We start from the raw sequence: 72,089 nt of genomic DNA on the forward strand, positions 1-72,089 counted from the left end.
TGTTCTTGTGTTTTCCCTGAATCTACAGTGCAAGCCTCAGTGGTGTGCAGGAGCCCAAGTGGTACCCACCACTCAGCAATTTTCATGAGAATTCCAGCAGATGGCATTCTTGCCAACAGTGTACAGGAGACCTAGGGGCATACGCCCCTAGGGAGTTTCCCTGGCACCCCAACAGGCAGCCCCCTGCTCTCTAGCCCTGACTGACTAGCCCCAGTTCACCAGCGCCCTGGCGAGCAGCCTTGGCCTACCCCTTGTGGACCAGCTCTGTCCTGTTGCACCTCAAAGGATTTTCCCACCATCCAGTGGGAGGCAACCCACCCTCTCTGACAAGGTCTGAGTCCCCAGCAAGGGAAGGGGGGAGGGGCAGTGCTTTTTAAAGTTTTTTCCATCTTGTATCCTTCCCTTCAACCCTAGAAAGAGTAGCTGCTCCCTGCAATGCTATTCCTGTGTTCTTCAGGGTTCTCTCTTATTCATTTAGCAATTGCCTTGAACTCATTAGTGATTCTTTGGATTAATTCTGTGCAAACCACTGGTGTGGTTTCTCTTTCCTTGCTGGACCCTAATTGATGCACCTTGTGAAAGTAAATGCAAAGAGCCCCGGGCTGCATTGGATACACACAGAGAAAAATAAACACCCCACTGCTGTTGAACCCATAATAAAAAATTAGAAAACCTCGCAAGTAAACAACTACCCCAAGCAGAAATTGGTAAACGTAAGTGGAAGGATTAGAGCCCCTCCCCACCAAAGGAGAGAGAAAAGACTAATATTTGAAAGAGAATATTAAATTGGTACACTTTGGATAATTCAAAAACCTAAAAGATGGCTCAAAACACTAAGAACAAGACTCTATGAAAAAAGAACAGATAGATTATGAAAGATAACCATAGAAGTATGAAGATTTAAAAGCTGCAGGCAAGGAGAAACAGTTTCATGGATGAATTACAAAGCATCTTACACCCACGGGTGAAAAGAGAATACATGAACTATGTAACAGATTTAAGGAAATGCTCCAGAACTTTGTGACACAGGGATACAAAGTTTGAAAATATTTAAAGAAGTTGAAGAAACCTGGACGATAAAATGTGGATGACCCAGAGCAGTGTTTATGCTATGCTACCTTTTGCGTAAGAGAGAAGAAAATGAGACTCTGTATTTGTATTTTATTCTATTCCCATAAAAAGCTCAAAGGGTACATAAAAAAAATACATCTGTGTGAATGTGGTTGGGGTGAGACTGAGATTTCAGCAGAGAATACTTTGTATTTATTTGTTGTTTATCCTCCAGCTCACCTCTGGCTTTACTCCTTTCCAATGTTACTGAGACATAATCGATGCGCAGCGCTGTGTGCTTTTACAGGGCATCGCATGATGGTTTGACTTACATTTACTGTGAAATGATTACCCTAAGTTTAGTGAACATTCATTATCTCACACAGAGACCAAAAAACGAAAAATATTTTTTTGCCTTGGGATGAGAACCCTCAGGACCTACTGTCTTAACAGCTTTCACACATGCCACACGGCAGTGCTGAATACTGTCATCGTGCTGAATACTGTCATCGTGCTGACGTGACATCCATAGTACTTGTGCAAACAATTTGGTTTTGGTTTTGGTTTTGGAGGGGGGGTTGTGTGTGTGTGTATACAATGTGTATTGGTTTAATGTACAAATCGTGTGGGTTATTCTAGGTCCTCTGAGAAGGAGGAGCCAGGATGGAAGTGGATATGCAAGCGACTGACTGGGGGGAAATGCGTGTAAAAGCGGAGGGAGCCCCCGACGACGGTAGGAGGAGTCTTCAGACCACAATGTGGGTCTGACCCTTGGCAAAAAGGGAGGGTTGCATGGGCAGATTTTGAGACTGCAGTGCAGTTCTAAGAAAGGTTCAGCCAGGCTGATACAGAGTCATCAATTTCTGTCATTTTTTTTTAATTCCACATATAAATGATATCATGTATTTGTCTTCGTCTGACTTACTTCACTTAGTATGATAATCCCTAACTCCATCCATGTAGCTGCAAATGGCAGGAAAAAAAAATCTGAATAAATGATAAAAAAAGAAAATGATATCTACAAATACATACATACATACATACATAAAAGTGTCATCAAGCCAAAGTAGCCTATCAGACAGTCCTGCTGGAATGGGTCTGCCTTAGTACCCAAGCCCTGCTTAGTCACTGACTGAGAGCAGCCTGTGTGAAGTGTAGCCTCAGTGGCCTCGGTATTGATGCGGTGGCGGATTCAGCGTGCAGCCGCCAAGGCCATCTGTCAATTACACTCCCACCGCAAGAGATCTGAGTGGCATATTTTCAAAGCCGCCACCCCATGTGATTAAATTTTGTATTCAAAGAAGGACAAAATAGAGACATTTTTCAGACAAAGACGGAAGGAGCTTATCGCTCACAGACTGTCACCCTAAGAACCTCTGAAGGATTCACTTTGGAAAGAAATATTTTGAATCCTGAAGGACAGTGATGGGGAACAAATAAATTGTTCAAAATGTGGGAAAGCAATGGGTAAATATGCAGATAAATCTAAATAGGCATTGACTATTTTAAAAAGACGACAATAATGATAGAGTTGGCTGTATCAAAAACAAGATGGGGGAGAATCCCTGGTGGTCTAGTGGTTAGGATTTGGCACTTTCACTGCTGTGGCCTGGGTTCAATCCCTGGTCCGGGAACTGAGATCCCACATCAAGCCACTGCACACCATGGCTAAAAATAAATATATGTATGACTGGGTCACTAAGCTGTACAGCAGAAATTGATGCAACACTGTAAATGAACTATACTCTCATAAAAATAAAGTAAAATTGAAACAAATAAATAAAATAAAAACAAGGTTAAAATAAGATATTTGCAGTGACCTGAAAAAATGGAAGGGGAAATTGGAGGTAGAGTAATTTAAGGTCCACACATCAGTCAGGATGTAATCAAGTTAAGATATGGTCATACTGGGAGTCCCACTGTAGCACAACGGGATCGGCCGGTGTCTCTGCAGCCCCAGGACGCAGGTTCTGTCTAAGGCCCTGCCCAGTGGGTTAAAGGATCTGGCATTGCCACAGCTGTGGTGGAGGTCACAACTGTAGCTTGGATCTGATCCCTGGCTGGGAACCCCATATGCTGTGGAGCGGCCAAAAAAGAAAAAAAGATGAGGTCATATTGGGTTAGCTGGGTCCTAAATCCAATGCTTGGATTTGACCAATAGGAGAAAGGATCAGGAGATTTAGATAGAGAGGTGCACACAGGTGAAGGAGGCTATGTGATGATGGTGGCAGACTAGAGTGATGCAGCGATAAGCCAAGGAACATCAAGAATTGCCCAGGAGACTCCATAAACTAGGAAGAGGAAGAATTCTTCACTACGTTTTTTTTTTTTTTTTGCCATTTATTGGGCCGCTTGTGCGGCATATGGAGGTTCCCAGGCTAGGGGTTAATCGGAGCTGCAGCCGCCAGCCTATGCCACAGCCACAGCCACACGGGATCCGAGCCAAGTCTGCCACCTACACCACAGCTCACGGCAACGCCGGATCGTTAACCCACTGAGCGAGGCCAGGGATCGAACCCGCAATCTCATGGTTCCTAGTCGGATTCGTTAACCACTGAGCCATGACGGGAACTCCCTTCACTACAATCTTCAGAGAGAGCTTGGTCCTACTGACACCTTGATGTTGGAGTTCTAGCCTTCAAAACTGTGAGAGAATAAGGTTCAGTTTAAGCTAACAAGTGTGTGGTAATTACACACTAGGAAACTAATATGCTGCCAAACTCTTCCACAGTGGCCATACCAATTTACATGCCTGCTGCCACTGTATGAGAGATCCAGTTTGTAGTTCCCTTGTGGTACAGCGGGGTTAAGGATTCCCCCATTGTCACTGCAGTGGCTAGGTTGCTGCTATGGTGGGGGTTTGACCCTTGGTGCTGGAACTTCCAACATGCTGCAGGTGTGGCCAAAGAGAGAGAGAGAGAGAATCCAATTTTTCTGTATCTTCACCAGCACTTGGTATCATTGTTACATTTTATTTTAGTTGTTTTAATAATTGTGTACTGATACAATTTATTTATTTATTTATTTATTTTTTTTTTTTTTTTTTTTGTTGCTATTTCTTCGCTCCTGCATATGAGTTCCAGCTAGTCGAATCGGAGCTGTACCACCGCCACCCAGCCACAGCAACTTGGATCCGAGCCCGTCTGCCCTACCCACAGCTCACGCAACTCCGATCGTTAACCCCTGACAGGCAGGACCGAACCCACCTCATGGTCTAGTCGGATTCGTTAACTGCGCACGACGGAATCCATTTAAATTCGTATTTCCCTAATGAGTAATGTATGCGGAACATCTATGTACTTATTTGCCATCCATAGCTCTTCCTTAGCGAAATATCTGTTCATGTCTTTTGCCCATTTTATAATTGAATTTCTTTTCCTCTATCTGGGAATTCTTTTTTTTTTTTTTTTTGCTTTTTTTTAAGGGCCGCACCTGCAGCATATGGAGGTTCCCAAGCTAGGGGTCAAATCAGAGCTACAGCTGCTGGCCTGCGCCCCAGCCCCAGCCACGCCAGATCTGAGCCAAGTCTGCCACCTACACCACAGCTCATGGCAACGCTGGATCCTTAACCCACTGAGTGAGGCCAAGGACTGAATCTGTGTCTTCATGGATACTAGTCAGATTCATTTCCACTGAGCCACGACAGGAACTCTGCTCCAGCACAATTTTTTAAAAAGACTATCTTTCCTTCATTGAACTGCTTTTGCACATTAGTCAAAAATCTATGGCCATTTCAACAAATAATGTGGGGAAAACTGGATATCCACACACAAAAGAATGAATTTGGACTGACTGTTAACACCCTAAACAAAACTTAACGCAAAATTTGTCAAAGACCTAAGTGTATGAGCTCTATGTTGTTCAAATTGCGTAATTTCCAATGATATCTCGAGTCCTCTGATTTCTTTCCTCTCTCCTCTCCAATCTGCTATTGAACATATTCAGTGAGTTATTCTAGTCATTGTACTTTCCAGTAATTTCTTTGTTTCTTTAATATCTTCTATTTCTCTGCCGAAGACTTTTTTTCCATTTAATTCGGGAGAGTGTGTATTGTTCACTGAAGCATTTTTATGATCGATGCTTTAAAATCCTAGTCAGATAATTCCAACACCTGAGTCGTCTCATTGTTGACATCTGTTGCAACTGTCCTGGGTTTTGGTATGAAGAGTCCTCTTGGATTGTATGCTGGGTATTTGGGGTATCATGTTGTGAGACTGTGGAGCCTGCTTAATCACTCTTAGCGGGCAGTCCTATTTAGGTGTAGGACACAAGTCCATCTTTTGTCCATTTACAAAATTGGTTTGTTTCCTTACTAATAAGTTGTAAGAGTACTTTGTATATTCTGGATATACAAATCCTTTATCTGCTTATGTGATTTGCAAATATTATCTCTTAGTCTATGGCTTTTCATCTTTTTGGTGGTGTTTACTGGTGTTTTGAACTGAGAAGTTCAAAGTTTTGAACTTTGATGGGGCTGCATTTATTAATTCATGCTTGTGTGAATCATATTCTTTTGGGGTCATATCTGAGAAATCTTTTCCTAACCAAGGTCCTTAAGATTTTTCCTGTTTTCTTTTTTCTTCTTTTTACAGCTGCACCTGCAGCATATGGAAGGTCCCAGGCTAGGGGTCAAATTGGAGCTGCAGTGGCAACCTATGCCACGGCTTATGGCAATGCTGGATTCTTAACCCACTGAACCAGGCCAGGGATAGAACCTGCATCCTCACAGAGATAATGTTGTGTCCTGAAGCCACAATGGAAACCCCTCTCCTGTTTTCTATTACAGGTTTTATAGTGTTAGCTTTTACATTTAGGTCTCTGATGCATTTTGAATTACTTTTTTAGTATGGCGTGCATGTGGATATCCCATTTTCCCAGCACCATTTGTTGAAATGATTACCCTTTTCCCCTAGCACCTTTGTCAAAAATCAACTGCCCATAGATATAAAAGTTTATTTCTAGATCCTCAATTCTTTCCCACTGATCTCTATGTCTGGCTTTATGCCAACACTATACAATATTAATAATTACAGTTTATAATTAAGTTTTGAAATTGGGAAGTGAAAGTCTTACAACTTTGTTTTTCATTTACAAAGTTGTTTTGGGTATTCTAGGTCCATTCTATTCAATTTTAGGATCAGTATTAAGCCATAAAGTGTGAAGGATCTGAGATTTCACCCTACTTGCAAAGTGAGTTTGTCACAGTTTCACATACATACACTGTCAGAAGACATCAGACCCCTGTGTCAGGGACACAGATGGTTTGTCACTTATAGTCAAAGCAGCATTGTCTTAAATTATTTCCCCATGTGGCAGTTTTCCAGAGGACAACACAAATGAAGGTCAGATGTTTATCTGCACATGCAGTGGATTTCACTACAGGCAGGACTCCCGAACTATGAGGCTCTAAACTTATATATAAGATTTGCTCTGGAGTTCCCACAGTGGCTCAGCAGTTAACAACCCGACTAGTACCCATGAGGATGTGGGGTTTGATCCCTGGCCTTGCTCAGTGGGTTAAGGATCTGGCGTTGCTGTGGCTGTGGCGTAGGCCGGCAACTACAGCTCCAATTATTCAACCCCTAGCCTGGGAACCTCCATAAGCTGCAGGTGTGGCCCTAAAAAGACAAAAAAAAAAAAAAATTGCTGCAACATCTACCCATCCTCCTCTTTAGGGAGGGAGGGAGAGGGAGAGAGAGAGAATGACTCATCTTTAATCAAGATTGTAAACAAATCTTTTTTGGGGACGGGAGAGGTGGAAAGGCCTCTAGATATATCACCTTGAAATGTAAGCAGATGTCCCTTAAGGAGACCTGTCTCTAAATCTCTAGCTTCCAAGGCCTTTGCTGTTCAAATATGTTCTTTGCTCAGAAGGCTTAACTGCGGAACTGTGAAATGTCCCATGGAGAATCGTCTCTCAACAACCAGTTTATCAATTTCTTCAAAAAAAAATCTGCTGGATCTTTGGTAAAGATTGTGTTAATCTATAGATCAGTTTGGGGAGAATTTCCATCTTAACAATACTGGGTCCTCCAATCCAATGGATGTCCCTCCATTTATTTAGATATTCTTTAATTTCCCTAATCAGTGTTGTAAAATTTTCAATGTACTTGTCTTGTACTTATTTTGTTACATTTCTCCCTAGATATTTTTACTTTTAATGCTATTGTGAATGAAATTTTTTCTTTTTCCTGTTTTTTTTTTTTTAATACAGTTGATGTGCAGTATTGTGTTAGTTTTAAGTGAATGGAACTGTTTTCTTAATTTCACTTTGGATTGTTTATTGCTTGTAAATAGTAGTACAATTGCTTTTTGTATACTGATTTTTTTTGGGGGGGTGGGTCTTTTTGCCATTTCTTGGGCCGTTCCCACGGCATATGGCGGTTTCCAGGCTAGGGGTTGAATCAGCCTATGCCACAGCCACAGCAACACAGGATCCGAGCCACGTCTGCAACCCACACCACAGCTCCCGGCAATGCCTGATCCTTAACCCACTGAGCAAGGCCATGGATCGAACCCGCAACCTCATGGTTCCTAGTCGGATTCGTTAACCACTGAGCCACAACAGGAACTCCTGTATACTGATTTTGTAAGCTGTGCTTTTGCTGAACTTATTTATTACTTCTAGTAGTTTTTTGAATGTGAATTCCTTAGGATTTTCTACATATAGGATCATGTTGTCTGCAAAAAAAGACAGTTTTACTTATTTCTTTACAATCCGGATGCCTTTTATTTTTCTTGCCTGATCCCACTGGCCAGAAAACTCCAGGACAATGTTGAGGTGGCAACAGTAAAGTGGCAAGAGTAGGCATCCTTGCTGTATTCCAAATATTTTTTTTTTTTTTTTTTTGCTTTTTTAGGGCTGCACCCATGGCATACGGAGGTTCTGGCCTACACCACAACCACAGCAACACCAGATCTGAGCCCCGTCTGTGACCTACACCACAGCTCATGGCAATGCTGGATCCTTAACCCACTGAGTGAGGCCAGGGATTGAACCCACGACCCATGGTTACTAGTCGGATTCATTTCCACTGCACCACAACAGGAACTCCTGTATTTCAAATCTTAAGAGGAAATATCCAGTCTTTTATCATTATATAGGATAGTAACTGCAGCGTTTTTTATGTATATCTTTATCAGGTTGAGAATTTCCTTTCTATTCTAAGTTTGTTGAGAGTTTGTATTTTGAATGTCAAATGCTTTTTTTTGTTTTTTGTTTTCCTGAATCTATCAAGATGATCAGGTGGTTTCTGTCTTTTATTTCATTATGTTGTACATTTTCAAGTAAATTTAATTTTCCTGAACTTTTAAGAAAGGAGATATGGATTTACAGCTTTATGGCTAGAGCGCTCTCCTGATGTTTTTGTAAAGTGTCCAAAACTATGGTGGCTGAAGTTCTGAGATCTCCAGCCTCCATTGCCTCCTCTACTTTTTCTGGACTGGTTCTTTCCTTTGTCTCTCTTGTCAGCATCCTATTCAATTGAGATTCAGCAGCAGATTTCTTCAGTGCGGATCTTTATCCTCAAAGGATGCTTTTGCTGGTTAGTCCCAAGAGCTCATGTGTTTCAGTCAGGCTATCTCAGTCCTCTTAGACCTCACTGTAGACCCATGGTACTCACTTGCCATTGGAATGCTATAACCTACACGGTTTATTTAGCTCCTGTCCCTTTGTTGGCCCTATGAGTTTTCAGTGAGTACCTGTTGGTTGTATTGCTGTTCTCAGATAGTGAGAGGCCCTGTTGCTTCCTTCTGCACATAAGCTGATACTGCAAATATTGTAGATGTCACTAGCGTGTCCCTACTTGCTCATATTTTGGGGTTTTTTTTGAGGGGGGTATTTAGCACCTCATTTTGTTGCACAAATAACTCCTATGTAAAAAGAAAGCTGGTCATGGATGCGACTCAGATCCAGCATTGCTGTAGCTATGGCATAGGTCTCAGCTCCACTCCGATTCGACCTCTAGCCCGTGGACTTTCATATGCCACAGGTGCGGCTGAAATAAATACATAGATATAAAAAGAAAGCTAACAGCTATATAACTCGAACATAAGAATGGGAAACCAAAGAATAAAAGCGAAATAAGCTAACTCCTAGGACTAGGACTGTGACAGATGTGTGTGAGTGTGTGTGTGCACACGTGCGCGCGTGCATGTTATATAATCCCTTTTGTTGGACTACATCTTCTGTGCACCAGATGGCAGAAATAATTGGGAATGGACAGGGAATAAACAAAAAAAGTGACACTCTTCCCCTCTACTACCTCAAGTTGCTAATTTCTTTTAAAAATAATTTAATGAAAAGCAAGTGGCATGAGGGGGTTTGGAATTATATTTTACACTGGTAGTTCTGAGTGGAGAAGGGAGGCAATTATTGAGCGGGTGCTCGCGTGTTGCCGCAGATGTAATTGGAATCCTTGAAATAAAGATGTTTGAGGTTTTTATCATGGTGGGATAATGAGACCCACCATGTTATAGTAGATTCTCTGTTGGTGGCAGGAGATCTTGTGGTTGAATTTTACTCCCAACTGCCGTCGGAAGACCAGTAAGATAAGCAAATATTCATGACCTACATACAAGTGATTACTCAATAAAGTTAAAGTCCAACAAATTTGAAACCAGTGAACATAATCTAGAGGCCCTAGGTAGATACCCTTTAACCAGATAACAAATAACTGCGCCTTTGATTATTTCATAAGATGATTTATGCACGTATAGATATAAATATCCAGATTCAAATTTAAAAATAAATATTTTAAAATCTGGCATGCTGTGTGATTAGAATTCTCAGTGACTAAAACAGGGAATTTCCATTTTTAAAAAGGAAAATGTTTCAATGGGATATTTCAAACCCACCTCCACACACACTATTCTTATCCCAAGAATTTTATTTCAGTCATTGTGCAACATTTTGAATTTCTCCACAAATAACTTTATACTTTTGCCTTAAATTCCCCAAATGTTTAAAATCATGCATTTTAAACCTTAAAAAAGCCCCTAGTTCACTTAGTAATTTATGATTCCCAAGTTTGGAAATGTAACTCCAATTCCCTAGCCAAGAATAAACTTTTAAAAACTATTGTTAAGAATTTTTAAAAAATCAAAAAAGTAAAGATGAAAAAGAAGCATTTATCTTAAATATTGAGACTACGTAGTAAAAAGTAGGGGATAAACTTCTCTAGTGACTATATTTTATTGAGGTGCCATGGAAGGAAACACACAGAGTTGCAAAATATTTTAAGGTACACACATTTGAAAGCAAACCTTACTTTTAAAATCAATCTAATTTCGAATATTTTTCCAACTGCCTAGTGTGCTCCAATCAGATGCCACAATTACTGGTTATGCTTTAAAATTACAGGAAGAATAATTAAAGGTTTTACACAGGAAAATTAAAAATACATTGCAGAGTGATGATGTCGAAATAATTTGAAAATCCAACTTACAATGAATGGACAAGTGCCTCATTAAACACCACCAAGCAATTCTGATATTTGAGGAACACAGATGCTGGTTCTAGAAGCCTCCCCACTTCCTCCTTCATCCTACCAACATAATTTATACGTGTTATTGTCAATGGAGAGAGATTGAAAGTAAGCAGAGCATGATGAACAAAACTGTATGTCTCATAACATCTCTAGCTAAGAAACAATTTATTTCACTTAAACCTGTTCAAAGCTGAGCTAACTCTGAAGAAGAGATTAGGGTAAGAGATGAAAGGTTTTCCTGGATAAGAACCAGTCGCCCTGGTTTTTTAGGGCATGAGGGAGGGAAGAAGATGAATGACGTAAGAAAGGAAAGAGATCATGAAGGAATGGTTGAGAGAAGGAAAAACACATACCCAAGAGGAAAACAAAACCCTGGCTCTCTAAGATCTACAGTCTGAAAAAGAAGGAGGAGCCCATGGTCACAACTCCTATAAATACGGACAACATCATCTTTCATTATCGAGAGTTATTACTATTGATAGAGTCAGAATATTGCGATGGAAGGATGTGGAAGGAATAGCTTGTAGAAGATAGTTGTCCTGTGACCAGCATTAGAGTACATTAATAGGCAGCCAATAGTTCCCTGTTGAAGCACATTTAAGTAGGGTAGGCCACATGACTCATTTAAAATACTTATCGAGCGGGAGTTCCCTTTGTGGCTCAGCAGTTAACGAACCCGACTAGGATCCATGAGGATGTGGGTTTGATCCCTGGTCTCGCTCAGTGGGTTAGGGATCCGGCATTGCCGTGAGCTGTGGTGTAGGTTGCAGACGTGGCTTGGGTCCGGCGTTGCTGTGGCTCTGGCGTAGGCCAGCAGCTGTAGCTCCGATTAGACCCCTAGCCTGGGAACTTCCATATGCTGTACCTGGGGTCCTGAAAAAGCAAAATAATAATAATAATAATAACAATAAAATGTATTGAGCCCCTAGAATATACCAGGGATGGTTCTAAACACTGAGACTAAATAGAGAAAAAAGAGATAAAAATGCATACCGTCAGAAGATTATATTCTGGTGAGAAAAAGCAGATAAAAACAGGATAAACAAGTAAAGTTATAGGTATAAAATAGAGATATAGATACAGATTTTTAAAAGGCTACATCAATATAGCTAAGTGTTAAAGAAAATGAAGCCAGGAAGGGGCAGAAGATGTCTTGGGCAGAGATGATGGTGGTGGTGTGGAGATAAATAAGAAGGGGAAATTAAATGATATCTGGGGAAGTTCCCATCTTGGTGCAGTGGAAACGAATCCGACTAAGAACCATGAGGTTGCAGGTTCAATCCCTGGCCTTGCTCAGTGGGTTAAGGATCCGGTGTTGCCGTGAGCAACATGGCTTGGATCCTGCGTTGCTGTGGCTCTGGCGTAGGCCGGCAGCTACAGCTCCTCGGATTAGACCCCTAGCCTGGGAACCTCCATGTGCCACAGGTGCAGCCCTAAAAAGACAAAAGGCACAAAATAAATAAATAAATAAATAATATCTGGGAGTTCCCTTGTGCTGCAGCAGGTTAAGGATCCAGTGTTGTCACTGCAGTGTCTGGAGTCGCTGCTGTGGTGTAGGTTTGATCCCTGGCCCATGAACTTCTGCATGCCATGGGTGCAGCCAAAAAAGAAAAAAAAAAAAAAAAAAAAACCAATTTCTGAAGGAATAGAGGGTATCTGGGGAAAGATCATTCCAGGCAGAGAGAAGAATAAATGCCAAGACGTTGAGACAGGAGCTTGTCCGATGTGTTGGATGAGTTATAAGAAGGCCAGTGTGGCTGGAACGGAGTAAAGAAAGGGAAGAGAAATTAGAGATGGGGTGACCTCTCTTGTGATGAGAACTTTTAAGATCTACTCTCTTGGGGAGTTCCTGTCGTGGCTCAGTGGTTAACGAATCCAACTAGAAACCATGACGTTGTAGGTTCGACTCCTGGCCTCGCTCTGTGGGTTAAGGATCCGGCGTTGCCGTGAGCTGTGGTGTAGGTCGCAGACGCGGCTCGGATCCCACATGGCTGTGGCTGTAGCTCCGATTCTACCCCTAGCCTGGGAACCTCCATATGCCATGGGTGTGGCCCTAGAAAAGGCACAAAGACAAAAAACAACAACAACAAAAAAAAAAACCTCTCTTGGCAACTTTCAAATATCCACCACAGTCCTGGAGGCCAGCAGGTTGTACCTTACACCCCCAGAGCTTATTTCTCTTATCACTGGAAGTCAGCACCTTTTTACCATCTTCACCCAGTTCTTCCACCTCTACTCCCTGCCTCTAACATGTGCATATCTGATCTCTTTATGAGTTTGGGTTTTTATTTATTTATTTACTTATTTATTTGTTTGTTTGTTTAGGGCCGCACCTGCAGCATATGGAGCTTCCCAGGCTAGGGGTCGAATCGGAGCTGTAGCCGCCGGCCTACACCACAGCCCCAGCAACGCCGGATCTGAGCCATGTCTGTGACCTACACCACAGCTCGCAGCAACGTCGGATCCTTATCCCATTGAGCGAGGCCAGGGATCAAACCCACAACCTCATGGTTCCTAGTCGAATTGGCTTCCACCGTGCCACAACAGGAACTCCGAGTTTGGTTTTTCAGATTCCACAAAAAGAGAGATCATGTAGTATATGGTATAGAGTATATACAGAACTGACTTCTGTGGCCTGAACAAATGAATACCTGATGGATATTAGCTAAATTCGTCATGGTGATCACTTTGTGGTATACACCTTAAATGTATACAATGTTTTATAGGTCAATTATATCTCAATAAAACTAGAAAAAATAATGGCAACACCCCGAGTAGGCAAGGATATGGGGAAACTGGATCTCATACGTTGCTGGTGCCGTGTAAAATGGTACAGCTACATGGAAAACAGTTTCGCGGTTCCTTTAAAGACTAAACATACACTTCCAGTATGGCCCAGCAAACACGCTTCTAGTTATTTATCCCAGAGAAACAAAAACTTATGTTCACACCAAAACCTCTACATGATTGTTCATAGCAGTTTTACTTGTCCTAGCCTAAAATTGCAAAGAGCCCAGAGGTCTTTCGCAGGTGAAATGAAGCAACTTTGGTACATCCGTGCCGTGGAGTACTACTCAGCAATGAAAAGAAGTGACTGTTGATACATGGAAGGCCTTGGATGAAACCCAGGCCATTCTCAAAAGCTCACACACTTCATGACTCTATTCATATAACATTCTCTTGTGACAAAATTACAGAGATGGAGAACAAGTTAGTGGTTTTCAAAGTTGGAGTTGGTGGGGGTGAGGGGAGGAGGTGGGTGTGACTATAAAGGGAGTTCTTTCCACTGATGGAAATGTCCTATATCTTTTTTTTTTTTTTTAATAGGGTCGCACTTGAGGCAAATGGAGGTTCCCAGGCTAGGGGTCGAATCAGAGCTGCAGCTGCCGGCCTCCGCCACAGCCACAGCGATGCCAGATCCGAGCCGTGTTTTCAACCTACACCACAGCTCTTGGCAACACCAGATCCTTAATCCACTGAGCGAGGCCGGGGAGTGAACCTGCGTCCTCATGGATACTAGTCAGATTCGTTTCCACTGCGCCACAGCCGGAACTCTGGAAATGCCCTGTATCCTGATTGCAATGGTGGTTATACAAATCTCCATGTGTGAGAAAGTGACATAGAACTACACACACACATTGTACCAATGCCACTTCACTGTTTATATATATATACATATATATATATATATATATAAAATGATTTTTATTTTTTTTCATTATAGCTGGTTTACAGTGTTCTGTCAATTTTCCACTGTACAGCATGGTGGCCCAGTTACACATACATGTATACAGTCTTTTTTCTCCCATTATCATGCTCCATCATAAGTGACTAGACGTAGTTCCCAGTGCCACACAGCAGGATCGCATTGCTAGTCCATTCCAAAGGCAACAGTTTGCATCTATTAACCCCAAGCTCCCCCTCCACCCCCTCCCTCCCCCTCCCTCTTGGCAACCACAAGTGTGTTCTCCAAGTCCATGAGTTTCTTTTCTGTGGAAAGGTTCATTTGTGCCGTATATTCGATTCCAGATATAAGTGCTATCTATATGCTATTTGTCTTTCTCTTTCTGACTTTACTCACTTGACTGGTTTGGATATGGTTCCACAGTTAGGGAAAATGTAACTATTGGGGGAAAATGAGTAAAAAGTATCTGGGAATCGCTTCACTGCAACTTCCTGTGAATCTATAATTATTTCAAAATAAAAAGTTGGAAATCTAATTACAAAACCAATAAATACAAACCTTGATTGAAAGACACTGCGAGAAAGAGAGAGAGAGGTCAGTCAGAGAGGTAACTGAGGGCAGCGCATGCCCCGCCCATTGTGAGGTCTTAGAAGGTGACTCTGAGTGAGCTGAAAAGGTACTGGAAATTTCAGAGGCGGGTATCAGCAGACTTACGCTTTGCCAGGACCACTCTGACTGCTACGATGAGAACACAATGAATCAAGAGAAGGCTTCCTTTTAAGATGAGACAAATAATAGCTTCTTTGCAGGCACGCTGTTGGAACAGTCCAGGAGAGGGGCGGGGCGGGGCGGGGCGGGGCGATTGATGATGCAAAAAAGAGAGGGGAGAATTATAACTTACCAGCAACTTAGCTAAGATAGCTAACCCATCACCTTAAGCAAGCCAAACGTATCTAACATACTATATCATTTATTTATGCATTATACTTATTGCTTGGGGTCTATCTCACCCCATTAGAATGTAAGTTATACCGGGGCAGGGACTTCTGTTTGCTTGTGTGTGCCTAGCACATAATAGGTGCCCAAGAAATCTTTGCTGCATGAACGTATTCTTACAGCATTAAGAGGAAAAAGTTGTGTCACAGAAGCACAAGAACGTGGTGTGGAGAGTGCGGGCAGCCCTTGGGGATGATGGGAAGAAACGGTGCCTGAAGAAACACAGAGAGACACCAAGCCAGCCATTGGTATGACGCCATCCTGTAGGGACACAGAAATACATTGTTCTTTTATGCTTTGTGTTTTATGCTTAGTTTTAACATCCTTTTGAAAAAAATAAAATAAAATCCTTTTATATCCAGAGTGAAATGTAGGGAGAGATTTTCATTCTCTGGCACATGATTGCCAGAAGTACATATTTGGTAAATATAGTTTGAAGGACTACGCTTTGTTTTGTTTTCAAAGGGCTCATCAGACCAGTGATCCTGGTATTGGGCCATATTATTTCCTGAAGCATCCACAACTCTGAGGTAGATACACCGGCTCCTGTGAGAATCACTACTAAAGATTAAATATTTTTATTTTCTGAAAGACTTTTTTAAGGGAAGCATTAAAAATTGATTTATCTGGCCAGACCACAGAAGTCAGGTCTCCCGATTTTTTTTTTCTTTTTTACACAATATACTGAGTATTCTCTCTGACAGTAACCAAGGCCTGTGGAAAAAGGGCTTCTGCTGTGGTACAGTGACCCTCTTGTCCAGAGTATTCCAGTAAATGTCAGATTCTCTTCTCTAGTTTGGAAAAGTTAAGAAAGGGCATATTCTCTAGAGCACAAGTTATAATTTCTGACACTTACAAGGGCACCTTATTCGAAAACAATTCAGCTTGAATTGCTCTGTAAAGGCTGAAACTCACATACTGCTTTGAGCTTAAGTGTTCATGGCTTCACGAATAAACTGGACATTGTTGTAAGTTGATAAATCAATTTCTCTCTCTGTAACAGAGAATAATCAACACGTGCCTTTCCTGTCCTCAAAGAAACAGTTGTCATCCTCAGAACCTACTAAGTGTCCACTGAATTCATTATCTCGTTCACACAAGGGTGCCATTTTAATTAGAGGGAATTACTACAGTAAATAATTTTATAAGAAGGATAGGGGTCATATCTTTTAAAAGATTTCTTGATCTTTATAGAGAAAGGGCAATCTTTGATCTCTTGTGACAGATGAACTGAACCGATCTCTAGGTTGCTTCATTAACATACAATATTACTGACATTTTTGCATGCATACACTTTTAGGAATTCTAACACATCTGTAGATCTGCGTAACTACCACCAGCAGTTAGGATACAAAACAATTACCTCACACACCCCACCCTGGACTCCCTCCTGCTATCTTGTTGTGCCAGGGGCTGGTAAATGACATCTGAGTCAAATCTGGCCTCTGGCCTGTTTCTTCGGGCCAGAAGCTAAGAACGTTTTTTTGTTTTGTTCTGTTTTGTTTTGAATGTTTTTAAGGCATTGAAAAATGAACAAAAGTAACAAACAAAAATAAAGAATAGGCAACAGAGGCCATATGTGGCTCACAAAGCAGAAAATACTTACTCTCTGTTCCTCTGCAGAAAACACTTTACATTCATGCCCTGGCCCTGCCCCGAGCCCTTAGGAACCACTGATCTGTTTTTTGTCACTGCCGTTTTTGTCTTTGAAAAATATCATACAAATGGAATCATACAGTACGTAACCTTTGGAGGCTTTAGAGCCCAAGACCTTTGAGACTCGTTCATTTGGTTGCATTTGTCAATAGTTCTTTCCTTCTTATTGCTGAGTAGCATTCTACTGTGCGGCAATACCACCGTGTGTTTGTTCACTCACCTGCTGAGGGACATTTGGGTTTTTTCCAGTTTGGGGCATTTATGAATAGATCTGTTATGAACATTCATGTATAGGTTTTGGGGCGACTCTAAGTTTTCATTTCTCTAGAGAGATGCCTAGGAGTGGGACTGCTGGGTCCTATGGTAAGCATATGTTTACCTTTATAAACTGCCACTTTTCACAGTGGCTGTACCAGTTTGCATTCCAGTGAGCAAAGTATGAGAGTTCTAGTTGCTGGGCATCCTTGCTAGCACTTGGCATTGTTGGTATTTTTGACTGTAGCCATTCTAAGAGGTATACAGTAGTATTCTCTTGTGGTTTTCATTGGCATTTTCCTAATGGCTAGTGATGTTAATTTTTTTTTTTTTTTTTTTTGGTCTTTTGTCTTTTGAGGGCTGCATCTGCAGCATATGGAGGTTCCCAGGCTAGGAGTTGAATCAGAGCTATAGCTGCCGGCCTACACCACAGCCACAGCAACTCGGGATCCAAGCCACATCTGCAACCTACACCACAGCTCACGGCAACGCTGGATCCTCAACCCACTGAGCAAGGCCAGGGATTGAACCCGCATCCTCATGGATGCTAGTCGGATTCGTTTCCACTGCGCCACAATGGGAACTCCTTAAATATCTTTTTAAGTCATTGGCCATCCATATATCCTCTTTGGTGAAGTGTTTGTTCAAGTATTTTGCCTTTAAAAAACATTTTTATTATGAAATAACTACATTCATAGGGTATTGCAAAGATAGTATGGAGAGTCTCATGTACCCTTCACCCAGTTTCTCCCAATGGTTACATCTCATGTAACTATAGCGTCATCTCAAACCCAGGAATTGACATGGGTATGATGTGTGTCCATAGTTCTATGCTCTATTGTCATTTGTTAGAGATACTCTGATGAAGATCTCCCTCGTGCTACCCTTTTAGAGTCAGCCATGCACCTCCCTTCAACCATCCATAACCCCTGGCAGCCAGTAACTTGTTTTCCATCTCTCTACATTTGTCACGTTGAGAGTGCCATATAAATGGAATCATACAGTATGTGATACTTTGAGATTGCCTTTTTTCACTCAGCATAATACTTTCAAGATCCAGTCAAATCGTTGCCTGTATCAAGAATTCATGGAGTTCCCATTGTGGCTCAGCAGGTTACGAACCTGACTAGTATCTGTGAGGATGCAGATTCCATCCCTGGCCTCGCTCAGTGGGTTAAGGATCTGGTGTTGCCTTGAGCTGTGGTGTAGGTCAGATGTGGCTTGAATCTGGCATGGCTGTGGCTGTGGTGTAGGCCGGCAGTTACAGCTCTGATTGGACCCCTAGCCTGGGAACTTCCATATGCCACACCTGGGGCCCTGAAAAAGCAAAAAAAGCAAAAAAAAGCAAAAAAAAAAAAAATGGGCTGTTTTCTTAACGTGTAATTTTGAGAGTTCTTTATACACACTGTATACAAGTCCTTTTTTAAAAAATGGATCATAGTTTTGCTACGTCTAAGGAATGTTTGTCTAACCATTGACAATGCCAATTTTCTCCTACTTTTCATTCTAAAAAGTTTACCATTTTATGTTTTACATTTAGACATGGAATCCATTTTGAATTAATTTTGGGATAAGATGTTAGATCCAGGTTCACTTTTCTTGCATGCAGATGTTCAGTTGTTTTAATACCTTTTTTTAAGTAGTCTATCCTTTGTTGAGTTGCCAAATGTGATATATCACACAATGCAATGTTATCTGGCAGTTTAAAAAGCAGTGAAGTACTGATACACGCTATGATATGAATGAACCATGAGAATATTAAACTAAGTGAAATAAGCCAGTCACGGGAGACCACATGCCGTACTCAATCCATTTATAGGAAATGTCCAGAATAGGCAAACCCATAGAGACAGAAAGGAAATTAGTGGCTCCCCAGGTCTGGTGGGTTTGGAAGGAAACGAGGAGAGACTGTTAATAAGTACAGGGTTTCTTTTTGACGGGATAAAGTGCCCAAAGTGATTGTGATGATAGTTGCAGAACTTAGTTAATATGACTGAAAATATTGAACTGTATTCTTTTTTTTTTTTTTTTTGTCTTTTCTAGGGCCGCTCCCATGACATATGGAGGTTCCCAGGCTAGGGGTCTAATTGGAGCTGTAGCCGCCAGCCTACACCACAGCCACAGCAATGCAGGATCCGTGAACTGTATTCTTTAAATGAACTGTAAGGTATGTGAATACCATGTCAATAAAGCTTTTATAAGATGTTTTTTTTTTTGAAGAATTAAGGATGTTTGTGAAATCCAGCAATGACAGAGCATAGCAACAAGCAAAAATTGAGGATAATTGAGCAAAAAGTAAGTCGTTTCAGACAATTTTAGAGCAGGGCAATAGTAAGGGTTGCTCAGAAAGCTATTTTGAATTTATGAAGTGTTCTAGGAGTTTGAACATAAATTTCTTTAAAATGCCCCAAGCCTATCATTCACGGAGGACTAGTAAGAGTGTAACTTGACATAAACTTATGGAAAGCAGTTTGTCAATGTTTGTCAGTGCATATTGAGAGTGTTTTTTTTTAACCCTAGGATTTTTTTTTTTTTTTTTTTAGGGCTGTCCTGCGGCATATGGAGGTTCCCAGGCCAGGGGTCCAACAGAGCTACAGCTGCCAGCCTACACCACAGCCACAGCAACACAGGATCCGAGCCACGCGTGCGACCTACACCACAGCTCACGGCAACACCGGATCTTAACCCACTGAGCGAGGCCAGGGATTGAACCAGCATCCTCATGGACACTAGTTGGGTTCGTTACCACTGAGCCACAACAGGAAGTCCTAACCCTATGGATCTTTTACTCAGTATTTCAACTTTGAGGAATTTATCTTAAGAAAATAACTTAAAAATACATCCAAAGATTTATGAACAGAGATAATACTAAAAGTTTCTCAGTAATCCAAGAGAACATGGCTAAGTACAACCATGCAATGAATATTGAGCAGTCATTGAAAAATCCTTTTTCTAACACCTTTATCGAGACATAATTGATATTCGAGAAACTGCATATATTTAAAGTATACAATTTGGTAACTTTTGAGATATACATTCATTAAAATAGCACCATAATAGGATAATGAATATGTCCACCATCCCATAAAGTTTCTTCATCCTCCCCCGGCCACTCGCTCTTCACAAGTCACCACCAACCAACAGGCAACCACTGATCTGTTTTCTGACACTATAGATTAGTTTACATTTTCTAGAATTATATATAAGTGAAATTATACTACTACGTACTTTTTTGGTCTGGGTTATTTCTCTTAGAATAATTATTTTCACGATTCATCTATGCGGTTGTGTGTATCAATAGTTTATTCCTTTTTAATGGTGAGTAGTAATCTATTGTATGGATATACCATTCATTCATTCACCTGTTGATGGATATTTGAGTGGTCGTTTCACTTCTTGGCTATGAAATAAAGCTGCTGTGCAAATTCATGCACAAGTCCTTGCATCCACATATGCTTTCATTTCTCCTAGGTAACTACCTAGAAGATAAATACCTAGAGGATAAATAGCTGGATCGTGTGGTTGGTGTATTACAACCTCTTGAGCAACTTCCAATAGGGGTTGTACATTTTATGTTCCAATCAGCTGGGCATACAAACTACAATTCTTTCACATTCATATCAACTTTTGGCACAGTCAGTCTTAACTTTAGCCATTTTTAAAGGCATGAGATAGTATTTCATTGTGGTTTTAATTTCCATCTCCCAAATAGCTAGTGATTTTGAACATTTTTTTCATGTGCTTATTTGCTATCCATGTATCTTATTTGATGATGTATCTGCATAAATATTTTGCTCATTTTTATTTATTGGGTTGTTTGTTTCCTTATTTTTGAGTTTTGAGAGTTCTTTATATATTCTCAATACAAGCCCTTCATTGCACATATGATTTACAAATATCTTCCCCCAATATGTTGCTTATCTTGTCATTCTCTTAACAGTATCTTTTGAAGATGAAAAGTTTTACATTTTAATGAAATCCAATTTATCATTTTTTTGTGGGTCAAACTTTTGGTGCTGTTTCAAGGAAATTTTTGTGTAACTCAAGACCACAGCTGTCCTTTTTTTTTTTTTTTCTTTTTTCTTTCTTTTTAGGGCCGTACCCACGGCATATGGAAGTTCCCAGGCTAGGGGTTGAATCAGAGCTGTAGCTACCGGCCTGCACCACAGCCACAGCAACACTGGATCTGAGCCGCATCTGCGACCTGCACCACAGCTCATGGCAACTCAGGATCCTTAACTACTGAATGAGGCCAGGGATCAAACCCACAGCCTCATGGTTCCTAGTTGGATTGGTTTCTACTGTGCCATGACAGGAACCCATCTTATGCTCTCTTCTAGAAGTTATATACTTTTTACATTTAGGTCATCGATCTTTTGCATCTGTTTTTGTTGTGAGATATGGATTCAAAAATACATTTTTATTTTGTATAGGGAAAGCCAGTTGTTTCAGTGCAATTTGTTGAAAAGACTATCCTTTCTCCACTGTATTTTAAGTGAATGATGACTGTTTTAGATAATTGAGTGATGAAAAGGAACCAGCAAGGTTAACTTAAAATGTAGTAGGACAGACAGAAACAGGCTCACAGACATGGAGAACAGACTTGTAGTTGCCAAGGGGGAAGGGGAGGGAGTGGGATGGACGGGGAGTTTGGGGTTAGTAGATGCAAACTATTACATTTAGAATGGATAAGCAAAGAGGTCCTGTTGTACAGCACAGGGAACTATAGCCAATCACTTGTCATAGAACATGATGGAAGATAATATGAGAAGAAGAATATATATATATATATATATGAATGACTGGGTCACTTTGCTGTACAGCAGAAATTGACAAAACACTGTAAATCAACTATACTTTAATAAAAAAGAATTAAAAAATTTTAAGTAGTAGGGCCCAACTGAAAAGACAAGCCCACAGTAAGTACCTGGGCTTGTACTTTTAAATGAGTAAGTACTCAGAGAACTCTGATTTTTTTTTTTTTTTCTTGCTTTAGATCTTCCCTTACAGCCATGGGTGGCAAGTGACTAAGTTCTGGCTAATAAGATGGAAGCAGAAATTTCATGTGGGGATTCTGGAAAAGCTTTTTAGAGAGGGACTTGATTCACCTGGAAAGTGCTCTTCTGCCCCTTTTCTCTTCTCTTTTCCTCTTTCCTCCAGCCTGGAATGCAGACACAATGGCTGGAGTGGCAGTGGTCCTCTTGCAACCATGAGGCACAATTTAAGGTGGAAGCTGCATGCTGAGAAGGGCCAAGCAGCAAGATAGGAGAAACCTGGGACTTGGATGACCTCATGGGCTTATCAGCTCACACCAAATTGCCTACCTCTGCCTGCGAAAGAGAAAAATAAACTCCCGATTTATTTCAGCCATCTTCCTTGCATGTCTGTTACTAGCAGATGAACACAATTTCTCAGTGACATGCTCACGTCCACATGGTGAGCACCATCCTCTCCCCAGGACCCGTCTTCTGATGAGACCAGTGGGAACCTGATGTGGAATACCTCGGACCACCACGTTAGGGTTGTGTCTTGGTCAGTCTTTCTCTTCACTTCCAAACATTGTGCCTGGCAAATAGTAGGTGCTCAATAAAAATAGATTGACCAATCAGGGGCCTGGCTTAGTTTGGATCCCTAACTCTCAGACTCCAGTCTCCAATTTGGTCAGGATAGCCATGTTCTATAGCCATTGTGGTTCCTGCTTGAAAACAGCAAACAAACTCTGCTTCACTTTCAAGATAGGAGAGCTGCAAACCATCACAAGGATACTTCAAATAGTGAAGGGTCATTGAAAACAGAAGATCAGGACAAACTCTGAAATGAAAAAAGGCAGGTGATGATAGAGGTAGAAGAAGAAATCCTGGGTCTATGTTTATGTCCTAATTCAGCTCTCTGTGGTGCATTTATGTCTCTTGTTCATCTCTCCTGTCCTCTGGAGTACAAAGGCTCATCTGCTGAAACATTTGTAAAATTATCATTTAAAATAAAGTGACTACATAAATAAGTAATTATCATGGATTAATAAATAATAAGCAAAGGAAGGAAGAGGGAATACGCACACATGCATGCTCACGGGCAAGACACATAAAGAATCAACAGTGGCATTCTGCCAGGTCACCAGGACAGGGGAAAACCATGAGGAACGAGAGAGAAATCAGGTTCAGAATATGCCCAGAAAAGGTTCACATAAATATTAGGAAGGCTTGCAAACCAGATACATCTTCTCAGACTTTCAGAAATGCATCTTAAAATGCCTGCAATTGGGAGTTCCCATCGTGGCATAGCAGAAACGAATCCGACTAGGAACCATGAGGTTGTGGGTTTGATCCCTGGCCTCGCTCAGTGGGTTAAGGATCTGGCGTTGCCATGAGCTGTGGTGTAGGTTGAAGATGCCACTCCGATCTGGCATTGCTGTGGCTGTGGTGTAGGCTGGTGGCTACAGCTCTGATTTGACCTCTAGCCTGGGAATCTCCATATGCCGCGGGTGCTGCCCTAAAAAGACAAAAATAAAATAAAAGTGCCTGAAATTGCTGGCACCTAGGTCTCCTTCCAGACTATGTGACCTGTGTTATCTCCATGACAAACCTACAGCCATGGAAAAGAAAAGTCTGTCAGCCCTTCAAACAAGAAGGACCCGGAAACCACGTCGATAGGAAAGAGGACAGTTAAGCTACAGGGCGAACGTCTCATACAATTTTTTCTTGTGACATAAGGTCAAGACTTTAGCGATCCTAACATTATGGCAGTGCACTTGCTTCCTAATTCGAAGACCATGTGGCTTATGATAGAATATTCAGAGGCAGCAGAATAGAACCATGAGAAATCATAGATTTAGACTTTATGTCCTAACTTTGCCCATCAAAACTTTCTTTCTTGCATTTTATCTTGGGCTCAGCATTTTTTTTTTTTTTTTGTCTTTTGTCTTTTGTCTTTTTAGGGCCGCACCCACGGCACATGGAGGTTCCCAGGCTAGGGGTCCAATCGGAGCTGTAGCCGCTGGCCTACACCATAGCCCCAGCAACGCGGGATCCGAGCTGCATCTTCAACCTACACCACAGCTCAGGGCAACACCTGATCCTCAACCCACTGAGCAAGGCCAGGGATCGAACCAGTGTCCTCATGAATGCTAGTCAGGTTTGTTAACCACCGAGCCATGACAGGAACTCCTCAGCATGTTCTTTAATTTTATTTTGTACATGTTATTTTCCTTTTCCAGCTTTTTTATTTTGAAAACTTTTAATCCTACAGAAAAGTTGCAAAAATAGTACAGTGAATACCTACCTACCCTCTATTTATATTCACCGGTTGTTAACATTTTGGCAAATTCATTCTCTCTCTCTGTAAGTGTATTTCTGTGTAAATGTGCACACACACAGACACACACACTCTTTTTTTGTGAATGAGCCAGGAGATTTAAACTTAAGTTTCTGATATCTTGACATTTCACTCATACATACTTCCAGCATATTTTTCTTAAGAAATATGACATTCGTCTACATAACACATTCATCACACTCAGGAAATCTAACATTGATACGATGGTGTTATCTAATAAGTATTCCATATTCATATTTCTTCGGTTGTCCCAATAACAATAATGTCCTTTATACAGAGTTTCTTTCTTTGTTTATTTTTTTGCTTTTCAGGGCCGCACCCACGGCATATGGAGGTTCCCAGGCTAGGGGTCTAATCGGAGCTATAGCTGCCATCCTGCACCACAGCCACAGCAATGCCAGATCTGAGCTGTGTCTGTGACCTACACCCAGCTCAGGCAACGCTGGATCCTGAACCCACAGAGCGAGGCCAGAGATGGAACCCACAACCTCATGGTTCCTGTCGGATTCGTTTCCCGCTGCGCCACGACGGGCACTCCTATCCTGAGTTTCTTAACGTCCAAGGTCCCATTAAAGAGCACACATTGCATTTAGTTACCATGTCTCTTTACTTTCTTTTAAAGATAATTCTTCAACTTCTCTTATCTTTCATGACATTGACATTTTTGAAGAGTCCAGACCAGCTACTTTGTGTTTGAATTTGATTTATCTGATTACTTCTTTATGATTAGAATCTTTTTTTTCCGAACAGGAATTCTTCATGCATACTGTGTTCCTCCAGGCATCACATAACAGAATGCACGTTGTCAATTTTTCCCATTTTGGTGACATTAAGTTTGTTTATTTGGCTCAGGCGCTCTCCACCAGACCATTTACAAAAATATCCTTTTTTTCTGTTCTGTAATTAGTAATTTTAACTAATGGTACTTTGAGACTGTGTGGCCATATTCTTCCCCAACAATGGTCCAGTCTATGATTTCACCTCTCTTGACGACGCTTGCCTGCGTCAGTTACTACAACCATGATTGCAAAATGTTGGTTTTCTAATTCTAACAATCCTACATGTATCAGCTGGTGTTCTGCAAACAACTACCCCCCCCATTTACCCTTAATAAACGGGCTTGGATTCTTTTTCAATTCAATGTGTTTTAACCTATTTAGTCATGATTCATTTTGACACATAACATGGCCCATATTTATCAAGCGAGAGCCCTTTCAAGACAGTTTCTGTCTTTTTTTTTTTTTTTACATGACCCCGTTAGATTTTGAGGTCTCCTTTCATTTTTCCTGGCACAAGACATTCCAAGGCACCTTTATCACTCACCCACTCCAGCCTAGAGTCATCCACTTCTCCAAAGAATCCTGTTTCTTTTTAATGGGATATGATTTCTACAAATGAAGATCTGGGCATCAAGGTGTGCTTATTCCTATTGTAGTATTGGCCGCAGATATTTTAAACAGAAAAGAAATACCATTGACTCACACCGGTCAGAATGGTCATCATTAAAAAGTCTACAAATAACAAATACTGGAGAGGGTGTGGGAAAAGGGAACCCTCCTACACTGTTGCTGGGAATGTAAATTGTGCAAGGGCTACGGAAAAACAGTATGGAGGTCCCTCAGAAAACTAAATATAGAACTACCCTATGATCCAGCAATCCTACTCCTGGGCATATATCCAGAGAAAACTCTAATTCAGAAAGATACATACTGAGTTCCCATCGTGGCTCAGCAGTTGGCGAACCCAACTAGCATCCATGAGGTTGCGGGTTCAATCCCTGGCCTCGCTCAGCAGGTTAAGGATCTGGCGTTGCCGTGAGCTGTGGTGTAGTTTGCAGACGCGGCTCAGATCCCAAGTTGATGTGGCTCTGGCCTAGGCCGGTGGCTGCAGCTTCAATTGGACCCCTAGCCTGGGAACCTCCATATGCCTTGAGGGTGGCCCTAAAAATACAAAAAAAAAAATCCATAAAGATACATGCACCCCTATGTTCATAGCAGCATTATTTCTAATAGCCAATACGTGGGAGCCACCTAAATGTGTATTGATAGATGAATGGATTAAGAAGATGTGGTATATATACACAACAGAATATTATTTAGCCATAAAAAGAATGAAATAATGCCATTCTCAGCAATATGGATGGACCGAAAGATTATCATACTAAAGTGTATTAAGTCAGAGAAAGACAAATATCATATGATATCAATTATATGTGGAATCTAAAAAAGTGATACAAACGAACTTATTTACAAAACAGAAATAGACTCACAAACATAGAAAACAAACTTATGGTTACCAAAGGGGATAGCAGGGGGTCGGGGGAGAGCTAAACTAGGAGTTTGGAATTAACAATATACACACTACTCTATATAAAACAGAGAAACAAAAAGGACCTACTATATAGCACAGGAAACTATATTTAATATCTTATAATAAACCATAATGGAAAAGAATCTGAAAAACAATATATAAAATCAAATCACTTTGCTGTATACCTGAAATTAACACAACATCATGAATTAACTATACTTCAATTTTTTAAATGGTTGTAACAACATTGTAAGTCAACTATACTCTAATAGGAGTTACCTTCGTGGTTCAGCATTTAACGAATCCTACTAAGATCCATGAGGATTCGGGTTTGATCCCTGGCCTCACTCAGGGGTTAAGGATCTGGCATCGCCGTGAGCTGTGGTGTAGGCCAGCAGCTAAGACCCCGATTGGACCCCTAGCCTGGGAACCACCGTATGCCATGGGTGCGGCCTTAAAATAGAAAAAAAAAAAAACCAAACAAACTATAATAAAAATTTTAAGGGAGTTCCCATCATGGCTCAGTGGTTGACCAACCTGACTAGCATCCATGGGGACACAGGTTCAGATCCCTGGCCTCGCTCAGTGGGTTGGGGATCTGGTGTTGCCATGAGCTGTGATGTAGGTTGCAGATGTGGCTTGGATCCTGTATTGCTGTGGCTGTGGTGTAGGCTGGCAGCTGCGGCTCTGATTGGACTCCTAGCCTGGGAGCTTCCATGTACTGCAGATGTGGCTCCCCCCAAAAAAGGAAAAAAAAAGGGGGGGGGAGGAAAAAATAAAATAAAATAAAACATTTAAAATATAAGATAAGATGATTATAAAAGAAAAAAGAATATCACTGAAAATGGTCTTTTCAGATGGACTGTGTAAGGATAAATGAGACAGGAATATAGAAAAAAAGAATATTTTCGAAGGAAGGTAATAATTCCAATAATGCTTTTTATTTGTGTAAGATAATCTAATTGCATGACACCTAGTAATGTCAAAACTGACCCTCAGAGAAATCCCAAAAAACTGTACGGAACATGCTCTCAGCAGCGCGGTGATATATATTTTCCACATATCATCTAGAAAGCGGTTCGCCTCGTTTAACATAGATTTTGAGCACCCAATTTATATTTATAGTAAAATTTTCTGCCTAAGTTCTCAACCTCATTTACACTTACAGCTATTTTCAGATTTTATTCAAGAAGAGGGGGAGAAGAGACTAATAAAGAATAAGGAACCACAAAGTGCTTTAATTAGAGAAAATCACTGGATTTCTGGTAGTTGAATTTATCATCGAAATGAGTCTTGACATAAAGCATAGGTGTACAAGGGGATTGCTTTAATTCTTAGGGTTTCTGCGTGACACAAGCTGTTAACAGCTCTGCACTACTTCCCACTCGCCCTAGAACCGAGCAAAGTAGGAGCTTTCATAAATTATTTCCAGATAAGTAACGGTTGGAGTTCCCACTGTGGTGCATGGGTTAATGATCTGGCATTGTTTCTGCAGTTGCCCAGGGTGCTGCTGAGGCACAAGATAGATGCTTGGCCCGGCGTAGTGGGTTAAGGATCCAGTGTTGACGCAGCTGCAGCGTAGGTGGCAGCCGTGGCTTGGATTTGATCCCTGGCCCAGGAATTTCCATATGCCGTGAGTGCGGCCTTGGAAAAAAAAAAAAAGGTTGTATATATAACCCACATAAAGCTGAGCTGTACCATGTCCCAGTCTTAACAGAGTGTTCTTTTCCAAAAATGTCAGTTCAACATTCAAGAAACAACTTCAAAAGCAAGGTAATTTTTTAATAAAATAATTTCTTAAATTCCCAAAGGGTGTTCTATTCCTCTTACTCAAGAACACCTCCTTCCCCTCATTTTTAGTGAGGTGGAATTGACAAAAATTGTGTATATTTAGGTGTATGATTTGATGTTTCGATATGCATATACATCGTAAAATAATCATAATCAAGTTAACGTCTATCACCTCCCATAGTTATCTTTTTTTCTGTGTGTTATGTGCATGTGTGTGTGTGTGTCTACCCTCTTAGCAAACGTCAAGTGTACAATACAGTATTGTTGACTCGAATTCACATTACTGTACATTAGATCATGAGGACTTATTTATTCTGAACATTTGTCCCCCCTCCACAGAGCGCCTGGCAATCACCAGTCTACTTTCTGCTTCTACGAGTTTGACTGTTTTAGATTCCTCGTATAAAGGAGATCGTGCAGCATTTGTCTTCCTGCGTCTGCCTTATTTCACCCAGCATAATGGCATAAGGTCCCTCAAGTCCATCCATGTTAATGCAAATGGCAGGTCACTTTTCTTTTGCTTTCTACAGCTGCACCTGCAGCATATGGAGGTTCCCAGGCTAGGGGTCAAAGCAGCAGCTGCCGGCCTACACCACAGCCACAGCAACACAGGATCCAAGCCACATCTGCGACCTACACCACAGCTCATGGCAACACCGGATCCTCAACCCACTGAGCGAGGCCAGGGATCGAACCCGCATCCTCATGGATCCTAGTCGGGTTCATTAACCGCTGAGCCACGAAGGGAAGTCTGTGCTTCCAGATTTTTTTGTACATAAAGTAAGACGTTGGGAGCATTAAACATCTAGGTTGCATATGGCAACTTTCTCACCAGTGTCAAGCTTTACTTTTAATAACTCACTCCAACCCCCCAAAGTGAAGTTAAAAGCCCTTTCTAGAAGTTTGCCTTCAACATCCTGTTCAGAGTAAAACCTGCCTTGGACTATCCTTCCTCTGCCTCTGCTGAAAGAGGTGATCACCGGGGGGGGGGGGGGGAGATTTCGCGCCCTCTGCCTCTTGACAACTGCTTCCTTTGGCCACAAGGACGGAAGCCAGAAAAAGAAAGAAAATTCCTGAGTACGCTGTGGCAGAGCCCAGCTCAAACAGGAAGAGCTACTTTTCCAATGTATTCTTCTTAGTTTCCCCACCTCCCTCCATCTAGTTACTTAACCTTTTCGGCTTGGCTACTGGGGCCAATGCTATCAGGCCCCACACTTAACACCGATTTCCACTCCGGAGGTCCCTATGGACACTCCCCATGCACACTGATGGCTTCCTGCATCTCTGTGTTTTCTGGCCGAGAAAGCAGGTTGAAAATACCTAGGAATTAACGATCTCAGGGCAATCCTCCTTCAGCCAATGAGGGATGAGAAGAGAGACACACTCCAGCTTCCTTGCCCCTCAGCAGAGTGGTGCTGTGGCAGGTTGTAGTCAGTGTCAGCCGGGCTCCAGCTGGATTGAGCCCCAGCTCGTGCCACACCCTCCATCGGCTTCCCTCCTCTCTTTATCTCACTTCCCCTCTCTCTCACTGTGCTTCCTGGGGTCACCTCCCAAATAAGTGACTTGTTTCCAAATCTTTGCTCAGGGCCCACTTTTGGAGGCATCTAAATGAAGGCAACCACAAAGACACTTCATTGCCTACAACAGTAGCTACATCTTTAAAGGCCAGAACTCACAACTTCTGTCTAGACCAGTCTTGCTCCCTTACCCTGGGATGCCGGGATCAGTCAGGAAGTATGCAGAAAAAAAAAATGAAACTTGTGAACAATTCCTTTATTAACAAGGAATAAGAATAAATTCAAGGTCACTTCACAAATGGCGCTGTTCTCTCTCATGAGGTTCGGTATGGAGTCTGGGCAGCTCATAAGAACTGGTCCCACCTGTTTCAACCATCACCTGTTTTGATGGAGTAATTCCTAGGCAGGTTTTCAGGAAAAAAACATATTTTTCTTGAAGGGTATATATTCAGTCTTTCCAAGTATTCATTAAATGCATAATAAATGCCAGGATATCATGTTAAAGACACTGGATATCATATTGAAAGTATTAAGATTTTTATATGAGTAGTTGATACTTATGATACTTGAATTTAGAAAAGTCAGTGAGATTTATAGAGTTAATTATGCTCTTTAAATGGGCTGAAAAAGAAATAGTTGGTTGGGCAGATACGTATGTTGGCTCACTTAACACCAATTCCAGTGTTGGTGGTGTTTCAAGCATAGTTTTTCCATGGGGTGTTTGTATATTGTTACTGGCTATGTTATGCTGGCTGTGTTATTTCTGACTGAGTCTTATCCAATCCCTTTCTGTTTAAACGAGCTAGAATGAAACTATTATCTTTAACCAAGAACCTTGACTGAGAAAATTGTAAACATCAGGTAAGAAAAATGTCACTAAAGGGGTTCCCATTGTGGCACAGCGGACGGAAACAAATCCGACTAAGAACCATGAGGTTGCGGGTTCAATCCTTCAATCCAGTGTTGATTCTTTCAATGACTTCCAGTACTTGAGCACCTTCAAGTACTGGAGTTCCGTCGTAGGGCAGTGGTTCCGACTAGGAACCATGAGGATGCAGGTTTGATCCTTGCCCTTGCTCAGGGGGTTAAGGATCTGGCTTGCCATCAGCTGTTGTGTAGGTTGCAGACTCGGCTCAGATCCCGCGTTGCTGTGGCCCTGGCGTAGGCTGGCAGCTACAGCTCTGATTCGACCCCTAGCCTGGGAACCTCCATATGCCGCGGGAGTGGCCCAAGAAATGGAAAAAAAAAAAAAAGAAAGAAAGAAAAATGTTGCTAGAGATACACACACTGGTTCGGGCAAGGGGCATCTGGGTGAAAGTATGAGAGGGACACAGAGTATGGATTTTTGGGTCTACATTAATGCCCACCACAGAGCATCCACGATGTGCATGGGATGAATGGTCCTGTGGTTGTCACCAGCCTCTTTCTTGGCCACTCTAGTGCCGCTGAACAGAGTGGTCATGCGGCAGTGTTGGAGACTCTACATGGGTCCAACAACATGGACTTTCACTATACTCAGTTTAACTACTGCCACTGCTGAATGTACAGCCTTCCAGCAGAAGAAACCAATGCTGTGCCCTCAACATGGACCATTTCTCAGAGAAATTAAGCGGCCAACAGCATATGCTGTCAAACTTTGGAATTTTCGCCAATCTTGTAGGTGAGAAATGCATCTCTCTACAGTTTTAATTGACTGAGTGAAGTTGAACATCTTTTTGTATGGTTAAGGGCCATTTTCATTTCTCTTTCCTTGAGTTATCTGTGCATGTATATCACCAACTTTTTATCGGGTTTTGTTTTTTTCTTTTCAATTTTAAGCTCGTATATTAAAGATGTTAACCCCTTGATTATGATGTAGGATGCACATTTTTTCCCAATTTGTCATTTGTATTTTCACTTTCTTGAGGTTTTTTTTCTGCCATGCAAAACATTTTTACTTTTATTTAATCAAATGTATCTATCTTTCCTTATTGCTCCTAAAATTTGAGTCACAGGAAAGTCTTCCCACTCCTGGGCTATAAGGGAATTCACCAATATTTTCTCTTATTGCTTGTATAGTTTCATTTTTCACATTGAAATTTTGATCTATCTGGACTTATCTACTGTAAAGAAGAAGTCAAATTTTACCTTTTCTCACATGGTTATTCAGTTGCCCAAAGCCATTTATTAGAAAGGGTTTCGGAGTTCCCATCGTGGCGCAGTGGTTAACGAATCCGACTAGGAACCATGAGGTTGCAGGTTCGGTCCCTGCCCTTGCTCAGTGGGTTAACGATCCGGCGTTGCCTGAGCTGGGGTGTAGGTCACAGACACAGCTCAGATCTGGCATTGCTGTGGCTGTGGTGCAGGATGGCAGCTATAGCTCCGATTAGACCCCTAGCCTGGGAACCTCCATATGCCGCGGGAGCAGCCCAAGAAATAGCAACAACAACAACAACAAAAAAAGACAAAAAGACAAAAAAAAAAAAAAAAAAAGGGTTTCTTTTCCCACAATTGAGATAAACCTTTATAATATACTAAATATCTAAGTGCATATGAATCTATTTCTGACTTTTTCATATTCTGTTCCATTTTCCCATTCATGTGCTGATAGCATGCCATTTTAATTATAATATCTTTGTAATATGTTTTCATATTTGTTAGAACTGGCTTTCCTTATTGCTTTTATTTTTTAAGGAGTATCTATTTCTACTTGTTTATTCTTCCAGGTGAACTTCATAATAAGTATTTCTGGCTCTAGGAAAAAAGACTGGTGAAATTATATTGAGATTGTGTTGAATTTATAGATTAGCTTATAAAGAATTGACATCCTCATGCTGTTATGTCTTTTTAGCAAAGAACATGTTCTGTCTTTCTACCTAGTCAGATATTTTACGAGTGTTTTATAGTTTCTTCATAAAGATTTTTCACATTTCTCGTATGTTTATGCCTAGGCACTTTATTTTCTTTTGTTATTGTAAATGGTGTCTCCTCTTCCATTATTTCCTCTAACCGGTTATTGATTATATATAAAAGCTTTTGATTTCTGCATGCTAATTTAATATCCTGCTATTTAAATACATTTTCCTCTTGTTTGTGGTAGTTTTTTCACTGACTCTTTTGAATTTTTTCAGATATATAATAATATCAGCTACAAAAAACATAAATTTTACCTCTTCTTTTCCCATTGTTATGCCTCTACCTGATTTTTCCTGTCTAACTGCATTGGCTAATAATCCCAATGCAATGCTTGAAATTAGTGGAGACAGTGGACCTCCTTGTCTTGGTCCTTACTTTGACATGAAAGCCTCTGTCACTTTCTTATTCAGTAAGATGCTGTCCTTTGGGAAAACGTGTGTGTGTGTGTGTGTGTGTGTGTGTGTGTGTGTGTGTTTTCATGTTAAATAAATATCCCATAAAATCCTAGTTTAGCCAGACTCATCAAGAAAAAAAGGGAAAGGGCCTAAATCAATAACATCCAAAATGAAAAAAGAAGTTACAACCGACACCACAAAAAGGTTCACATGAGACTACTATGGACAACTATAAGCCAATAAAATGGACAACATAGGAGAAACTGAAAAATTCTTAGATATAATCACCCAAAACTGAACCAGGAAGAAATAGAAAATTACCAGTTACCAGTAATAAAATTGAATCAGTAATTTAAAAACTCCCAACGAACAAAAGTCCAGGACCAGTTGGCTTCACAGGTGAATTCTACCCAACATTTAGAGAAGAGTTAATGCCAATCCTGAAACTATTCCAAAAAAAATGCAAAGGAAGGAACACTTCTGAACTTATTCTATGAGGCCACCATCACCCTGATACCAAAACCAGACAAAGATATCATACATAAAAGAAAATTATAAGCTAATATCATTGATGAATATAGATGCAAAAACCTTCAACAAAATACTAGCAAACTGACACCAATAATACATTAAAAGGATCATATACTATGATCAAGTGAAATTTATTCCGGAGATGCAAGGATTTTTCTTCATCTTTTTTTTTTTTTCATGGCCACACCTGTGGCATATGCAAGTTCCCAGTTCAGAGATTAAATTTTAGCTGCAGTTGCAGCCTACACTGCAGCTGTGGAAAGGCCGGATTCTTTAACTCACTGCACCAGGCCAGGGATCAAACCTGTGCCTTTGCAGCAACCTTAGCCACTGCAGTTGGAGTCTTAACTCACTGCATCACAGTGGGAACTCCACAAGGATTTTTCAATATCTACAAATCAATCAATGTGATACACCACATTAACAGATTGAAAAATAAAAACCATATGATCACTGAATAGACGCAGAAAAAGCTTTTGATAAAATTCAACATCAATTTATGATAAAAAAAAAAAAAACTCTCCAGAAAGCAGGCATACAGGGAACAGTACCTCAACATAATAAAGGCCATATATGACAAACCCACAGCTAACATCATATTGAACTGTGAAAAGCTGAAAGTATTTCTTCTAAGATCAGGAACAAGACAAGGATGCCCACTCTTACCTCTTTCATTCAACATAGACTTGGAAGTCCTGGCCACAGTAATCAGAGAGGGGAAAGAAATAAAAGGAATCCAAATTGGAAGGGACGAAGTAAAAGTAACACTGTTTGCAGATGACATGATACTATATATAGAAAATCCTACCACCACCACCAGAAAACCACTAAACCTCATCAATGAATTAATGAAAATGAATGAATCAATGAAAGTAAAGTTGCAGGATACAAAACAAATATACAGAAATCTATTCATTGATTAATGAATCAATGAAAGTAAAGTTGCAGGATACAAAACGAATATACAGAAATCTATTGCATTTCTATACACTAACAATGAAAGATCAGAAAGAGAAACTAAGGAAACAATCTCATTTACCATCACATCAAAAGGAAGAGAATACCTAGGAATAAATCTAACTAAGGAGGCAAAAGACCTCGACCCTGAAAACTGCAAGACGTGGATGAAAGAAATTAAAGACAAAACAAACAAATGGGAAGATATACCATGTCCTTGGATTGGAAGAGTCAATATTGTTAAAATGACCATACTACTGAAGGCAATCTACAGATTCATTGCAATCCCTATCAAATTACCAATGGCATTTCTCACAGAACTAGAACAAATGATTTTAAAATTTATATGGAAACACAAAAGACCCCAACAAGCTGAAACGATCTTGAGCAAAAAGAACAGAGCTGGAGGAATACCACTCCATGACTTCAGACTATACTACAAAGCTGTCATCAAAACAGTATGGTACTGGCACATAAACAGAAATATAGATCAGTGGAACAAGACAGCCCAGAAATAAACCCATGCACCTGTGGTCAACTGATCTCTGACAAAGGAGGCAAGAATATACAATAAAGAAAGGAGAGTCTCCTCCATAAGTGCTGCTGGGAAAAGTGGACAGCTGCATGTAAAATGATGAAATTGGAACATTTTCAACACGACACACAAAAATAAACTCAAAATGGATTAAAGACCTAAATCTAAGACCAGACATTCTAAAACTCCTAGGGGAAAACATATGCAGAACACTCTTTGTCATAAGTCACAGTGATATTATTGTCTACAACATAACTGCCATCTCATAATTTCTAAGTAGAAAAAAATGAATCACACTATTTATCTTTAAAAAGTCTGTTAAGTAAAATACAACATATAATCATAGTAGCATCACAGGCCAGTGTTCCAGAATGTCTATCCTGGGCAGTATATAATCCAAGGGGAGGGGTGCCACTTGAGCCAATCACAAATTCAAAATGCTCTAGGATGTGGAGCAGGGACAGTGTAGTGGCTCTCTGAATGAAAAAGACCCAGGTTGGAATCCTAACTCTGCAACTCACTTTGTTATCTTGGACAAGTTACTAAGCATCTCAGTGCCCCCATTCCCCCCGCCCCTTCCCCCCCTCCCCCCGGCATCAGTTCCCCCAAGATCCCCCCACAACATGGATTTCCCAGGCCACAGGAATTCCAAACCCTCACCACAACACTGGATCCTTAACCACTAGGCACCAGGGAACTCCTCCATTTCTTTTTACGTAAAAGGGATAATGACAGTAGCTCCTTTAAGGATTGTTGTGTTTAGTGAGGTAATCACCCCAGAAGATTTAGTTCATGAGTTGACACATAATATATGCTTGCTAAAAGGTAGCTATTATCATTAAGTGTCAAAACAAGTAGTAAAGATAATAAATGCCATGAGGGGTCTCTGGAGGAGGGGCCACTTGAGCTGGTTCCTTGAAAGCTGTGTAGGATTTAAATTGAGCGTTGAGGGAAAAAAAAAAGAGGACTTTCCAGGTAGGAGGGAAAAGATCATTCAAATTTAAAAGGTCACCCCAAAATAGTAGTTGATTTTACTTTACATTCTTAAAAAGGTTCAAAGGCCTTTTTTATCCAACTGCCTTTTAAGAGCATCATTTAAAATTTGATTTGCTTTCCTCATTACAATTTGAGGAATACTTGAATATGAATAGCATGTTTTATTATGCATATGAGGGAAAAACATTTTGAATCAAACCCCATGCTATCTTTAAGGCCCCCACTGATCCATCCTTTATAGTGTTGTGTCTAGTTGCTATTTTGCATTTTAATTTGACCCTGCCTTTTTATTTGCACCTATTACCAGAATGCTCTTTTAAACTAAATATTTTGCGGTGTTTCCTATTCAGTATTTGATGAATGTTTATTACTGTAATTCACTGTTCAGGAAAAAATGTACCATATCCCATATCAATCATTACACTCCATTATCCATGGGGTCTAAACCATTTCACAGTCATTAAATAAATATGTTATTTGGGAATTAAATCAATGGAAAGAAAAGGAAAGGGCATCCAAAGGTGGCAAGGAGGGAAGGGAGGCTTATACAGAGTACACTTTCCTGCAAGCAGGAAATACATGAAAAGCCTCAGGCGTTCCCTTCCTCTAACTCCCCACCCTGTCTCCCAGTCCACTAAATGTAGTACAGACTTGCTACAATCTCGCTTCCAGACGGGGTCGGGAATGTTGGCCTGGTGGTTGAACAAACATTGATGGAACATATGGTCTTAGGTCGTGTTGTCTAAGAAAAAGGTGGTGGCTACTCCATAAACAGAATGTCATCTCCTGTCTTCCTGCCTTCGAATCTAACATGACTGCCTCCTGCGGTCAGAAGCCTGCTCGTGAGGGAGTCTGGGAAATGTAGTCTGCAGGCTTCCAGCCCTGGTGGTAACTAGGAAAGTGAGTGTAAAGCTGAAGATCAACAGACATTTGGAATAGATGAGTAGGCCAGAGCTGACTGCACAGCAGCCCCAGCAGTGGAAAAAGTCTACAGGAGGAGTTCCTGGTGGTTCAGTGGTTAACAAAGCCCAACTAGCATCCATGAGGATGAGGGTTCGATCCCTGGCCTCGCTCAGTAGGTTAAGGATCCGGCGTGGCCGTGAGCTGTGGTGTATGTTGCAGATGCGGCTCGGATCCTGCGTTGCTGTGGCTGTGGTGTAGGCCGGCGGCTACAGCTTGAATTCGACCCCTAGCCTGGGAGCTTCCATATGCCATGGGTACAGCCCTAAAAAGACCAAAAAGAAAAAAGAAAAAAAAAGAAAAATTCTACAGGAGAAGAACTTCACAGCAGTCCCACCTCTGGGTCCAAGGAAGGAAGTGGTTACCTGCGGTCAGCCCGACTCCCTTGGAAGAGCAGAGCCAAGTTCAGAGGCAGAATTCCCTAATGTGAACAGCAGTCAGTGATGCCTCCCTCACGTGAGAGCCCAGGACTCTAGATGAGTCATCTTCTCTTTTTTTTTCAGAAGTGAATTACTTCAATGAAAAGACAGAAGGAAAAGTGACAGATGAGAACATGGCAGGTGCAGCAACCCCAATCTATTGAGAATATCAGTTTGCACTGTTTAGGGACTTGGAGCATAGTGCTCTTTTACTTTGCTCCCTTTCTACTATCTCTGAGATATTTATTGACATTTATTGAGTGAATCTGGGCTGCAGAGAAAGTCAGATCTGATCCCACACAAATTTACAGAACAGAATTATCCTGTTCTGTTGTCTTCAGATAACAGGGCTTTGCTTCGCTACTGCTGGTACAGTCATGGCTTTGTGGAATTAATTCTCTCTTGCTGAGGTTGGAGCACGGAAAGCAGAATTAGGTATGGTCACCCTGACATTGGAAGCAGAGGTGGCTTTTCCTTTCTGTCCCTGCCTGCTGCCCCAGCCTTAACCACAGGCTATAGAACCCAAAGAGATGGTGGCAGAGTTGGAGATATATGTGATCCAGATAGCACTGTTTACCTTTGACACAAACCACCTCTGGTATAAATGAATGAGAAGATATGTGAATACCTCCTGCCCGTAAATTTCCCACTCTGGCCTGCCATGAAGGAAAAAAAAAAAAAAGAAGCATACATTTGTTTGTTAGTGTCTTTAGTCTACCTGGAATTAATTTGTGTGTGCGGTATAAGATGGCAGTCTGATTTCCTCGGGTTTTTTGGGGTTTTTTGCATATAACCCATGCACATCCATATACTTTAAATCATCTCTAGATTACTTATAATATCAAATACAATGTAAAGGCTGTGTAAATAATTGTAAATACAATGTAAATAGTTGCTTATAAAGGCAAATGCAAGTTTGGAGTTTGATTTTTGGAATGTTCTGGAATTTTTTTCTGAATATTTTTGATGCTCAGTTGGTTGAATCCATGGATGTGGACCCCATGGATACAGACGGCTGACTATATACAGGCACACCTCATTTTAATGTGTTCCACTTTGTTGCATTTTGCAGATACCATGTTTTTGACACATTGCAGTTTTGCTGCAACTCTGCCCCGTGCAAATCGGCACCATTTTTCAAATAACATTTGCTTATCTTGTGTCTCTGTGTCACATTTTGGTAATTCTCACAATGTTTCCAACTCTTTCATGATTATTATATTGGTTATGGTCATCTATGACCAGTGATCTTTGACATTAGTACTATAATTATTTTAGGGTGCCACCAACTGTGCCCATCTAACAAGGTAAACTTAATAAATATTGTGTTCTGGCTGCTCCACTGACTGGCCATTCCAATCTCTCCTGCTCCTCAGGCGCCTCTATTCCAATTTGCAACAATTAGACCAGTTAACAACTCTACCACGTCCTCTAAGTACTTATTTATTTATTTATTCGGTCTGTGGCATATGCAGGTTCCCAGGCTAGGGGACAAATCGGAGCTGCAGCTGCCAGCCTACGCCACAGCCACAGCAACACAGGATGAGCCACAGCTCATGGCAGCGCCAGATCTTTAACCCACTGAGCAGGGCCAGGGACCGAACCTGCGTCCTCGTGGATGCTAGTCAGAGTCATTTCCACTGAACCATGATGGGAACTCCAACATGTCTCTCACTTTATTTTGTTGTGTTTTTTTGCTTTTTAGGACTGCACCTGCAGCATATGGAAGTTCCCAGGCTTGGGGCTGAATTGGAGCTACAGCTGCCGGCCTACACCACAGCCACAGCAACACAGGATCTGAGCTGCGTCTGCAACCTACACCAGAGCTCCCAGCAACGCCGGATCCTTAACCCACTGAGGGAGGCCAGGGATCAAACCGGCCTCCTCGTTGTTACTAGTTGGATTCATTTCTGCTGCGCCACAACGGAAACTCCATGTCTCTCACTTTATTTATTTATTTATTTTTTTGTCTTCTTGCCTTTTCTTGAAACCCTCCTGTGGCATATGGAGGTTCCCAGGCTAGGGGTCGAATCGGAGCTGTAGCCCGGCCTACGCCACAGCCACAGCAACGCGGGATCCGAGCCGCGTCTGCGACCTACACCACAGCTCACGCAACGCCGGATCGTTAACCCACTGAGCAAGGCAGGACGAACCCACAACCTCATGGTTCCTAGTCGGATTGTTAACCACTGCGCCACGATGGAACTCCTGTCTCTCACTTTAAATCAAAAGCTAGAAATGGGAGTTTCACATCCTGTTGTGGCTCAGTGGTAACAAACCCAACTAGTATCCATGAGGACGTGGGTTTGATCCCTGGCCTTGCTCAGTGGGTTAAGGATCCCGAGTTGCTGTGGCTGTGGTGTAGGCCAGCAGCTGCAGCTCTGATTTGACCCCTAGCCTGGAAACTTCCATATGCCACACATGTGGCCTTAAAAAGCGAAAGAAAACAAAACAAAGCTAGAAATGATGATGCTTAGTGAGGAAGGTACATTGAAAACCAAGACAGGCCGAAAGCTAGGCCTCATGCCCCAGTTAGCCAAGTTGTGGATGCCAAGAAGTTCTTGAAGGAAATGAAAGTGCTACTCCAGTGAACACACAAATGATAAGAAAGCAAAACAGCCTTAGTGCTGACATGGAGAAAGTTCTAGTGGTCTGGATAGAAGATCAAACCAGTCACAACATTCCCTTAAGCCCAAGCCTAACCCAGATCAAGGCCCTAACTCTCTTCGATGCTCTGAAGGCTGAGAGAGGCGAGGAAGCTGCAGAATTAAAATGTGAAGCTAACAGAAGTCTGTGCACGGGGTTTAAGGAAAGCGGCCGTCTCCATACCATGAAAGGGCCAGGCGAAGCAGCAAGTGCTGATGCAGAAGCTGCAGCAAGTTACCCAGAAGATCTAGCTACGGTCATGACTGAAAGTGGTTACACTAAACAATAGATTTTCAGTGTCGACGAAACAGCCTTCTGTTGGAAGAAGATGCCTCCTAAGACTTTTATAGCTAGAGATGAGAAGTCTGTGCCTGGCTTCAAAGCCTCAAAGGATAGGCTGACCCTCTTGTTAGGGGCTAAGGTAGCTGGTACTTTCAGTTGAAGCCAATGGTCATTTATCATTCCAGAAATCCTAGGGACTTTAAAACTTATGCTAAATCTTCCCTGCCTCTGGCTTATAAATGGAGCAACAAAGCCTGGAGGACGGCAGATCTGTTTACAACATGGTCTGCTGAAAATCTGAAGCCCACAGTTGAGATCTCACTGCTCAAAAAAAAAAAAAAAAAAAAAAAAGATTCCTTTCAAAATGTTCACTGACAATGGTACCTCATCGCCCAAGAGCTCTGAAGGAGATGGACAATGAGATTAATGCCGCTTTCATGCCTGCTAACACAGCAGCCATTCTGCAGCCCATGGATCAAGGAGTCATTTCAAGTTTCAAGTCTTCTTATTTAGGAAATACATTTTATAAGGCTATAGCTGACACAGTGATTCCTCTGATGGCTCTGGGCAAAGTCGGTTGAAAAACCTTTTGGAAAACCATTCTAGATGCCATTAAGAACATTTGTGATTCTTAGGAAGAGGTCAAAATATCACCTTTACAGAAATTTTGAAGAAGTTGATTCCAGCCCTCATGGGTGACTTTGAGAGATTCAAGACTTCAGCAGAGGAAGGCACCGCAGATGTGGTGGAAATGGCAAGAGAACTAGAATTAGAAGCGGAGCCTGGAGATGTGGCTGAATTGCTGCCATCTCATGATAGAACTTGAACAAAGTGGGAGTTGCTTCTTATGGATGAGCAAGGAAAGTGGTTTCTTGAGATGGGATCCACTCCTGGAGAAGATGCTGTGATGACTGTTGAAAAGACAACAAAGGACTTAGAATATTGTGTAAACTTAGTTGATAAAGCAGCAGCAGGTTTTGAGAGGATGGATTCCAGTTTTGAAAGAAATTCTACTGTGGGTACAATGCTATGAAATAGCATCACATGCTACAGAGAAATTGTTTGTGAGAGGAAGAGTCAATCGATGGGGGCAAACTTCACTGTTGTCTGATTTTAAGAAACTGCCAGGACTTCCCGTCGTGGCGCAGTGGTTAACGAATCCGACTAGGAACCATGAGGTTGCGGGTTCGGTCCCTGCCCTTGCTCAGAGGGTTAACGATCCGGCGTTGCCGTGAGCTGTGGTGTAGGTTGCAGACGCAGCTCGGATCCCGCGTTGCTGTGGCTCTGGCATAAGCCGGTGGCTATATCTCCGATTCGACCCCTAGCCTGGGAACCTCCATATGCCACGGGAGCAGCCCAAGAAATAGCTAAAAAGACCAAAAAAAAAAAAAAGAAAGAAAGAAAGAAACGGCCACCCCAGGCTGCAGCAACCACTGCCCTGCTTAGTCAATAGCCATCCACATAGAGGCAAGACCAGATTACAACTTGCTGAAGGCTCAGGTGATGGTTTTCATTTTTTTAGCAACAAAATATTTTAAAATTAAGGTATGTACATTGTTTCTTAGACATAATGCTATTGCACACTCATCAGTGGACAATATAGTGTAAACATAACTTTTATAGGCAAAACAAAAAATTCATGTGGTTTGCTTTATTGCGGTGGTCTGGAACCGAACCTGCAATATCTATGAAGTATACCTATAATTTATGTACAGTCTGTATAATTTTAAAGTGTATAGCATAATTATTTGACTTACATATATATTTGGAAATGATTACCACAATAAGTTTAATAGCCACTTCCAGAGTTCCCATTTGCGGCTCAGTGTTAACGAACCTGACTGGTATCCATTCAGACTTGGGATTGATCCCTGGCCTCGCTCAGTGGGTTAAGGATCTGGCATTGTGGTGAGCTGTGGTGTAGGTCGCAGAAGAGGCTTGGATCCTGCATGCCGGTGGCTGTGGTGTAGGCCAGCAGCTACAGCTCTGATTCAACCTTTAGCCTGCGAACTTCCATATGCTATGAGTGCGGCCCTAAAAACACAAAACAAAACAAAACTCCTTTTGATGAGAATTTTTAGGATATACTCTTTTAGCAACTTTCAAATATACAACAGAGCAATGTAAACTATAGTCATCCGGTTGTACCTTGCATCCTCAAGGTTTATCTTATAACTGGAAGTTTGTACCTTTCACCACCTTCATCCAATTTTCCCATCCCTCTCTCCCTGCTTCTGACAACCACAAATCTGATCTCTTTTTCTATGAGTATAGGATTTTTTGTTTTTGTTTTTAGGATTCCACATATAAGTGAAATCAGGCAATTTCTGTCTTATTTCACTTGGTATAATTCCCTCAAGATCCATCCATGCTGTCACAAATGTCGGGATTTCCTTCCTTTTTTTGGTCAAGTAATACTCCATTGTATATATATAACATCTTTATCTATTCATCTGTTGATGGACACTGAGGTTGTTCCCATACCTTGACTACTGTAAATAATGCTCCTATGAACATTGAAGTGCATTCATCAATTCTAAGACATACTTTTTTTTTTTCGCATTTTAACATTCTAGGAATCTGGAGTGTCTTACAAATGATAGTGAATTACAATCTGTTTGTCAAGCATCTGATGTATTTGTAATTGTTCAAACATGAAGGAATTTAGCCATAGTAATTCATATTGCCATCACTTTGGTTGGGTTATATGCACACTTGATACTATATCGGTTAAGTTCAATTGCCATTTAAAAGATTTTCAAAATATTATACCATTATTTGCTATTGAAATGAAAAATTGTGTTTGCAAAAGACACAGAGCAGAAAGGTATAAATTGGAATGAATGAAGATTCAAATTCTTCTGTTAGGACCAAGAAGTACCAGCATCAAAACTTGCAAAACAAGTGCCAATGGCTTAAGAAATTCCAATAACAATAGTAGAGTGTTAACTAATGCAGCATTACCAACTTTCTAGGTTACAGAGGATGGTAACATTTGGGAAGATTTGCAATAGCAAAAACCAGGTTGTGAAAATGATACAGCTCTCGAGAAGAGTATTTTTCCAACTTTCTCTTCATATGTGATCATGAGGAATAATGGACAAAGAAGAAACTCCCAGAGAGTAAGGACCAGGCTTGTAGATGATAATGAACATGGGAATTCTCCCCATCAGCAGAATCGAGGCAGTCAGGCTAGTCAAGGAATTTAATATACTATCAGGGATTTTAATCTACTGTTGGGGAATTTAATCTACTGTCCACTGTCTTTGCATTACCTGCCAAGTAGGCATAACAACTGCTATGGATCAAAGACTATTAGTGTTTCTAGTTCTTCCTTTTTCCAAATAGGGTTTCATTGTAGTTATCTTATTCCCATATCACCATTGTATATTGGGTAGGGAGGGAGTAGATAACTTGTCTTTTTGTTATATTTATACAGACCATTGGGAGCCACAGTCATTAAATTCCATTCTCCCTTCCTTCTAACAACAGAGACATAGCTATGATGTGGCTGCCTAGCCTGGGACTACATTTCCCAGTCTTCCTTGCAGCAAAAGGAAGCCATGGTCATATGACAAATATTTCACCAATGGAATGTGGATAGAAGTGATATAATTTCAGCTTCCCTTATCTAAAAGAAATTCTCTGGCCCTGGGATTCTTCTCCAGGAAGCTCTCTGCTAGCTGGAATACAACTAGGGTGAATTCAGAAGCCATGCATTGAAGATGGCAGAGTATCCTACCAGCCTGAAAGTTGGAACCATTTATAAGAAAGAAACTTATTTATTCTTTAAGCTCCTGAATGTTGAGACTCTCCTTGTTATAGTACATAGCATTCAACCATAACTAATACATATAATTTATAACTGTTTAAACTTGTGATGAAAAATATTAGATAATTTCCAAATGTATGAGTAGGTAAGTCATTTTGTTTTGTTTTGTTTCTCAAGTTTCTTTTATGGGATTCCAAGCAAAAAAGTTTACCGATTCTTGGAACTGCTCATACTTGGTGGTTTCTGTTTCTTCTGGTCCATGTGGGGCCATTTAGGGCAGAAAGAAAAAACAAACAAACAAAAAACCCTCAGATTTACAAAGAAGCAGAAACTGTGCATTTGGCAGAAGCTAAAGTGTAGAGAATAGAGCTAAGCTCTGTAGAACAGAGGAAAGAAGTAAATCAGAGAAGGCGTTTCTGTTTCACGTCTGGTGTTCCAATTGTCCTAGTTATCTTACAAACTCTCACCTACGAACACATGGGAATTCTGGATAAAAGCAAACAAATATCCTATAAAACTCATAGCTGAGGTAAGATAATTACATCTGGGAAGGGAAGAAGGAACAAATTGAAAGCCAAATTGGTAAGCTTACGCTGATGAAGGATTTATTGCTCTCAGCAAAAAAGAAGCATGATGGGGATGAGAGAGAAAGAGCTTCCTGGGGGAAAGGAAGGACTGTATTATTCCACCCACCAACAAAGGGACATCATAAAGACACTTGTCAATCTCAGCCTGACAATTGTCGGGCCTGCCAAGTGGCACTTATATCAGCTGGGGAACAGAGATTAAGTGTCTCCAATATGGCCCCCCAGCCACCTGGTACACCCTGAATTCCCAATTGTGTTTGAATAATTGATTCTAGTTCTCATTTGGGGGAAGCCAGTCTGAGGGCAGTTATCCCAATCTGTTCTATTTGTCTACACCACCAGCCGAATGACATTTGTCCACACTACGGAATGAGTTGTGGCTGTGAAGTTGAGGTTGGGGCAAGATATCAGAGGTGCTAACAGGTGCTTTTTGTGAAACTTTTGCAGCTAGGGCCCTCTCTGCTGTTTCTGATGGGCTTCTCAGTAAGATTAAGAGCAATGGTGATCAAATTGTGGTCAGAGCTGTCTGGCAAAGGATAACAGACCCAGCAGTCAGTTAAGTTATAAAGTGTGCAAACAAAACAGTTATGGAGAGCCACACCAGGGCACTTTCCTTCCTGAGGGAGGCTCTAGGGATGGTTCTAAGAGACAAAAGGTCGTCTTGCTCACCTGTTCATCTTGACATCTGAGGTGTTTCTTCCCTAGGTGCAGGTGTTGCTCTCCACAAAATTGGTGTGGCTCATTTTAGCAGCTCTAACTTCACCTTTTTCCAGTCATCTATTACTCATACCCGGACCTTTTGTCCACAAGGGTCAGGTGCAAGAGGGATAAGGGTTTGGTTTGCTTTTTTTTTTTTTTTTTTTTAATAAAACTTAGACCCATTATGTCCCCCACTTTGGCCCATGTGGGTCATTGTAGGGAGACTCAGTGAGTTATATACTCAACCAAGTGGTCATTATCCTTATGGTCTAGACCATGGCAGTACAACAGAGAATCTAGATGGCTGAACCAGAATTAGGTTTCAATCCTCTTGGCTCTTTTTGGACTAAGCTGCTGGCCTGGGGTTACCATTAGGGAAAGAAAGAAGCATCATGTCTAGAAATGGTCAGGACTGAGTCCTACATTTTCAAAATAGGTTTTTTTTTTTTCTAATAACCCATCTCTTTTGACCTGGGCTACCTAGGAAGTAGCTGAAAAGGGTCATTCCTTTTGGGGGAAAACTGCATTCAGTGACCAAACTGTCTTACTAAGGTGTTTAGACCAGGAGGAGCTGAGGTAAATAGAGTGAGAAATCTTTTTAAGTTGGTTTTTTGGGAGGCTGGCCAAATCCCACAACACCAGATGCCTGTGGATGGTAGAAGCATGGGAGGATTACTGAATACCTTGACAATCAACCCATTGTGTGTGGCTTTGTTCACAAAACGGGCATTCTTATCAGCCTGCAAATGGTCTGGGAAGCTGATCACATGACACAGATTAGCTTCAAGGGCCATGGTGATTCGTTTACACTCAGCTGATCAGACTGGAACAGCAGGACAATAACCTGAAAAAGTGTCAATAGCAGTGAGGCTGCACTGATAGGCCTGAGGGGTGGGGGAGCCAAAGGTCCAATGTAGTCAGTCTTCCAGGACCAGGTAGAGTCAGTGCCTTATGTAATGTGGCCTCCTTCATGAAAAAGTGACGGCTCTCCCTTTGGGAGATAATTTACATGAGGCACTGACTCTACCTGGTCCTGGAAGACTGACTACATTGGACCTTTGGCTCCCCCACCCCTCAGGCCTATCAGTGCAGCCTCACTGCTATATGGCAAGATCAGGTTGTGAGACTAATGGGTCAACTTTTGGCAAGAGTCACAAAACTGGCATGAAGTGGTAGCCTCTGCAGTAGAAGCATAAGCTTATTTTGTACGCAATCCGTGAAGGTGGTCGTGTTGCCATGTATGATCTCAGCTACAATGGTGATAATCTGGACAGTGCAGTCTTGGTCAGCAGCTTGATTTTCAGATGGTCTCATCAGAGGATTGCCCTTTCCATGGGCATGGACAGGAGTGACCCAGATGGCTTGATCAGAAGTCACGATTTGCTTCCACAGTATATGGCCTCAAAGAAGGATGTCTTTATTGCTTTCCAAGCAGCAGATCAACTGGGCCATTGGCAACAGCCAAGAAGTCAGTGAAAATAGAACAAAATTCATCAGAGGGAGTACTCCTCAGAGCTGTGAGAATGACCTTGACTTCTGTCCACTACATGGAGCCATGTTCAGTTTTGTTTCTGCATAGCCGGTGGTGAGGTTGACCAGCTGCAGCATCCCAGTGGAAACCCCTGGGTTTCAGTTTGAACCATCAGTGAACCAGGTCCAGGCATTAGAGGGGCTTCTGTGACTCGAGGGTCCCATTAACTTTGTTACAGGCAACAGAGTTGGGGATAAATTATCTCCCAAAGGGAGAGCCGTCACTTTTTCATGTAAAGTTGAGATGCTCTTTGGGCAGGCCAGCTGCTTTCTTAAATATATCATTTCCTTTTGACAAGTGAAGCTTATTGGGCCCATCCCACCTTGTTAGTCATGGAGTTCAAGTTGACCTACCCCCAAATGGCAATATCAGGTTGGAGAGTCACAAGGCCTCCCTCGGTCAGGTGTTCAATTTTGACAAGAGCCCAGGAAAAAGCTAATAGCTGCTTTCCCAAAGGGTTGTTTCTAGCAGCCATGTCAGCTAGGTGATTAATCCAAAACCCCAAGGGGCATTTCTGGGTGGAGGCTGCCTCCCTTTGCCAGAAATTCTAATCAGCAAAATCATCCGTCACAATCATTAAATTTATGGGACCCTAAAGGTAGAGAGCATGCTATAACTTGTAACACAGCTTCAAACACAGTCTGTTTGTATAAGCCCCACTCAAAGGATGCTGATTAGCAGGTTAGCATGTATAAAAGACCAAGCAGCATGCCTGAGTGAGCGATATACTGTCTCCAATACCCAAAGAGTCCAGTAAGGTGCTGGGCTTTCTGTTTGGCTTGGAGGGCCAAAGAGACAGCTGTTTTTCCATGACTGCCACAGGGATTGAGTGCTATAAATCCTATAAATCCCCTCACTTAGTCCCAAGAAACTTTGATTGGTGAGAAGGCCTCTGAATTTTGTCAGGTTTATCAGCTATACCTCCTGGCTACCTCCATGGTGTGATAGCACCACCATTAAGGTCACTGAGACTGAGGCGCTTGACTTGCCAACAAGACATCATCAATACAGTGAAAGCTTTGGACATGGAAGGGTAGAGGGACTCATGCTAAATTCTGAATCACCAATTGGTGGCAAATGGCAAGGGAGCTTAGGTACCCCTGTGGGATACTATAAATATATGTAGGAGACCTCACTACCTGAAAGTGAACTGACCTTGATCCTCAAATGTCAGTAAGATGGCACAGAAGGTGTTAGTGACGTCTAAGACTGCATACCACCTGTCATCAGCCTGTGTAATGGATTCATTTGCAGTCACATTTTCCAGAACAGCCAGGGCTATGGAAGTAACAATTGGAATCAGTTGGTAATAATCTGCTATAAGCCTTTAGCTCCGGTTAGTCTTTTTTACTGGCCATTGAGAGCTGTCATTTCGAGATTTATTGCATCACTTATCACCTCTAAGTCTTTAAGTCTTTAATCAAGGTTGTGGTTTTCCATTCTCTTCCTGTAGGGGTTCTTTAGTTTCTGGTGAATCACAAGAGGAGACAGGGAGGTGGATTGAAAAGCTAGTTACACTTCTGCTATAGACTGAATTTATGTGTTTTCCCCGATATTCATATGTTGAAACCTAACCCCCAATGAGATGATTTGAGGAGGTGGGGCCTTTGGGAGGTGATTAGGTCATGCGGGTGGAGCTCTCATTTCTCATGAATGGGATTAATGCCCTTATAAAAGAGACCCCAGAGAGCTCCCCTTTCCTCTCTGCTGTGTGAGCAAGATGATCATCTATGAACCAGGAAGTGAGTCCTTACTCAACAGTGAATCTGTTAGCATCCTGATCTTGGGCTTCCCAGCCTCCAGAACTATAAGAAGTAAATTTCTGTTGTTTACAAGACACCCAGTATGTGGTATTCCATTACAACCTCCTAAACTGACCAAGATAACTTCCCACCAGTGTTTCTCTCTTATGCTGCGCTTCCCAATTTCAAAAATTCCCTCTGGCATTCATGGGATGGGTTTCCAACACATCAATTCCTACTATACTTTCAGATGAGGAAGCAACAATGATAATACATTAAATTGGTCTAATAGACCCTGCTGATTAGTTAGATTTCCTTCCCCACCGTCAACTTTGCCTAAGCACTGTTAAGCTGGATCGCCTTTTTCTTCCCCAGGTCCAATAGAATAATGACTTGGGCATCTGTATGCACCAGAGCCATAAAGGTTTGAACCCCTCACTTCCTCTAATTCCCCTTGGATGGCTTTATATGGTTTTCAATCCTCCTTGGGGTCAGTAAAACCTTGGCCCCTGTTCTAATCATCTTTCTTCTTAAAGTGGCCAAGGTTAGAGTAGAGGAGAGAGAGATTGGGAATATGGAGGGAGAGAGGGGCTCTGTGCTATTAAATTTAAAAAGCTTTGCATTTGAGCAGTGTGGCAGCAGCTCCTGCTGCAACCAAATAAACTTCCAGTGTTTTAACCCACCCAATACTTTACATTAAGCCACAAAGTCCTTATGGCTTATGCCATCAACTTCGGCTTTGGGGAACCACTCACTCTAGTCATAGCTCATGGCTTTCTGGCTGGAGCTATTGGGTTCACACCCCCTGGTTGACATGGGCTTGGCTTCACCGCAGTGACTTTCTTTGAAGATTTCACCTTAAACCAGGGCATATGTTGCAGCATCACCAAGGCAACATATCTTATGTTCTCACCTGATTTCAACATGAAGGGAGTTTTCCAGGGCAGCAGGGTTGGCTGTAAGAACCTACCTAGGTTTGATTGGGTCTATTTCTCATTCTCCACTGGGTCACCTGCACCAGAATTATAAACCCAATCTAAGGCGATAAGAACCTGAACACTAGTCAATGGCTCATCCGTGGCTTCCTGTGGCAGTTTTTTTTTTGTTTGTTTGTTTCAAGGGAATCTCCCTGGGAGGCCCAAAGCTCCCTTATAGGAGTGAGAACTGACTGCAAAAAAACTGAAAGCTTTTATTGTCCTCTCCTAGAGGATCTAAGGCAGACATGATAGACTGCGGGAGGGGCTGAGCCAGAAGACAGCATAGCTATTGCCCTCTTCCTTTACAAGCATTATTAGCTTCAATCTCTCATCTCTAGAGTGAACTGGCCAAACTTCTCATGCTTTGCCTGGTTTCTGCCCGTAATGATCACAAATCCCCCTGCAGCCATACATCCTTGCAACTGTTGTGTGAAAGAGGACGGGATCTTTTGTGCACCTTGGACAGATCTTAGTGCCATTATTACGGTGGGCCATGCCTGAGGCTAACGAAAAAATTGGTGATGGAGTCCCCCACCTGAAGGAGATTCAGCAACAACCTGGGCACCATTTGGATGGCTGTCTTTGAACCTACTTCCTGCTACTCAGCCTACATCCCACCTCTCCAATTCTGCCTCATGAACCGGCAATAAAGTGGAGGACCATATTAGTGTCTGGTTGAGCAGACAGTTTGGTCAATAAATTTCCAAGTTCTCATGGACTTGCCTCACATCCCATTAATGCACTCACAACATCCTTATCCTTCTTATTCTAGAAAGCCGTGTTTCTGTGAGTGTCCTATCCTCATCACCAAAACTCTCAAGAGCTGTGAGAGGTCTGAGATTTTAATAATCTACTCTCAAGCTAGCAAATTAGCCTGTCTGGATTCTGGTAGAAAACATGAAACTCCTGGGTCAGAGAAGGAAACTTTATTACTATAGCAATAGCAATAGTCAGATATCAACATTTTTGCACCAGTTTCTTGAGCCTCAATTCTGTAGGGAAAGTTCTCTGTGCCAGAGCCCTGACAATTTTGCATATGTCCACAGAAGCATGGAGGCAAGGGTCAACTAGGTGGACCTGTGCCTTGGTGGAAGGCCCTATGATCCTCCCAGAACCTGTCATTTGGCCTCTTTTGTTTGGTGCTGTCCTAGGGGATAAGGGACACAGAGCTGACACCATGTTGATCTTTCTTTTTCTGTTGATGTACAGAATAAACTGTCTGAATCTACCTGGGCTTGCTGTTCACTTACCAGCCCAAACCATATAATGCTTAACAATTTCTCACAGGACCAGATGACACTTGCACATGAGAGGGGTTGTGTTTCAAGAGAGAAACTCTGAGCTTAGAGAATCTGAATCTTGGCAACAGGCAGTAAGCATGCCCTCCCTTGATTCTAAAAAGGGACATTATTTTCATTATACTGCATAATAAGGATGCCTTCCCTTTGCTTTAGATAATAAGCATTATCTTTATTATACTGGACAGTAAGCATGCCTGCCTTTCTCTTACGAGGGAGATATTATCTCTGTCTTTCAAGTAGGGGCTTGATATAAACCTCCTTAAGAAGATAGTCTAGACCAAAGGACAGTCACTTACAAGATGTGTATAAACATGACAGACCCATAGGAAATTGTCTCCTAACAAAGGATAATCTGTATACTATAATGCTACTTAGATTAGTTTTTCGCATTGTCACATTTTTAAAAAATTTTATCATGGTGAATGTATACAACATAAAGTTTGCCATGTTAATAATTTTTATGTGTATGATTCAGTACATTCACAGTGTTGTGCAACTATCACCACTATCTTTTACTGAAACTTCTTCATCATCCCAAACAGAAATTCTATAACCATTAAGAAATAACTCCCCCAGTCCCTCTTTCCTCCAGTCTCTAGAAACCTCTAATCTTTATAGCTTGATGAATTTGGCTATTCTAAATATTTCATATAAGTGAAATCACACATTTGTCCTTTCAAGTCTGACTCATATCATTTACAATGTTTTCAAGGTTCATCCATGCTGTAACATGTGTCAAAACTTCATTGCTTTTTATGACTGTACAATATCCCATTGTATGGATATACCACATTTTGTTTATCCATTCACCTAGTGATGGACATTTGGATTGTTTCCACCTGTTGTTGACAGTGAATAAGGTGCCAATGAATACTGGATTACAAATATCTAAGTCCTTGTTTTCAAGTCTTTTGGATATATACCTAGGAATGGAACTGCTGGGTATATACTAATTCTATGTTTAGCTTTTTGGGAAACTGGCAACTAACCTCTGAAGATTCCAATTTTACCACATCCTTGTCAACATTTGTTCTTTTCCAGTTTTATGATTATAGACATACTATTAGATGTGAAGTACTATCTTGCTGTGGTTTTGATCTGCATTTCCCTGATGACTAGAGATATTGAGCACCTCCTCATGTACTTGTTGGCCATTTTCAGGAATATCGATTCAGATCCTTTGCCTGGTTTTTAACTGGGTTATTTGGGGGGGTTCACTATTGAGTTTTAGGAGTGCTTTATATATTTTGGGTATTAATTTCTTATCAGGTGTATGATTTGCAAATATTTTCTCCCATTCTGTAGGTTGCCGTTCCATTTAGTTGATTATTTCCTTTGCAGTGCAAAAGCATTTTAGTTTGATGTAGTCCCACTGGTTTATCTTTGCTTTTTTTCCTGTGTTTCTGGTGTCACGTTCAAAATACTGTTGCAAAGACCAGTATTGAGGAATTTTCCCCTATGTATTCTTCAAGGAGGTTTACAGTTTTGGGTCTTACAATTACGTATTTAATCTACTTTGAGTTAATTTTATTATATGATGTAAGATAGCAGTTCAGTCTCATTCTTTTGCATGGGGATGTCCAGTTTTCCCAACAGCATTTATTGAAGAGCCTATCCTTTCCCCATTATGTTTTCTTGGTGCTCTTATCAAAGATTAGTTGACCATGTATGTGTGGGTTTATTTCTGGTTTCTCTATTTTGTCCCACTGGTCTGTGTGTCTGTTTTGATACCAATACCACACTTTTCTAATTACTGCAGCTTTGTAATAGAGTTTGGAATTAGGAAGTATGATGCCCCCAGATTTGTTCATCTTTATCAGGATTCTTTTGGCTCTTCAGGGTCTTTTGTGGTTCCATATGAATTTTAGGATTTTTATTTCTATTTCTGTGAAACATGCTATTGGGATTTTGATAGGTATTACACTGAATCTGTAGATTGCTTTGGGTAGTATGGACATTTTAATAATGTTAAGTTTCTCAACTGAGATGGAGCAGAATATGAGGCCCCCAAATATTCCTCTTTGCAATAAGAATTATCTTGAGTTGGTTATTTTTGAGAAACAGCAAATACAGGAGAAGTTTTGAAAAACAAGTGGAAGTTACCCTTTTGTAAGGGACATTTACATTTATAAAGGAATTTCCATTTGTAAGTGTGTCTCCCTTTCTGTACCAGGAAGAGAATAATAGCTATAAGTCATAAGAAACTCTTATCAATGGAGAAGGCACCTACTTAAATCTGCTTAACAACTTTACTGTTGTTTACTATACCTTTTCTGATAATCTCCCATAACTGCCCCCCCTGCCCCCCCCCCCCCACCGCCAACATCTTTGTTTTGTCTTTAACTGAATATTTACCATGGAGTCTTGGGCCATTTCAGGGACTTATTCAGTTTTCTTGGGTATCTCCCATGTATACAAGAGGTATACATGTTATTAAATTTTGGTTAGCTTTTCTCATATTAATCTGTCTTTAATTATGGAGTGGGCAGGAGTGGGGTGGCAGTTGTTTCAGCCAAGAACCTGGAAAGGTAGAAGGAAAATTATTTTTCCTTTCCTACAAAATCCATGAACATAGGGATGTTTTCCATTTGTGTGTGTGTCTTCTTTAATTTCTTCCATCAATGATTTTTGGGTTTGGGTGTATAAGTCTTCCACTTCCTTGGTTAAATTCATTCCTGCATATTTTATTATTTTTGATGCTATTTTATTTTTTATAGTGATTTTTATTTTTTCCATTATAGCTGGTTTATAGTGTTCTGTCAATTTTCTACTGTATAGCAAGGTGACTCAGTTACACATACATGTAGACATTTTTTTTCTCACATTATCATGCTCCATCATAAGTGACTAAATATAGTTCCCAGTGCTACACAGCAGGATCTCATTGCTTATTTGATGCTATTTTAAATGGGACTGTTTTCTTAACTTCCCTTTTGGATAGTTCATGATTAGTGTATAGACATGCAACTGATGTTTTTATACTGATTTTATAAACTGAAACTTTGCTGAATTCATGTATTAGTTCCAACAGTGTGTGTGGAATCTTTAGGATTTTCTACATATAAGATCATGTCATCTGCAAAGATAGACAATTTTACTTCTTCCTTTATGATTTGTATGCCTTTCTTTTCTTTTTCTTGCCTGACTGCTCTGACTAGGACTTCTAGTACTATATTGAATAGAAGTGGTGAGAGTGGGCACATTTTTCTTGTTCCTGGCCTTAAAGAAAAAGCTTTCATTCAACTTTTCACTGTTGAGTATTATGTTAGCTGTCAGCATTCATACATGGCCTTCATTATGTTGAGGTACATTCCTTGTGTACCTAATTTGTTAAGAATGAAAGTGTACTTAATTGATTAATGTCTCTTTGTAATATGTTTTGAAATCAGAAAGTGTGAAGCTTCCAGCTTTGTTCTTTTTCAAGATCGTTTTGGATATTTGGGGCCCCATGAAATTCCATGTAAATTTTAGGATGGGTTTTCTGTTACTGCACACACACCAAAAAATCATTGGAATTTGGATAGGGATTGCATTGAATCTGTAGATTGCTTTGAGTAGTACTAACATCTTAATGATGTTAAGTCTTCCAATCTATGAACTTGGGGTGTGTGTCCATTTATTTATGTCTTTTAACTTTTTTCAGCAATGTTTTACAGTTTTCATTGTACAAGTCTTTCACCTCCTTGGTTAAGTTAATTCCCAAGTATTTAAACTTTTTGATGCTATGGTAAATGTTATCTGCCAAGACTGACAATTTTACCTCTTCCTTTCCATTTGGATGCTTTTTATCTCTTTTTCTTGCCTAATTGCTCTGGCTATAACTTTCAGTACCATGTTGACTAGAATTGGTGAAAGCAGGCATCCTTGCCTTTTTCCTTGTCTTAAAGGTAAAGCTCTCAGTCTTCCATCATTAAGTTTGATGTTCATTACATTTTTTTCATATACAGCTTTTATTATGTTGAGGTAGCTTCCTTCTATTCCCAGTTTGTTGAGTATTTTTATCGTGAAAGGGTGTTGATTTTGTCAAATGCTTTCTCTGTGTCAATTGAGATAATCATGTGGGGTTTTTTCCCTTCATTTTGTTGGTGTGGTATGTTATATTGATCAGTTTTTGTACATTGAACTGTTTTTGCATTTCAGGAATAAATTCCACTTGGTCATGGCATATAATCATTTTATACTCATTTCAAAATGCTGCTGAATCAGGTTTGCTAGTATCTTGTTGAGGATTTTTGCATCAATGTTCATAAGGGATACTGGTCTGTAGTTTTCTTGTAGTGCTTTGTCTGACTTTGGTATCAGGGTAACTATGGCCTCATAGAATGAGCTAGGAAGTGTTCTCATTAATTTTGGGGGAAAGTTTGAGAAGGATTAGTGAGAGTTCTTTTTTAACTGTTTGGTAGAATTCACTGATAAGGCCATTGGGTCCAGGGCTTTTCTTTGATGGAAGATTTTTGATTACTGATTCAATCTCCTTACCAGTTTTAGGTCTATTTTGCATTTTTTTGTTTTTTTTGTTTGTTTGTTTGTTTGCTTTTTAGGGCCGCACTTGTGGCATTTGGAGGTTCCCAGGCTAGGGGTCGAATCAGAGCTGTTGCCACCAGCCTATACCACAGCCACAGCAACACAGGATCAGAGCTGCATCATCGACCTATACCACAGCTCACAGCAATGCCAGATCCCCAACCCACTGGGTGAGGCCAGGGATCAAACCTACATCCTCATGGATCCTAGTCAGGATCCTCAACCACTGAGCTGCAATGGGAACTCCATATTTGTGTATCTTTTTATGTGTGTACATCTTTTTTCAAATCTTCTGCTGATTTATTAATTGGATTGTTTGTCGTATCATTGGGCTGTGTGAATTTATATATATATTCAACATAAAAGTCCTTTGTTAAATAGATGTACTGTGAATATTTTTTTCTCAGTCTGTGGCTTATCTTTTCATTTTATTGAATAAAGAGCATATATTTTAATTTTGACAAAGTCCATTTTGTCAAATGTTTTTCTGTTATGGTTGGTGTTTTTTATTTCCTGTGTAAGAAATCTTTGTTTATCTTAAAACTGGGAAATTTTTCTCCAGTTCTTTTTCTAGAAGTTTCCAATTTTAGCTCTTATGTAAAGCTCTTGGAGCCATTTCCAGTTAATGTTTTGTATATTAGTTAAAAGTCATGGTTCACTTTTTTCCACCTATCTTTTTTTCCCCTCTCTCCATCGTAGGTCCATTGGCTGGGGCCCTGTATGTTAGACTAACAAGACAGATTAACAAGAGAAAAGCAAGCAGAAGTTTATCAGCATGCATATCATACATACACATGGGAGCACTCAAAGATGAGTAACTCAAAGAGGAGGTTAGAACTTGGGCTTATATAGCATCTTAACAAAAGAACAACACATTTTTAGAGATGTACCGAGACAAAGGAGAAGGAATTTCTAGGGTGGCAAATTGTGGGAAGACAAATCCTCGAGGAAAACTAATGGACAATAAGTACCACTGAGTAAGGTTTGGTACATAGATTCCTATGGTCCTTTCTCTGAGCTGATAAGGGTCTAGAGTTGTCCCCATTGCTTAACTTCAGTCATTCTTGACAGAGAGGGGAAGGGGAACACCTTTACAGATTTACATCCTGCTTTTATCTGCCTCTCAATTGCATTTAACTCAAAATGATCCTTATGGTACAGTGGCATTTTTTGGAGTGGCACATTCTGCTATCCTTCAGCACTTTAGCATTGATATTTTAATTACCCTTCATAATTTTATTTCCTGAACTTCACCCTGATGTCCTCAAGGGTAGGAATAATTACTTTGTATCTCCAGTACCTCGTTTAGTGTCTGAAACACAGTAGGTGCTGAATTGAACTTTACCTTAAAACTACTGCACCTCACCCTTGCTTGACAAATGCTCGAAAATGAGTGTCCAAAAGAAATTATTCTGCCAATAGGCTCTAGAGGCCATGGCCCCTAATACAGTCCTTGATTCATACATTTTTCATTTTGTATTGTATTTGTGTGAGCATGAATTCATTATCAATCTCTTGACAAACTGATTTACATTACAGCAAATCGAATCCCCACTCTGGGATGATTTGCATTTAAAAGTGAAGGCTGAAAAGGAGAATTCCTTTTGCCAAGGAGGAATTCGAAGCATCTGTTGCTGGCCAATGAGGTGCATTTTTCTGAAGGGACCAGAAACTGTTGGGGGTGGGGATCAACTGCCAAATCATCCCATAGAAGGAAGTGATTTTATTTCAGTCCTAACCAGTGAGCATTATCCTAAAGACTTGAACAGAGTCCTAAGGAGACCTGCCTTTGGAAAGACAAGGAGAGTGAACGCGCTAGCAGTGAAAGAGTTAAAGAGAAATCATGCTTCTGCCAGCAGTTCCTGGGATTCTGTCCAAACAGCATGCTGTCAGCAGCATCAGCCAGCAGGAACGCATAATCTTCCACCCTTTGGTTTTAGTGGGTAATATTAGCTTAAAAAAAAAAAAAAAACACTCCAGAATTTTCGAGTTCATATGGTATAGCTCACTTCAGACAAACCCCTCTCTCCAATAATTACCTCCTACACTCGGGGAAATTTCTGTTCTTTCTTTCCTTCTTTCTTTCTCCCTCCCCATCCCCCTCTTCCTCTCTGTCTTTCTCTCCTTTTTTTTTTTTTTTTTTTCAATACAGAACCCAATTCAGGAAACCAACCAGCATCTCCCAGGACAAAAAGGCAGCTTTTCAGACTGTCAGGTTGCTTTTCTTTCACTACCATCATTCTTTGAATTAAAGAAGCACAATGGCCTCGGATTTTAACATTTCCGAAATTAAATGTACTACCTAATTTTTCCCCACCCCCCAAAAGCTCTTATTAAATTGATGGTCACCCAATGACGTGGCATCTTAGAATGGAGGAAGGATGCTACAGAAATGCCTATACTGTCATTACCTTTATTCTGGTGAGAAGTATGCTACTTGGGTCAGGGACACCACCCTCCATCTCTGCTGAGGAACAAAGCCAAGAGACATTGCATGCCCTACACTAAAACTTAGTTCAAATCAATGAAATTTATTGAAGATTTATTATATGCAAAACTCCATGGTGTATATAGAGCTGAATAATTTAATTCAACCAAAGCATATTGAGGCTTAAATGGAGCTGGCGCTGAGGCTACAAAGAATAAACCATGACCCCTACTTTAAGTAGCTCAGCGTGGTCTGGGAGACGGTCCACAGATAATTATAAAACAGTATGACAAGCACTATAGTAGAGGCTCAGAGGAAGAAACAAAAAAAATTTTGTGTGGTGATTGGGACTTTAAATGCTTTGCAGAGAACTGTGGTAGCTTTCAACCTCATTGCCTTGTCCTGCAGTAAGTAACACATATTTTTAATTGAAGTTTTTATTGAGGTAATTGTGGATCCCCACCCAGTTATAAGAAATAATACGGAGAGATCGGGTGTATGTTTTGCCCAGTTTCCACCAATGATAATATTTTGGAAAATCATATAATAAATCACAACTAGGATATTATATAATCCACTGATATTATTCAGAGTTTGTTAGTTTTACTTGTACTCGTGTGTGTGTGTGAAGTTCTACACAATATTACCACTTGTGTAGGCTGATTATCCATCACCACAGTCTCAGCACTACAAGGATCCTCCCGTTGCCCTTTCATAACTGCATTCACCTCTCTCCCACTCCTGTTCCTGACTCCTTGCACCATTAATTTGCTCCACACTTCTAAAATTTCGTCATTTAAAAAATATCCTATAAACGGAATCACACAGTATGTTACAATTTGAGATGGGCTTTTTACACTCAGTATAATTCTCTGGAGATTGAGCCGTGGTATAAAATTTCATAGTATGGAACACCATAGTCTGTTGACCATTCACATGTTGAAGAACAGCTGGGCTGATCCTAGTTTTAGGCTAACACAAATAAAGCTGATATGGAGTTCCTGTTGTGGCACAGTAGGTTAAAGAATCTGCAGCAGCCCGGGTCACTGAGGAGGTCTGCATTTGATCCCCAGCCCGACGCAATGGGTTAAAGGATCCGGCATTGCCACAGCTGTGGTGTAGGTCACAGCTGCAGCTCGAATTCAATCCCTGGCCCAGGAACTTCCATATGTCATGGGGGCAGCCATAAAATTAAGAAAAGGAAGGAAGGAAGGAAGGAAGGAAGGAAGGGAGAGAGGAAGAGAAAGAAAGAAAGAAAGAAAGAAAGAAAGAAAGAAAGAAAGAAAGAAAGAAAGAAAGAAAGAAAGAAAGCTGCTATGAGCATTCATGTACAGGTTTTCGTGTGGACATAGGTTTTCATTTCTCTGAGATAACACCCAGGAGTGTAACCGCTGAGTTTTATGGGATCATTGCATGTTTAAATCTTTGAAATACAAAGTGTTTTCCAGAGTGACTGTACAATTTTACAGTCCTACCTGCAAACATAGGCGAGATCCATTTTCTCTGCATCCTCTCCAGCATTTGGTGTGGTAGCCACTCAGGTAGGGTAGAGTGATATCGCATTGTGGTCTTAGTTTGTACTTCCCTAAGGGCTAATAAAGTTCAACACCTTTGCATCTCTATGTCCTCTTCAGTGAAATGTCTCTTTACATCTTTTGCCCATTTTCTAACTGGATTGTTTGTTTTCTTTACTGTTGGGTTTTGAGAGGTTTTGTTTTGTTTTGTTTTGTTTTGTTTTGTTTTGTTTTGTTTTGTTACTCTATCCTAGATGGTAGTCCTTTGTCAGGTATGTGGTTGCCAGTATTTTCTCCAAGCTCTACCTTACCTTTCAACCTTTTCACATACTTTCACAAAGCAAAAGGTTTAATTTTGATGAGGTCCCATTAATCAATATATCTTTTTATTAACTCATGTTTTCGGCGTCAAGCCTAAGAACTCTGCCTAGCCCACAGATGCCGGAGATCTTCTCCTACGTTTCTCCCTAAAAGTGCACTCCACAAAAGACTGCCACTAATTTCAGAGAAATCACACTGGAGTATCATGGAAGAAAGGCAGTAAGTTAGAATGAATATGAATAGTATATTAGTGTGCTTGGGCGCTTGGGCTGCCATAACAAAATACCACAATATAAATTTATTTACTCACAGGTCTGGGGGCTGGAAAGCCAAGAGGAAGGTGTTGTCAGGATTTGTTTCTGGTGCGGCCTCTTTTCCTGGCTTGTAGACGGCCATCTTCTTGCCGTGTTTCCACATGGCCTTGTGTCTGTGTAAGTGGGGGAAAGAGAGAAAATCCCTGGTATCTCTTCCTTTTTTTTTAAACTCAATCAATTTTATTATATTTATAGTTGTACAATGATCATCACAACCCAACTTTATAGCATTTCCATCCCCAACCCCCAGCCCATCCCTCCCCCAATCTGTCTCCTTTGGTAACTATAAGTTTTTAAAGTCTGTGAGTTAGTTTCTGTTCTGCAAAGAAGTTCATTGTATCCTTTTATTAAATTCCACACTTGAGTGGTAGCATATGATGTTTATGTCTCACTGACTAACTTCACTTAGCATGATAATTTCTAGGTCCATCCATGCTGCTGCAAATGCCATTATTTCATGCATTTTTATGGCTGAGTAATATTCCATTGTATATAGGTACCACATCTTCCTTATCCATTCCTTTGTCAGCAGGCATTTAGCTTGCTTCCAGGTCTTAGCCACTGTATATAGTGCTGCAGTGAACACTGGAGTACATTTATCTTTTCAAATCAAGGTTTTCTCTTCCTCTTATAAGCACATCAGTCCCATGGGATTAAGGCCCCACCCTTATAACCTCATTTTACCTTAGTTACCTTCCTAAAGGCTCCACCTCCAAATATGATCAAAATGTGGCTCAAGGCTTCAACATATGAATTTGATTTGTGTGTGTGGTGGGAAGAGGGGATGACACAATTCATTCTATAACAAATATGGGCCCAGAGTGCTGGACCTCCTGTGCCAGATGTCATGGCCAGCATTTCCTGTGGGCATAGGTACCAACACTGCCTGGTTTAAGAAGTCCCACTGAGAGAATACCAATCAGTCCATGTCCTCATCTGCTTAGCATGTTCGTATTCCCCCCACTTCTCTGGTTTTCCAAGAATCACCCTGGTAATGAGACTCTTATCCCCGAACTGCTGACTTAGTACAATGTGCCCATGGCACCCTGGGCACAGCTGATTAATCCAGGAAAGGGACTAGATGCAAGCTTTCTCTTGGAATTCTGACTCTAAAGACTTAAACTCACTTTGGGGAGTTCCTGTTGTGGCTTGGCGGCTTATGAACCCAACTAGTATCCATGGGGATGCAGGTTCAATCCCTCGCCTTGCTCAGTGGGTTAAGGACCCGGCATTGCCATGAGCTGTGGTGTAGGCCAGTAGCTACAGCTCTGATTGGACCCCTAGCCTGGGAACCTCCCTATGCCACAGGTGTGGCTGTAAATAGAAAAAAAAAAAAAATTAAACTCACTTTGGCTGTTGTATCTAGCTTAAGAACGCTAAGCTTGGAGGCCCTTGGTGAGGCCATTTTCTCGCACATGGCCTAGGAAGTGGGGGTGGTGGATTTGCCATAAGAAAGAAAATGGAACAGTTGCAGAGGAAAAAAAACCACAGAAATAAGGGACAGAGAGCATTCCCATCTCAATCCCTGTCTTGCTGTATCCTGTCCTTGGGTACCATGAAACACTCCAAAAGAAATTGCTTTTTTTTTTTGTTTATTTGTCTTCTTAGGGCTGTACCCACGGCATATGGAGTTTCCTAGGCTAGGTCCGAATAGCTGCCGACCTACCCACAGTCACAGCAACGTGGGATCCGAGCCGCGTCTGTGACCTATACCACAGCTCACAGAAACGCCGGATCCTTAACCCACTGAGCGAGGCCAGGAATCGAACCCACATCCCCATGGATACTAGTCAGATTTGTTAACCGCTGAGCCACAAAGGGAACTACCGAGTTCTAATTTTCTTGCAGCCACATTTTTAAAATGTAAAAAGAAACAGGTGAAATAAATTTTAAGAACGTATTTTATTTAACCCAGTATACCCAAAATACTATCACCTCAACATGCAACTCTTGAATTTTTTAAATGCCCCAGCTGCTCTTCTTCATTTGAAAGACTTAGGAAACATGCTGCTCGTTGCCTCAAGAGGCCTAGAAACTCCTCTGAGAAGTGGGGCCTAGAGGAGAGTCTATAGGCAGGCTAACCCCTGGGCCTCTCTATAGTGGCTCTGTGCCCTAGGTGAGGGCACCCATGTGAGAATTCCAGGTTTCAATTTGCAACCAACTTGAGCACCTCCCCGAGGCCTCTTCTAAATAGGTCTGTGCTTCTAGTTAATGTCTTAAAGCTAAGAGTAGGGACTTTCTTCCTCATCAACCCCAGCGCTCTCGCGCGCGCTCTCTCTCTCTCTCCCCCCCTTTTCTCCCCCCTCCATCTATCTCTCCATCTATCTCTATCATCTATCATCAGATGAACTCCGGAATCAGAAATTTCTGTCTTGCCTCTGTGCCTTTTACTAGCTCGATGACCTTGGACAGGTTATTTCAACTTCTCTGAGATCCTCTTTTCACACCTGTAAAATGAGGATAACGGCAGTACCCACTACTCTTAGGATGATTAAGCAATTGATGTCAGAAAAATGTGAGAAGGGTGAAAAGCACGGTAATGTACGTTAATTGCTCCATAATTGGTGGCCATTACTATGCACTGATTTCTACTCGAAAGGATGGACAGCTTCCTAGCAGCTAAGGGGAAGAACAGAAAACTTAACATACAAAGCATCGGAGTTCCCATTGTGGCGCAGCGGAAACAAATCTGACTAGGAACCATGAGGTTGAGGGTTCGGTCCCTGGCCTCGATCCATGGGTTAAGGATCCGGCGCTGCTGCGAGCAGTGGTATAGATCGCAGAGGTGGTTCAGATCTGGCGTGGCTGTGGCTGTGGTGTAGGCCGGCAGCTATAGTTCCGATTTGACCCTTAGCCTGGGAACCTCCATATGCTGTGGGTGTGGCCCTAAAAAAACAGACAAGACAAAAAAAAAAAAAAAGAACCATACAAAGAATAAAGAAAAAGAGACATTTCCAATTTTGATGTGTAACCATACCCAAGGTTTAGCACAAAACTTCCAGTCCACATTTGGGTTGCCATTTGAAGGCCAAAAGAAAATGAAAGCCTTGTCTCAGCGTCTATTTACAGTCTAAATGTTGAACATGGTAGCACAACCTTGTAAATCAACTACACTTTAATAAAACATTTTAAAATGTTTTAATTTGTTTAAAAATAAATTTTGAACACGGGCTATGCAAACGAAATACTTCCTGCCCAGCAGTCCTCTCCCTTTCCTATAGGCTGAACTCTTTTCCCATCCTCATTAAACATACCCACTTTCCATTTCCCCTACAAGTCACGACCCTTCGCGTCTGTTGTTCTAAGTGATTTTCCTCCGTGGCATACATAAATCGTTTTAAACAGCCATTCTGGAAACTACTTCTACTGCTGTTAAAAGAACCCCTAAGGTGATCTGTAAGTGCGTTTAGCTGGAGTCCGCCCACATCCCTACCGAGCTAAACAACTGCCCCGGTTACAACGGAAGGAGAGAAATAAACAGCAGAAAATTCAAGCTGCCAGAGAATTTAGAAAATATTCAACACCGTCTTTCTTAAACGTCATACCTGAGGAACCTGGAGCCCAAGAGATTGGCAACACATACTCCCAGTATGTTCTCCAAACACCCCCAGCCCAGCCCGCACGTGCGCAGTCGCCTTTGCTGTGGTGCATTATGGTTGTTGACACGTCTGTCTCGTCTGCTTCCCTCTGAGATCATCAAAACAGGGATCAAGTCTTCTTCACCCAAGTCCCCTGCACTGTGCTGGAGACATAGTGGGTGGTAGGGCAATGTCTAATAAATGAGTGAGATGCTTTTGGACCTGTCACAGTCCATCTTGGCTGGTATCTGGCACTGATAAAAGATCAGGCTGAGGTCTTTTGTGCCCATCTTTTGGGTTCTCAGGGCTTGTCTGTGTTATCTTATATGTATTTGCTCTTCATGAGGCTGAATTTCTGTCACATGTGGCTGGGTAGACTGACTGAGGGACTGGGGTCCTAGGCATAATGTGAAACAAAATTGCCTGCTGGGGATTTCAAAGTGTGATAAGAAGTAAGAACCCTCAACCTACCGCAATTAGAATGGCCACGTTCACTGCCAAATGGACAGATCTGGCCTGAGCATGAAGCCCAAACAGAGGAAACTGGAATTAAGGGAAGGAGAGAAAGGTGTCTTTCCGATGACATCATCTGAGAACCTGCAAACAGTCCCGTCTGAATGAAGGCGGGGCATCTAATGAGCCAATACTGGCTTCTCAATGAAGCACAGCCAAGTTAGGCTTCTGTCACTTGCCACCGAAAGAGCCCTGGTTCATAAAATAAAGACCAGCGAGTTCCTGCTGTAGCTCAGCAGGTTATGAACCCAACTAGTATCCATGAGGATGCAGGTTTGATCCCTGGCTTCACTCAGTGGGTTGAGGATCCTGCACTGCCACGAGCTGTGGTGTAGGTCAAAGAAGCAGCTGGGATCCTGTGTGGCTGTGTCTGTGGTGTAGGCCAGCAGATGTAGCTCTGATTCGCCAGCTAGCCTGAGAACTTCCATATGCTGCAGGTCTGGCCCCAAAAAAGCAAATAAATAAATAAATTACAGGCCAAATAACTGGAGAACAATAAAAGACAGCACATATACAGTCTTCTATTGTATGGTACTGATCACAAATGCAATAGAAGTCCAGAGGTGCAGGAGCCAGGGAGAAGTTAACGGAGGTAATCAGAGTTGGACCTGGCAGGATTACTGTTGTAACTATAAAGAAACATCAGGAAGGACTGTGGCTGGTAACCTAGAGTAGTATGGCATGGTATGATATGGTATGGTGCATGGCATGGCATGGTATAGAATCAAGGAATATTAGACAAGAAGGGAAGAACTGGGGTCCAAGAGCAATGTTAGGTTTATCCTTTTTTTTTTTTTTAATTTGAAAATGAGTACTTGGCTGTTTATTATTCTCCCTATCCTTTAGAAAAAAAATCTGATCCTTGGATATACAAAATTAGATTTTTTTCATAATCATGGTTCAAAACAAACTTTTTTCTTTCTTTAAAAAAATTGATTATAGTTGATTTACAATGTTCTGTCAATTTCTGCTCTACAGCAAAGTGACCCAGTTATACATATATATATATATATATGTATATATATATATATATATATTCTTTTTCTCACATTATTCTCCATCATATTCCATCACAAGTGACTAGATATCACTCCCTGTGCTATAGAGCAGGATCTCCTTGCTTATCCACTCCAAATGCAACAGTTTCCATCTATTGACCCTAAACTCCCAGGCCATCCCACTCCCTCCCCTCTCCCTTGGCAACCACAAGTCTGTTCTCCATGTCCATGAGTTTGTTTCTTTCTGTAGATAGGTTCATTTGTGCCATATATTAGATTCCAGATATAAGTGATATCATACGGTATTTGTCTTTCTCTTTCTGACTTACTTCACTAAGTAGGAGAGTCTCTAGTTCCATCCATGTTGCTGCAAATGGCATTATTTTGTTCTTTTTTGTGACTGGGTAGTATTCCATTGTGTATATGTACCACATCTTCTTAATCCATTCATCTATTGATGGACATTTAGGTTGTTTCCATGTCTTGGCTGTTGCGAGTAGTGCTGCAGTGAACATAGGGGCGCATGTGTCCTTTTCAGTGGAAGTTTTGTCCAGATATATGCCCAGGAGTGGGATTGCTGGTCATAAGGTTTATTCTTTTTGAAGGTTATTAAGAGGACTGATGGAGGGGACAGAAAACAATGGGGTACAAGGCAGTTAGATGTGGCCAGTCATCCCAACCTACCCTAGCATCTGGGTTAAACATAGTCTATTCTCTAGAGCAGTGGTTCTTCACTTTGGTTGCACATTAGAATCACTTGGAGAGCTGTAAAAAAAAAAATCCAGATATCATCTATACAATAGAATATTATTCGGCTGTAAGAAAGAGGGAACCTGCCATTTGCAACAATGTGGGTGGAACTTGTGGGTATTGTGCTAAGTGAAATAACTCAGAGAAAGACAAATACTGCATGATCTCACTTATATGTGCAATCTGTAAAATTCAGATTCATAGAAACAGAGTAGAACGGTTGTTCCCAGGGGCTGGAGTATGGGGGAAACGGGGAGAGGCCTGTCAAAGGCTATGAATTTTCCATTGAGTAGGTCCTGAGGGTCTAATGTACAGCATGGCGACTGAAGTTAACGACTTGTACTGTGAACTTGAAATTTGCCAGGAGGGTAGATCTTAAATAGTCTCACCATAAAATTACAACTTAAAACAATTATGAGGTGATGGATGTGTTTACTAACCTTAATGTGATAATCATTTCAAAATACAGACATATATTGTGATATCAACTTATCGCCTTGTACATTTTAAACTTATGCAACGTTATTGCCAATTCTATCTCAGTAAAGCTGGAAAAAAATTCAGACTCCCAGCCACACCCAGAAACAAGTTAATCAGAATCCCTGGAGATGAGACCCAGGTATAAGTATTTTTTTAAAACGTCCCAGGGGGAGGGTGTGGTGTGGACAGGGGGTTTGGGGTTAGTAGATGCAAACAATTACATTTAGAATAGATAAGCTATGAGGTCCTGCTGTACAGCACAGGAAACTCTATCTAATCACTTGTGATAGAACATGATAGAAGATAACATGACAGAACACTGTAAATCAACTATAAATTTTAAAAAACCCTGTAAATCAAAAAAATTAAAAAATAAAATTCCCCAGGTGAGCCCACTGTACAGCCAGGTATGAGAACAAGGGTTCTGGGGCAGTGCTTCTGGGACTTCAATGCGCATGCGAAACTTGTTTAGGTCTGCGCTAGGGTCCAGACACGAGGGAGTCAAGTGGTTTAGGGTGGTGATGGTGGTGGTGGGAAGGATGTTCTTTCCAACTCATCCAGCCAGACTTCCAGAAATACTCCATGGACAGCTACGTGTGGTGAAAGGTGGACGCAGACGGACTCCATGATGGTACCAGCTCTGACGCAGGGTATAGGATGACTAACTAGCCTCATTTTCCTGGGTCTCAGGGGTTTCCCAGGACATGCGGCTTTCAGTGCTTAAGCAGGAAAGTCGTGGGTAAATTGGGATGCTTTGTTACTCTACCCATCCCTGCCCCCCTGGCCAGTGAAGCTCTGGCCACAGTTATGAAGCTTTTCCAGCCAAATAGGCACCCTCAGAGGCTTCAGAAGATGCTCTTGGGGAAAGGGAAAGGAATTGCTGGGCACATCATCCTCCTTGAGGCATCAATAGCTACAGGGCTCAGGGCAGAAAAATGAGCGCTCTAGCTTTGCCGGGCTCACCCATCCAGAAGGGGAGAGGCCTGGAGATAGAATAGCCTTTGGTTTAACACAGAGAAACTGGAAGCCTCTTGATAAAGTAGGGGATTCAAACTAGAGTTATCCAAGGACACCATTCAAAATGCAAACTTGGCCCCTCCCCTAAGAAATTGTAATTCAAAAGGTCAAAGGCCCTTTAACTGGTATCCCAGGTGTTTCTAGGTTACACTCTGAGAAACACGGATCCAAAGGGCTTGCCTGCCAGTAGTTTGGTCTGTTAAAGGAAGCTTTCCTAGAGTTCCCGTTTTGTGGCTCAGCTGGTTGCAAACCAGACTAGCATCCATGAGGACACAGGTTTGATCCCTGGCCTCCCTCAGTGGGTTAAGGATCCAGTGTTGCATTGAGTGGAGTAGGTTGCAGGCATGGCTTGGATCTGGCATTGCTGTGGCTGTGGTGTAGGCCGGCAGGTGTAGCTCCAATTCTACCCCTAGCCTGGGAACTTCCATATGCCACGAGTATGGCCCTAAAAAAAAAAAAAAAAAAAAAGGAAAAGAAAAAAAGAAAGCTTTTTGACTAAGGGATGGGCCGACCCAAAGAGACTCAGCAAGCAGAACTGGTAGGCGATGGTAAAGTTTCACAAATATCAGGGCCGGATGGTTTCAGGAGTGAACTCTATCATATCTTCAAGGAACAGATAATACTAATGTTTTTCGAGTTCCAGACCATAGACAAAGAAGGAAATACAATTCTTTTAAGCCAAGATAATGCCAAAATCAAACCTAGCGAAGATCACATACAAAATAAAACTGCAGACCCTTCTCACCCATGAATATCAATGTAAAACAATCCAAAATAAAATATTGGCAAACAAAATCCAGCAGCATATTAAAAGAATAAATTACTGCCACCAAATGGGGTTTATACCAAGAATGCAAGGGTGGTTCAGTGTGCAGGAATTTATTACTATGATATAAGATATTAATAGAGCCAAATAAAAAAATCACATGCCTATTTTTGTAGGTCATGTAATAGCATTCAATAAAAATCAACATCTACTCTGAATGGCTTTATTTTTTTTTTAAATCTGGTTCTTATCTGCTTCACCAAACCATAAACTTGGACATGCATAGCAGTTTCCAACTAGGAAACAGAAGTGGAATATGTAAAACTAGGCCCTAGCATGTCAGGAAAGCAAGAGAAAACTGTATAAGAAGGTGGCTCAGACTCCCAAGGTACCTACTCTTACTCTGCCTCTTGTTCAGTGACACCTGTGGCCTCATGGCTTCCATTCCCGGTGACCTGTTGGGCCCACTTCCCAGATGGGTTCCCCATCACCCAGAAGGGGCTGACTGCTACACTACAGCCCTGTTCAGGAGTGGCCCTGAAAATGGTGATGAAGGCAAATCCTCCCAGGATGTAGAACATTGGATTGTTGACTGGGACTGAGGTGGCCAGATGACTGGATCCACATTGGCTCATGGGCAATGACAGTTGGGTTATCCAATAGGTCATGGACTTAGAAGGGACAAGATGGGAAAATTGGTGGCAAGGACGTCTTAAGGGCAGGTTTGTGGATGGACTTCTGGGACTAAGCCCCAAATGTGAAAGTTATCATATCCAAGTAAATGCTCATCAGATGGCATTGACTGCGGAGGAGGCTTTCAACAATTAGGTGGACCAGATGACCCATTCCTGGGTGTCAGCCAGCCTCTTCCTCCAGCTACCCTGCTCCTTACTCAATGATCTTGTGACATAGCATCCACAATACAGGCAGCAGAGCCCGACTCTGAATCTTTGCTATGGCACCATTCCCGGAGCGGTCCAGGCTGGTGGAGCAGACACGAATGGGTCTTGAAGTCTGGAGTCAGCCTGACCAAGCTGAGCCCAGTCTAAATCAGCTGAACTACAACCAACCCACAGACCTGTGAGTAAGAAATAAAGTGTTAGCTCTATTACGCTACTGAGGTTATGGTGCTGTTTGTTATGCAGCAGAAACCTAATATATTCCTTTTATTAATCTTCATTGAATTATCCTAATTCAATTGTGCCATCTGTTTCCTTTTAGAACTGAATGAATCACTGCCTTTTTGCAGATGAGTCAAAGCTATAAAGATCTTCAGTTCAGACCTCTCTTCTCAGTCCCAGACCCCTAGATAGTCAGTGGTCGGCTCCATATCTCCTCTTGGATATCACAAGGTCACCTAAAATTCATCACTCATTCCTCTATCACAGACCTGGTGCTCTTTCCATGGTCCCCAGCTCACTCAGCAGCACCCATTTAAGAAACATGGGAACTCCCCTTGACACCCACCACCTATTCACCCATATACTCAAACCATCGCCAAGTCATGTTACTTTAATCACCAATATCTCTCACCTTAAAAAACCTCCCACATCTTGGCTATTAAGTGTCCATCAATAGATGAGTGAGCAATAATTTGGTATTGAATAAAGAGAACCATTTAGTCTTTACATTAAAAAATAGATGAATGGGAGTTCCCACTGTGGCTCAGTGATAATGAATTCTATTACTGTCCATGAGGACTAGGGTTCGATCCCTGGCCTCGCTCAGTGGGTTAAGGATCCAGTGTTGCTGTGAGCTGCAGGGTAGGTTGCAGACGCAGTTCAGATCTGGTGTTGCTGTGGCTGTGGTGTAAGCTGGCAGTTGCAGCTCCAATTTGACCCCTAGCCTGGGAACCTCCGTATGCTGCAGGTGTGGCCCTAAAAAGCAAAAAAAAAAAAAGAATGGATAAAGAAGATCTGGTACATACATACAATGGAATATTACTCGGCTACAAAAAAGAATGATATCTTGCCATTTGCAGCTACATGGATGGACCTGGAGGGTATTGAGCTAAGTGAAATAAGTCAGACAAAGACAAATCTATATGATTTCATCTATATGTGGAATCTAAAAACAAAATAAACAGAGTCATAGATACAGAGAACAAACAGATGGTTGCCACAGGGGAGGGTGGTGAGGGAAGGAGAGAAATAGGTGAGGGAGATTAAGAGGCACAAGCTTCCAGTTGCAAAATAAATGAGTCTTGAGGATGAAATATACAGTGTGGAGATCATAATCAATAATTATGTAATAACCTTGGATGGTGACAGATGGCAACTAGACTTATCAGGGCAAACATTTTGAAATGTATAGAAATATCAAATTACAATACTGTTCACCAGGAACTACCAGAGTGTTGTACATCAATTATACTTCAAACACAAACGAAAAAACAAACTCATGGAAAAAGAGATTTAAAAAAAGAGGAGTTCCCTGGTAGCCTAGCAGGCTAAGAATCCAGTGTTGTCACCGCTGTGGCTTTGGTCACCGCCATGGCGCAGGTTGGATCCCTGGCCCGGGAACATCTGTGTGGCCACAAAAGATCAGATCTGAGGTTATTAGAGGTGGGGAATGAGGCACAGGGAGGAGGGGGATTAGATGAAGGCAGTCAAAAGGTTTAAACTTCCAGTCATAAAACATATAACTACTAAGGATGTAATGTACAACATGATTAATATCATTGACAGTGCTGTTAACATGTGAAAGATGTTAAGAGTACATAGTAAGAGTTCTCATCACAAGGAAAAAATGTTTTCTCTTTCATTTTGTATCTATATGAGGTGACAGGTGTTCAGTAAACTCGTGGAAATCATGTGATGATATATGTACGTCCAATCAGTGTGCTGTCCCCTCTTAACCTTACACAGGGCTGTGTATCAATTACGTCTCAATACGGGGGGAAAAAAAGAAGATGCATTATAAAGATCTCTCTAATGTCAGTTCCTTCTAATGTAATATAGTTAATACGATCTCAATAAAAATGTCATCTGAGTTTTATTTCCATATGGAAGAACTGATTATAAAGATCTAATAAAAATAAATAAAATTCAATAAGCTCCTAATTGGCCCCTCTCTTGTTGGTTCTCCATACAGCAGTCCAAAAGTTCTTTTGCAAAATGCCATTTCAATCACATCCCATGCCCCAGGTGAAGACCCCCAACGGGAGTTCCCATCGTGGCTCAGTGGAAACGAATCTGACTAGCATCCACGAGGACATGGGTTCGATCCCTGGCCTCACTCAGTGGGTTAAGGATCAGCATTGCTATGAGCTGTGGTGTAGGTTGCAGACCCGGCTGGGATCCTGCATTGCTATGGCTGTGGAGTAGACCACCAGCTACAGCTCCAATTTGACTCCAAGCCTGGGAACCTCCATATGCTGTGGGTCTGGCCTTAAAAAGAAAAGAAAAAAACAAACAAACAACCAACCCAATGGCTTCCCATTGCTTTTAGGATAAAGCAGAATGTGTAACATAGGCCTCAAGGCTCCATGTGGTGTGGCCTTAGCTTGGCTACTTCATCCCCTGACACCGCTCTCTGTATTTGCTATGCAAGTTCACTTGGCCTCCTTTATTTGCTATGTG

The 72,089-nt window shown here is 41.3% G+C and overlaps 1 pseudogene; it reads left to right on the forward strand.

Annotated features, from left to right (window-relative positions):
* Window positions 1,714-42,188, forward strand: LOC110257672 (annotated as a pseudogene).

This window comes from Sus scrofa, chromosome X, assembly GCF_000003025.6.
Source record: "Sus scrofa isolate TJ Tabasco breed Duroc chromosome X, Sscrofa11.1, whole genome shotgun sequence".
Lineage (NCBI taxonomy): Eukaryota > Metazoa > Chordata > Mammalia > Artiodactyla > Suidae > Sus > Sus scrofa.